Source organism: Symphalangus syndactylus, chromosome 13 (assembly GCF_028878055.3).
Source record: "Symphalangus syndactylus isolate Jambi chromosome 13, NHGRI_mSymSyn1-v2.1_pri, whole genome shotgun sequence".
NCBI classification, from domain to species: Eukaryota; Metazoa; Chordata; class Mammalia; order Primates; family Hylobatidae; genus Symphalangus; species Symphalangus syndactylus.
In genome coordinates, this window is record NC_072435.2 from 53,740,437 (window position 1) to 53,811,831 (window position 71,395).

A 71,395-nucleotide genomic window follows, 5' to 3' on the forward strand; every position below is an offset into this window, starting at 1 on the left:
TATATGGAGGAGGAGGAGGGAGCCCTTTCTGTCTGCACACTGATCTTAATGCCATATTTGGATTGATATAATGATAGCAGAGATCTTGTTTCCCAATGTTGCAGAATCAATGTAATAACAGTAACAGAAATATTATTTAGTTAGTGTAGTTCTGCTGGCATAATGTAGTCACGCTTTCAGCAAAATGATGGAAAATATAAACATTTAATCAGCCCTTATTCACAAAAAAGCCTAAAAATTAATCATGTTTAAATTCTGTGTCTTCGGGAAGCAATTCAGATGCTAAGCAATTCAGATTTTTTTAATTTTTATTTTTCTTGCCTTTTTTTTTTTTTTTTTTGGATGCGCAGTCACAGATAACCTAGTGCTGCTCTCAATTACAGTCTCCTTGGGAGAGGCTGAACTGCCTGGCGCCTGCCAAGAGATGGTGACTCCAAGCTGTGGATTTGGTCTGCGCCCCTCCGAGTGGGTTTCCAGCATGCGTCTGATTCTCTCCTTCATGTTACCAATCAAGGGCAGGAGGTTACACAATACCCTGTCAGAACAGCCAGCCACCTGCTTCCCATCCTGCTGAGCCAGGCGGTGGGGCACGCGGGTGTCACAGAGAATGTCAGCGCTGCCTGAATACCTACTACGTGCCGGGCCCTGCGCCAAGCGAGGACTCAGCCCTCCTCTCAAGGTTTCCCCAAGGTCATGACCAGGATGGCTTCGTCTTGAGTCCTGAGTCCCTCAGAACATATGGGGGTTAGAAGGAGAAAGGAGAGAAAAGGAGGAGCATCAGAGAGGGAGGACGAAAGTGGGGAGAAACGAGAAAGAGGGGAGAAGAGTGGAGTACCAGATCCAAGGTCAAGCTTCAGGGCCAGGTGACCTTGAGAATCATTTCCCCTTTCCCAGCTAGGATTACTGTAACATGTTAACTGGGGATGGTGATTCCTGCCAAATGGCCCATGCTGGGGCTGGGAGAGGCCCCAGGGAGCCAGTGCAGGCAACTGGGCTTCACATGCAGCCCCTGCATGGCAGGCCCCTCCTTCTGCTCTGGGCCCAGCTCATAAGCTTCTCCTTCGAGGGGCTTGTGTGCCTGCCCAGCAAAAACGGGAGCTTCCCTTTCATTCTCTGCTTGTACTGTGTGGCCTTCCCTACGGGGTGTTTTCTTTTGGTCTTCTCCTTAGACCAGTGGTTCCCAGGCAACTGGGGCCAACTTTGCACTTCCATCCTCTGGGACATTTGGCAATGTCTGGAGACATGTTTAGTTGTCATAAGTGGCAGGTACTCCTGGCATGCAGTGGGTAGAGGCCAGGAATGCTGAACATCTGGCTTAAAATGTCAATGGTACCGGAGCTGAGAAATGCTTATGTGGTTATGATGGCACGGCCAGCAGGTGCCAGGACTGTGCCCTGACTTTGCTCATCATTTGTCCCCCAGCACCCAGCACACCTCCACCTGGTACACAGCAGGCAGGGAATAAATAACAGTCGAATGAATGAGGGAATGGGGTTCAGAGGGTGCTGGCAGGGCTCCTATTGGGTGAGAAGTGGGTCTCCTGCCTGCCTTGAGACTCCCTGGAAGGGACCTGGACCTGCTGGTCTCTCTTGAGCCAAGCCCATCTCTCTGTTCCCAGCCACACAATGGGCTCCTGGCATTCAGTGGGGCCCCAGCACCCCAGCAGCCTCTACTTGCTGGAGGATGGCCGCAGTGCTCTAGACCTGGACTTGGCTTGGCCTGGAGGACACCTGCAGGCTGGGCAGGAACACCTACCCATCCAGGTGCCCTGGGATGCTTGTTCTGCAGGTAATGTCTGGATTAGGCTCCGACCTTTGGACAGACCACTTTCAGTTGGTGGTGGACACCTTCCCCTAGTGGACACTGGCCACTTGGCAATGGAAGGAGAAATGTGAATAATTTCCCTGTGGCCCAACCTGGGCAGCCTGTCTCAGGAGGGATGCTAGAGAGGCTCTCTACACCTGTCCAAGACTTTCCCAGCACCTCTGCTCCCTTGTGTAGAGCAATGGAAGCCTGGCTTGGGGGACAGGAGTACCCTTGTTTTCAGACCCTCCAGGTCCCCGAGAAGGGTCCATGTCATCCTTAAGCTGAAACTGGCCCCATTTCTGGCCCATCACTCTGTCCTAGTGAGACCTGAGGCCAATGGACACAGCAGGGCCAGGGTCTCCAGAGGTACAGTATATGTTGGGGGAGAGCCAGAGGGAGGAAGGGTGAGTGGAGATCACTGCTGTGGTTTGAATATGTCCCCTCTAAAATTCACATGTTGGAAACTCAATCTCCAATGCAACAGTGTGGGGAGGTGGGGCCTTTTGGGAGGTGTTTACGTCAGGAGGGCTCTGCCCTTGTGAGTGGATTAATGCCATTATAAAAGGGTTTGGGCCAGGTGCAGTAGCTCATGCCTGTAATCCCAGCACGTTGGGAGGCCGAGGTGGGTGGACCACCTGAGGTCAGGAGTTTGAGACCAGCCTGACCAACATGGCAAAACCCCGTCTCTACTAAAAATACAAAATTAGCTGGCCATGGTGGTGAGCACCTGTAATCCCAGCTACTTGGGAGGCTGAGGCAGGAGAATTCCTTGAATCCAGGAGGTAGAGGTTGCAGTGAGCCGAGATCACGCCACTGCACTCCAGCCTGGGCAACAAGATGGAACTCCATGTCAAAAACCAAAGTGTTTGGTGGAGAGAATCTGGGAATCTGGCCTCTTTTTGCCCTTCTGCCTTCACCACGTGAGGACATAGTGGTCCTCCCCACTGGAGGACACAGTGTTCAATGTCCCATCGTGGCAGCAGAAAGCAGCCCTCAGCAGACACCAAACCTGCTGATGCCTTGGACTTCCCAGCCTCCAGAACAGTGAGAAGTAAATCTCTGTTCTTTATAAATCACCCAGTCTCGGAGACTTGATGACAGCAGCATGAACAGACTAACACAATCATGTTACTGGTGCTTCAGGCTCTTGGGGAGGGGAGTCTGGGTAGGCCTGCCAGAGGAGTGGGGGGACATGGGGAATGGGGGGCAGCAGAGGGAAGGCCCATAGACTCCACTGGGTGTTTCTCTATATGGCCTTGTCCACAAACCTCTCATCACCGAGGGTCCCTGGGCACCCACCGGGAGCTCCCCTCTTCCCTGGGGTCCAGGCAGCAGCTCCCAGCATGGGCAGTGCTTCCTGGACAGATGCCACTTTGTTTTTGTTTTTGTTTTTGTTTTTGTTTCTGAGAGGGGGTCTTGCTCTGTCTTCTAGGGTGAAGTGCAGTGGCACAATATTGGCACACTGCAACCTCTGCCTCCTGGGTTCAAGCGATTCTCCCGCCAGCCAGTTTTGCATGTCCAGGGGCCCCTTGCAGAGAATGGCAGGGGCAGCACAGGGAACCCTAGACTGGGTCCTGAAGATGAGGCCTGGAGTCTGTCATCTCCCTTCATGCACTGAACAGTGCAGCCACCCAGGGCATGGCTCTTGGCCCTGGTTTGGGGAGCGTGACAAGACAAGGGCGATAGGACTTGGCCACCTGGAAGGGCTTTGCTCTTGGATATGCAAGGAATTCCCTGGGGCAGGGCAGAATGCTACCCCTCAGTTCTCCCTCATGGGAGACCCTGGCAATCCCGAGGGAGAAGGCGCTCAGCTCCGCAAATAGCACCTAATTTACTTCCTCTAACTGCCCTGAAGGCCTAGAGCAACAGTTAAGAATCACATTACCGCCTTTTATTGTCTCTAATTTTTACCCAAATGGTTTCTGCTGCACCAGCTAAACAGGCTGTCATTTCCCTTCCCGCCGCTGTCATGCTCTGGGTGTGTGCATTTCTGGAGGGGTCAGCCTCTGAATGCTCTTCTCCCGCAATGCAAGACAGGCCTCCTGTGCTCCCCTCCCCTCCCTGGGTGGGAGTAGGGGCACCAGGGCACCAGGGCTTACTCCTGGGAGGGCCACAGTCCTGCACTCGTGGGAGGGAGCCTTGTGTCTATCCAGCAACTGTGTGTGCATGTGTGGTGGGGGGCCCTGGAAAGTCTGCAGGGTGTGTCTGCCCATGCGCCCCCACCCTCCTCTGACCCTCAGCCCTCTGCCCTCTGCCCTGGATCTGAGTCTAGGGAAGCCAGCCCTATCAAGCTGTGTGACAGTGCCCTTTAACCAGACTCCTTTGGTGGTAAGTGACAGAAACCCAGCTGAAACTGAATGCAGAAAAAAGGTCGGGTGCAGTGGCACATGCCTGTGATCCCAGCACTTTGGGAGGCCGAGGCAGGCAGATCACTTGAGGTCAGGCGATGGAGACCAGCCTGGCCAACATGGTGAAACCCCGTCTCTACTAAAAAAAAATACAAAAGTTAGCCAGGCTTGGTGGCGGGTTCCTGTAATCCCAGCTACATGGGAGGCTGAGGCAGGAGAATCGCTTGAACCCGAGAGGCAGAGGTTGCAGTGAGCCAAGATGGCAACTGGGTAACAAGAGTGAAGCTCCATCTCAGAAAAAAAGGCAGGGGGTTGCAGGTACTGTTTTAGTACTCACGGAGCTGAGCCTGGGAATGGACTTTGCACCATGCACGAGTGGATCAGAGATGTCTTGGGAGTCTCTGTCCCCGACTTTTCAGCTCTGCTGTGCTGGGCACAGGCTTGCCTCCTAGGCAGCAAAGACAGTGCAGCCAGGGATGCCCTTTAGCTGAGCAGGAAACCTGCTTCCCATGGGGCCCAAGAATGATTCTGACATCTCATTGGTCAGGCTTGGGTCACAGGCCCACCACTGAGCCAATTGCTGTGCTGGGGACGATGCCTGGGGTAAATAGTCAGGGCTGGGCCATGTTCCTCTCCTGGTAGCCTATGGAGTGTAGATGGGTTTGGGCTTAACCAACCCACATGGAAAGGAGCAACTTCCTAATGGGACACCTAGGAACTGTGATCACAGTTAGGAACGGATCTCTGCTACTAACCTTGGAGGTCCCTTCCCTCTTTCCTGCCTCAGCCCCCATCTCTAGGTCCAGGGCTGGGTGAGACAATTGGCTCTGCAAGTGAAACCATCCCCACATGGTTGACAAGAATTACAAGCCAGGTTCTGGACAGAAATATAATTAAGCATCAATCAGGCTGCCCTCTGGCACACTTCCTTGTTGCTAAAATTCATGTAACACTAGATACTGACCATTTATTTGCACCCCTGTTGTTCCCATAGATGGGATTTCAGACATTAGAATCATACAGCTTTTGTCTAAGGATTCTGTAAGATGTGTTTCCCACCTCGAACTCCAGCACCAGTTCGAAGACCCCACAGACGATGGGGATCAGCCTGAGAACCCATCTCCTTCCTCTCCCTGCCCCAGGACTTCACCCTGCACGCTTCCACTCGTCAACAATCTCCATACTACACCCATTCCAAAACCCTTACAATCTCCAGCCCCAAACTCCTTGGGGAAATGGATTGGAGGTTTCCTCTCACCTCCTCATTCTGTGACCCTATGATTAGTTCTCTCTGTCTGCTGCAACCTGGTGTCTCGGCGTGCTCACTTGCTGTGAGCAGCGGGCTGTGGCCGTCATGGTTACACAGGAGCACCTGGAAGATGCTGTTGTTACTCTTGTTGTCTTATTTTGTCCCTGGGCAGATGCGGACAGGAGAATGCTGGTGGGAGTGTCAGGCACGTCTTCCGGCTTTCTCCCTGCCTGCAGCATCTATCTCCCTAGGAGCAGTGCCCAAAGCCTGCCACTTCCATCGCCACACTGTCTAGAGAGTTCCCAGCCCATGTCCACGTAGGACTTTCTCAGAACCCCACTGAATGGCGGGAAAGTCATTATTTCCCCAAGACCCTGGAGGTGTCGGGGCCTCAGAGGGCCTGTGTGGGAAAAGAGGGGACTCTTCTGCTGGAAAACCCAGACCAGGCAGCTGCATGGTGCTCCGGCCCCATGGGCATTCAAATACCTTCTTGGACCCTGGTGCTTCTCAGAAAAAATGAAAGAGCTTGAGGACTGGAAAGCTGGAAAGCTGGAAGGACAGACAGCCCAGGCCCATCATATCTAAGTGAGGAAGCAGAGGCCCAGAGAGGTTAAGGACTTCACCAGAGCCGCTCAGCAGTGATGGAGTCTGCATCTGCCCAGTGGCCAGTGCAGAGCTGGAACTGGAGCCCAGGTTTCTCTCTGTGGGGATCTCTGAAAGACTCCCAAGGCGGGCTCGGCTTTCCCACGCCCTTTTCTCCTCCATTGCTCACGTCTCCTGGTGTAAACTTGGTCTGCTTCCTTCCAATGCTCACCCATGTTCTTATTCCTAATGTCTGCACTGTCACTGCCTTGGTGGGGACATGGAGACTCAGTGACACACTCTTAGGCTGAGGCTGGAGAGAGCAGCCCCCCTGAAGGCTCCCGCCCCACACCAGCCTCTGTGTCCTTGCAGCCCAGTGTGGTCAGAAAAACCCAGTCCTGGAATCACTGTCTTCAGAACCCCAGGGACGAGGGAGGCAGCAGTCCCCCGGGACCACTAGCTGCAGGCCTGGAGGCATCCTGCTCATGCGAGTTGGAGAGAGCTCACCCCAGCCCTGCCAAGCCCCTCTTCTTTTGAAAGAAGCCAAAGTGAGCGGTGATAACCATCAGTTAATTATCGAAGGAATTCTATGCTTCATAAATTGTTTTCTTTCTGAGAGGAAAAGGAAAGTCTTCTGAAAATGGGATTTTAGGGTGTGTTTCAGGCGAATAAGATGAGGTGGGCCTTCTTCTCTAATTCTTAGCCAGTGCAGTGTTCACCAGGCTCCCGCTTTCACAGGTCACCACGGCAATGGGAGGACACGGAGCGGAGCATCCCTGGAAAGTGAGTTTCTGAGCCCATGTGCTCATTGCCAGGCCCCTGCAGGGCGAGCCCCATTGGCTGTCTTCCTGCTTCTCCTTCTGGTTCATCATTCTTACTACTCATGAGCACCGACTCTGAGCCCGGCACTGGACTGGTGCTTTCCAGACCGTGCTGCCCTGAGAATTGGGTGTGACGTCATGAACGCCTGTTCACAGGTTAGTTAGGAAGCTGAAACTCCAAGATTCTACAGCATTTGTCCAAGCTTCCCCAGGGAGTCAGTAGCCCGGGTGTCCTGGCTCCCTGGCTCTTGCCCTTAAGTTCTGTGCCTTGCTAGGCAAGAACATCCACCTTTTATAGACCAGGACTCCAGCCTTCCAGTGCTGTCAGCACACCCAGGACAAACATGGGGCCCCTTCCCTCTTTCCCTTGCATGTCTTGGTGGATTATGATTTATTTTTAACCCAGAGCAAATCTAGGGAGCTGGCCACCCTGTCAGATGCCATTGGCCGGATGCTTCTCTTTTTGCAAGAGAGATGGCTGACTGAGGACCTGCAGCCAGACCTGGGACATGTTGTCCAGGACCTGGACTTCATGTTAATGGCTTCTTCTGAAATGACAGAGCAGCATCATTACTCCCAGTCCTGTTCTAAAAATGGACCTGTCTCTAGGTCAACATCCTCAGCACAGTTCCCACCCACTTGCTGATATTGTCAAGTACATTGGCTAGGGTTGTATAAGGCAAGGGAGTCAGAAGGAGTTCTTTCTCCTTCTCTTCCTCCTTCCCTTCCTTTCTTCCTTCGTTTCTTTAATATTATGCTTGTGACAACAAAATTAAAATTTTTTTGTGTCATATTTTTCAATTGCTATCCATTCATCCATCCATCCTTCCCTCTGTCAATTCATCCATCCGTCCATTCATCCACCCATCTATCCATCCATCCACCCATCCATCCGTCAATTCACCCATCCATCCGTCAATTTGTTCATCCACCCATACACCCATCCATTCATCCACCCACCCACCCACTCATCCATTCATCTGTCAATTCATCCCTCATATATTGTCTGTCAGTTCATCCATCCATCCATCCATCCATCCTTCCTTACTTACATTTTTTTTCTTTACTGGATATTTATTTCAATCACGGCTCCATGTGGGCAAAGATTACTCAATCCCTTGAGTCTGTGTTTAGTTGCCCTGACCCCAGCCCTAATTTCCTGTTAACTTTTATATGTCACTTCTTTGGCTGGATGGACAGGCCCACTGGGTCATGAATTGCCCCTCTGCAAGGCATCCTTCTCATATGCAGTGACGACGTAGCTCTTCCTCTCCTGAGTCACAGTAGGTGAATGCCTCCAGGCTATCATTCTCTGGATACATGTGGCCCTTTGATCTTGAGCAAATTTACAGGCCCCTAAAAGAACTGATTTGTCTGAGGAGAACAACCAAGGACAGAAAATTGAGTCTCATCCTTGAGTCAAAATGCAGACTTCCCATTGAAATACAAATCCATCGTTTCAAAAGGTCAGCTGGGATGGTACTTAAAAAAAGAATTGCAGCTGGTTGTGAATAGGGCACTGGAAACAAAAACGTCCCATCCAAGAATACTCTTTGGCCCTGTGCCCACAGCTTCTTCTGATTGTGGCTTGGCCGCATTATCATTCTCTTGCAGTTCCTGTCACTCAGGCTTGCAAGCCTGGAGAGAGAAGGCCAGCCAGATAGACAGACAGGCGATGTGCCAGCAGGTGGCCTCTCTACCTAAGTATACCTTCTCAGGGTGTGGGCATCTCAGCATAGAGCCAGCTGCCCTTCACCGGCCCTTTCACATTCCCATGTCCCCGGGCCCACTCAGCCTGACCTTGGGACATATTCTATTTCTTAGAGGCCAAGCTTTGGCCAGAAATGAGTGTTCCTTACCTCCTCCACACCATGTTTCACTTCCAACGAACCTACAGGCCTGAACAAATGTCCTGTCTACTTCCCCAAGGGCACACTTGACATTATCCATATTCCCATCCCTTCCAACCCTCAACTGAGCCTTCAGCTTTTGGCTCTGTCCCTGAAATAGTTTGGATATTTATCATCTCCAAGTCTCATGTTGAAAAATGATCCCCAATATTGGAGATGGGGCCTAAGGGGAGGTGTTTGGGTCATGGGAGCAGATCCCTCATCGATGGTTTGATGCTATCCTCATGGTAATGAGCGAGCTCTCGCTCTGTTAGTTCACACAAGATTTGGTCGCTAATGAGCCAGGTACCTCCTCCTCTCTCTTGCTTCTTTTCTCGCCATAAGATGTGCCTACCCATCATTTGCCTTCACCCAGGACTGGAAGCTCCCTGAGGCCTCACCAGAGGCCGATGCCAGCTCTATGCTTCTGGTATAGTCTGCAGAACTGTGAGCCAAATAAACTTCTTTTCTTTACAAATTACCCCAGCTTAGGGATTCCTTTATAGCAACACAAAATGGTCTCACACAATCTGCATGGCCTTCTGAGACTCACCCAGTGCCTGGGCCTGCCCAGCTAAGGTTGGAGGTGGGGGAGACAGAGAAGTTACCAAGTGAGCTCGTTTTCTTATTTACTGCTCCACACCCACCTTGTTTCCAAAGCATTTAATGCAGATGACAAAAATACATACAGCACAATAGTATGAAAATAGAAAAGAGATCAAGGCAAAGGGATAAAGGCAAAGGAGTGAACAGTGAACCAAGGCCAGGGATAAAGTCAAACTATAGAAACTTATGCTTTAGAAGCGGGGGTGGGGAGTGAAGGGGGTTCCTTCAATAAATTCCATATACAAATTTCTGAATTTTCTTTACAGTAGGAAGAGCTGACTCACTGCAAACATACACTGTTTTGCTTTAGGGAAGGATTTTGTCAAAGATGTGTTTAAAGGGAGTATCCTCAAGTGCATTTGAAGGAAGATATGGTTTATAACCACTCCATTTACACAGAACTTTGTCAACAGCGGTCAGTGGGTACCCCCGTCTGTGGATCCCTCACGGCTGTCCCTGGGCAGACTGTACCACCTGGACAGCAGCTGTTTCCCTCACCGGCATTGCTAAGCAAGTCAGTGAGTCGACATGATGGACCACTTTCCAGGTGTCCTCGCCCGAGGGAGGTGGCAGGAGGACAGGGACGCAGAAGATTGGAGCACGTGCCCGGAGCTGAGTGAGTGGTGCTGACTTTGAGCTCAGGCATCCTCAGTACTGGAAGAACAAGGTGAACTACTGCACTATTTAAGAGGGGAAATTGTATAGTGCCTGGCCATCACGGCACGCATCAATGGGACGTGACCACTCCCTGGCGGCCTGCAGTTGGGACCCACCTACTTTGGGGCCTGGCTGGCCTCATGGGTTGGTCAGCCTGCGGCCAGGAGGCGCTCACTGCCACTTGTTGAATCACATGGGTTGAATCTGCTCTCGCAGAGCTCTGGGTCCCCACGGGCAGTCCCTGACCCCAGGCAGGGAACAGAGAGTACCCAGCAGGATGCTGCCCCTGCCTTATATGGAAGCCATGCATCTGGCCTGTTCCCCACATTCTGTGTAACAGGAATTCTACTTGGATCCAGGAAGGAAAATAAAAGTGTTTTGTTTTTTTTTGAGACAGAGTTTTGCTCTTGTTGCCCAGGCTGGAGTGCAATGGCATGGATCTTGGCTCACTGCAACCTTCATCTCATGGGCTCAAGCAATTCTACTGCCTCAGCCTCCTGAATAGCTGGGATTACAGGCGCCTGCCACCATCCCTGGCTAATTTTTGTATTTTTAGTAGAGATGAGGTTTCACCATGTTGGCCAGGCTGGTCTCAAACTCCTGACCTCAAGTTATCCACCCCCCTCGGCCTCCCAAAATGCTAGGATTACAGGCATGAGCCACCATGTCTGGCCCAAAAGATGTGCATTTCTGTTTTCTCATGGAAATACTGTTTAATGGATCTTTTCCTATGCCCTCCTGTCTCCTTGCCTCTCTGTTCCCTCCCCATCACCTCTCTCTCTTCCTCTTTCTATCTCAGGGTGATTTCAAAAATCCCAGAATATGACAAGAGGCTTTTAACAAGGGGAGAGAGAATTAAGCCAAATTAATTACAGCAAAATAAGTGGAATTAGGCTTAATTTAAGTAGGTAACAGAAAAGAGCAGAGCTGGTCTTTTCCCCTTCCTAGAAGAGTCCTTTCAGGGTTTTTTTTTTTTTTTCTTTTTTTTTTTCCAAATGGAAGGGTAACATGGCTGCTTGGCTCAGAGCAGTGCCTCCTCCTCTTCTGGTTTGCCCTGTTCTCCTGGACCGGGATTACCAGCTTGCAAGTCGCTGACCATGGTTGAATTTTATCATTATTAAGGTTCAGTGCTAACCTCCTCCCCTTATTTCCTTCCCATTTAAAGTTTCAGGGATAATAAATTCCTTTGATTTAGCAATTATGGGAGCACAGAATTAGTCAAATGCAGGCTTTGAGAACAAAGTAGAATGGGGACCCGGTGGACTTTTGCCGAGAAGCCACAAATACTCACAGGTTTGCTATGGAAAGATCTGGGGGAAATGGTGCTTTGTTAAGTCTGAAATTGGATGGGTTTTAATTTGAGAGCATAGCTCCAACCCTCACCTCTCTCTCTAAGCAGAAAAATAGTTATGTTTGTGGGTAACATATTCCTGAAGTCAATTGTGCTAAACCACTGTGCTGAAATACATTATATTGACTCGTCTGGGGCTGTGCTTTTTCAAGTACAACATTGAGTTGGCTAGTAATAAAAATAAATAAGAATTATATATCATTTCATTCATTGTTTTGGTATTACAGTTGCAAAATGCGTAAGGATATAACACAACATGTTGCAGTACACTTTTAGAAAATACAATGATAAAATTAATTCTTGATACGGAATGATGTGTGTGCATGGGTTAAGGTGGAAGGCAGAGAGAAGCAGTGGGTGCTTCGAAGGTGCAGCCAGGTCAGGTACTGGACTGACATCCGTGTTCTGTGTGGGTGGGTGGAGGCCAGTAGGGGCTTGTAGTGCCCCTCACTGACAAGGAGAAGGGACCCTGCCTGCAGGTGATGTGTGGGGCGACCGCTGCCCTCCCTGGGCAGGCTGGAGCCTGCCTGGACCCCTTCCATCGATGATCCTTGGTCAGCTTGAGGCCTGGTCCCCTGGGCTGGGCCCTGTTAGGAAGAGAGATAGCTAGAGTGTTCCTGCCCACTGGGGGGTGGGGTTGGAGCCAAGTAGAACAAGCGTTTGTTTGCTGTTGGTTTCCTTTGTCTATGAAGCAGCCCTGAGCTGGAATGGTTACAGTGGGGTGTAGACAAATGGGGACCCTAGTTCTGGGATCCTCAGGTTCACTGAAAGACCCTCAGTAAACACATTGGGCCGTTCACCCACCAGTCTCTGGGCTCAGACCTGCTGCAGGTGGGAAGCACCCACTGGCCTGGAGAACTTCAGGGTGGAGGTCCAAGAGGGAGGCCCTAACCCTAACCCTGACCTTTAGGCAATCCAGTCTCCTAGTCTGACAGCGTGGGGCAGGGAGAGCCCCCAGACCAATCCCATCATTGGGCTCTGGCTTCTCCTTGTCACCCTCCCCAGCATCTGCCATCCCCAGACGCATGTGCACACACGTGTGGATGCAGGCACAGATGAAGGCATACACGCACATGAGCACCCAGGAGAATGCATACATATGAACATATACACGTGGACATACACACTCATGCATGTAGAGACATGAAGCTGAATTCTTAGTGTGCACACACGCACACATACACACATGCGGAGACACCTACACACAGAAGACCTGTCCATCCCATTCTTAAGGCTTCTCCGAGGTGGGACAACCTTCCCCTTCCCCACCACGGCAATAAGGGTCCCAGTGCCGTCTCCTCCCCTGCCTTGCACCCTCCTTCCTGAACCCAGCCCCAGCCCCAGCCCCAGCTGCCCCTGGCATCTCTGGTGCCCTCTCTCCCTCACAGGCAGCATGACTTCTTACTTAGCACCCCAGTGGCTCCCCACTGCTCTGGGCATGAAACCTCATCCTCACCTCCCCACCACGGCTCAGTGTGGCCCTGGCCTTCCAACCCTCTTCCCTACACGCCCCCTGCTCCCAGCTCATCACCACACCAGTGTGAGGCTCTGTCCCATCCTCATGAAGGCCCGTGATTCCCGCAGAGCTCAGCTGAGCGCTGCCCCCACCAAGCCCCCTGCTGTACCTCACTGGTCCCCTCCCCTGTAAAGCTCTCCCACAGCGGCAGCTACCAACCCTCCTTTGGAGCAGAGGAATGTTACGGTAGCCTGCGTGACTATTCCATTACATCTGGCTCTCCCTCCAGACTCTCAGCTCCATGAAGGCAGGGGCCTGTCTGTTTGCCGTCTGCTGTGTCTCCAGCCGCACCAGGGTTCAATACCATTGCTGGGCGGAGGCATCAGTAATCTCACTGCAGAGGGATGCAGCCTCTCCGAGTCTCTCCCCCTAACCCAGCCCCCTCCCATGAGGACCTGGGAGAGTCTTGCTTTTCATAGCAGAGGCTGCTGAGCCCCTGGGCAGTCACCTGGGATGAGAACTGTGACCTGGGATGAGAACCCTGGTGTCCTGACTCCTGGCTGGCCTCGGAGACTCCCCCGCTCCACCCCTAGCTGGGCTTGCTGGCAGCCTCCGAGGGTCTCCCTGAATGAATAGAAGGATGTCCTCTGCACCCTCCCACAGCAGACACCAGACCCTGCTGTCAGCGAAGGGAAGGAAAGCAGGCCTAGAAGCCAGCATGTGAGTGTCATCGTTGTAGGGAACGGACGTGCCGCCACACGGAGACCCTGCCACTCACTGCCCTGCCTGCTCAGAGGGAGGAGGGAGCTGACACAGATGTGGAGCAATGGAGTCTGGAACCTGGGGACCTAGGAGCCATGGGGACAGGGACAGTGGGGAACAGAGCCATCAGCTGCCCTTAACAAAGTCTGTGATGGGCAGGGGTAGAGGCTCTTTCTGCCGCTCTCCCACCCCAGGGCCCAGCAGACAGAGAGCCTGACTGGTTTCCTCTCTGTGCATATTCTGGGGCAGAGGTGGGGAAAAGGTGGGAGGGGAACCCTAACCTGGAGGAAGCAGAGTGTCTTGGGCTGGCGGTTGGCCCGGGAGAAGCACGGGAGGCTGAGCAATGAGGAGGCCCTTTCCTTTCACATGGCCCATCAGCTGATTGTCCCCTGGCTCCCTCTGCCATGTCCCAGGGTGGCCACCTCTGCTGCAGGCAGCCATGGAAGCTTCGCAGAGGCTGCCTGCTGGGTGCTGGCCTGGACCCCTTCCATAGAGTTTCCTCGGCTGGCTAGAATCCTGGCCCCCTGCAGGCTGGACCCTGTTGGGAAGAGAGATGGCCAGAGTGTCCCTGGCCACTGGGCACCAGCAGGGGCAAGAGAGCCCAGTTTGAGCCAGGCAGGACAAACATTTGTGTGTTGTTGGCTCAGGCAGACTCCACCCCCAAGCCCCACCCCATGGCAGGGCATGCATCTTCTCTGTGATCTTGGTGACCTCAGGATGGGGACAGTGCCTGGAGGTCTCTCACCCAAACCAAACTGCAGGCACTATCGCTTCTCCACCCTGTCTAGCCTGGCGATGTATGCACAGGCAGAGCCTTAAGCTTCCCAGGCTCATCCTTCAGAAACCTCCCCAGACCTGGTCCCGATCTGCCCACACCTTCCTAGCTCACAGTACAGCCCAGCGTGGAGCATCCTGCTTGACAATGATGTGTTTATTGGGTGATTACTTGACAAGACTGTGGGCTTTTCCAGAACAGAGTCTTCTCTGATTTGGTCAGCTTAGCACTGGGCCTGGCTTGCCACATGTGCTCATTAAAAACCACTGATTCCATTAATAATTATGAGAAGAATGTGGACATGGGCTTAAGTGTAGTGTGTGCATGACTCTGTGAGAGTGTGTGATTGAGTGCACACATACATGAATGTGTGAGCACGTGTGCACATTTGTGTGCAGCTGTGCATATGGGTATAGTGTATGTGTGTGCACATGTGAGTGTGTGGATTCAGCATGTGTGTGTCTGTGTGAGTGTATATAGCATGTGTGTGCACTGTGATTGTGTATGCGTGTGCATGATGTTATGGACTGAATTCTGTGTCCCTGCCCTAGTCCCTAATACCTAGTGCTGGTATTAGGAGGTGGGGCCTTTTGGAGGTGATTAGGCTGAGATGAGCTCATGAGGGTAGAGCCCCAGGATGGGATTAGTGCCCTTATACAAAGAGGAGGAGACACCAGAGCTCTCTGTCTGTCTGTCCCCCACCCCCCATATGAGGACTTACCAGGAAGGCAGCCATCCACAAGCCAGGAAGAGAGCCCTCACCAGACACCGCATCTGCAGCACCATGGGCTTGGCCTTCCAGCCTTCAGAACCTCGAGAAATAAGTATCTGTTGTTCAAGAACCCTCAGTCTGTGGTTCTTCACTCTAGCAGCCCTGGCTATGAAAGTGAGTACAGTGTGTACGTGTGTGTGTGCATGTAGGTGTGAGTGTGAGTGAATGTGTGTATGTGAGTGAATGTGTGTAGGTGTGAGTGTGAGTGAATGTGTGTGTGTGTAGGTGTGTGAGTGAATGAATGTGTGTAGGTATGTGTGAATGTGTGTGTGTAGGTGTGAGTGTGAGTGAATGTATGCATGTGAGTGCAGGTGAGTGAATGTGCACGTGTGTGTAGGTGTGAGTAGCTGTGTGAGTAGTGTGCATGTATGTGTAGGTGTGAATGAGTGAATGCATGTGTGTAGGTGTGTGAGTGAAAGTGTGTGGTGTGTGAGTGAACATGTGTATAGGTTAGTGTGTGAGTGAATGCGTGTGTTTAGGTGTGAGTGAATGAATGTGTGTAGGTGTATGAGTGGATATGTGTCTGAGTAAATGTGTGTGTATGTCTAGGTGTGAGTGTGTGTAGGTGTGAGTATGAATGTGTGTAGATGTGTGAGTGAATGCATGTGTGTAGGTGTGTGAGTGAATATGTATGTGTAGGTGTGAGTGTGAGTGAATGCATATGTGTAAGTGTGAATGTGTGTAGGTGTGAGTGAGTGAATGCATGTGTGTGTAGTGAATGTGTGTGTACATGTGAGTTTGAGTGGATGCGTGTAGGTATGTGAGTGAATGCATGTGTAGGTGTGTGTGAGTGAATGTGTGTGTAGGTCTGAGTGTGTGCATGCGTGTGTGTGTGTAAGTGCGAATGTGTGTAGGTGTCAGTGAGTGAATGTGTATGTGTGTGGTGAATGTGTGTGTACGTGCGAGTGAGCCTGTATGTGTGTAGGTGTGTGAATGCATGTGTGTATGTGTAGGTGTGGGTGAATGTGTGTGTAGGTGTGTGAATGCATGCGTGTATGTGTAGGTGTGAGTGAATGTGTGCATAGGCGTATGTAGGTGTGTGTGTGTAGGTGTGAGTGTAAGTGAATGCGTGTGAGTGTGTGTTCAGAGTGTTCCCAGATACCAGATGTTTAGGAGGGACCTCCCCAGGGCAGTGGCTCTGAGTCCTCTGAATCCAGGTCTCCCTCCAGAGTCCCCTGGGGTCTCTGATCACCACCCTTAGCAGGTTTCCAGGCCAGTGAGGCTCACTGATTTTCCATTCTCAGAACTCTGAAATCCATGACCAGCAGCTTTTTGCCCTGGGCTGCCACTGGTTCCACATCACCATGTTCCCCCAGCCCCCTACTGTCACACCCAGTGGCTGCTCCTGCGGGTGGAGCCTGTGGTGTCCACGAGAGTCTGGGAGCTGTGGGGCCACTGCAGTCTTTTACACGGAGTCCCTGGGGAGACAGCTGTGCTTCTACTCAACAGCCTCTGCTGAAGGCCCTCGAGTGCCAGGCACTGGGCTGGCTTCTGAGAGGGAGCCATCCCAGCCTGCCTTTTGGGTATCCCTGACAGAGATTTGAAGGAGCCTCTGGGAGGCAGGAGGGGATATTCCCAGCCGTGGCTAGAAGCTGGGAGGGCCTGAGTGTGCTGGGGAGCAAAAAAGCAGGTGCCATGTTCACACCCCTGCAGGCTCTAAGTACAGGGCGTGGTGTGCCTCTGCCAGAGTGGACCCAAAGGAACACCTCCGCCGCTTTGCCACAGAGCCTTGGCCCTCAGGTTGCTGGAAGGGGCCAATGCATTGGTGACAGGATGTGGGTGGCAGTGCCTGGGAGAGGTGAAGCTGCCTTGTGGAGGGGCTGGAGCAGGAGAAGGGAGCTGGTGACATTAAGCAGTAGCCACGACAGGTGGGAGTGAGATGGAGGGCTTCTGAGACAGGCTGGTGGCTTCCAGAGACACACTGTGTGCAGGTGGGGGGCATGTGGTAGGTGGGAGCCCTGCATTCCCAGGGGTGTACATGTGGCCACTGGACATGACCTTACCAAAATGGGGAGATGGGGGAAACTGGGCTTCAAGGGGACAGGCTAGGCCAGTCTTTAAGGAGCTCATGGGGATGTGTAGGAGGGATGCTGACAAGATCTGACAGCAGCTGTTCCCAGTCAAGGTAGACACTGCTATGTGCCACACAGGGCATGCAGACAGGGCAGTGCGAGGGTTGAGGGGAGTAGGGAGGGCGAAATGTGCTCCCTTGGTCTGTGGCAGGTGCCATGCAAACTTCCTGCTGTGTGTTCCCTTGGCTTGTGTCACCTATATCCTCGATGTCTGCAGCGAATGGCCAGCAACAGTGTTAATGTGTTTCCTTAACACGATCCCCTGACCAACGCGGCTGTAGGGCAGACACACCTCTCAGGCACAGAGCGAAGCCCCCATTGCAGGGTGGTCTGGGGTGCTCTGTAGGAGCAAGTGACATCCTGGTCGTTTATTGCTTTGGCTGTTACAGGGCTCTTTCTGGAAGGCCACATCTGTTCTTGGATGTTCACCCAGCAGCCCAAACAGACAGGTCAGATCCCAGCCCTGCAATGTGACTTATTCAGGAATCTTTAAAGCGGCTTTGAGAGTCATTTGGTGCCAGATGTACCAAATGTCTTGGATGGGTTAGAGGGCTGGGGCTGTGAGGTGAGAACTTACCTGGCATTGGGACTGCCGGGTACATCCCCAAAGCCATGCCCCTCCAGAAGGCATCTGTTGAGTTTCATATGCCCCAGGAGGACTCTATATTTAAGGCCAGGCAGGAGGACACCCTGAGAAACCACGCTGTCACGACTCAGTCTCGCAGAATGCCATGGCAGTTTAAAAAAAGTACACATACACTTTTTGCCACAACTTAGATGTCCCTCCGCCTACAGAAGCCGTCAAATAAAAAATAATTTTGCTTTAAAAAAACATGCCGAATATTTTTGACACTCAATGTCTGTTCATTTGCATGGGACACGTTCTTCCATAATGAATCATCGTAACGCTTAAATTAAACACAGTAAAAGAATGGTTAATGCCATAACACGCTGACAATTTAACCTGGCCAATATTTTTATTGCCTTGTACAATAAACCTAACAGAGCACAACTTGCTTTTGACTGGTGGAAAATCGGTTATGAACCACCAGGGAGCGGCCAATTTTTCAAATGCAGCCATTCAGTCATATGATAGCCACTATGACTTTTTTTTCCCATACACTATTGCTGTTATAATCTTTTGAGGATATTTTATCACGGCAATAACCTCCTCAAAATCAGTCTTTACGGCAGTTAATGACTGGACAGCTGGAGCTATAACTGGCCTTGGCGTTGCCCCCAGCTATTAGCTAACAAACCAGTTGTTATCCGCAGGTAACAACCAATTTCTTGTGGAATTTTTTTGACAAAGTGCCTCCCTGGATCGAAGGTATTTTTTCCCTCTTTTGTCCCAGCTTCAAGCATCTTGGGGAGCTTGGCAAAGAAATGGAAAGCTGGTGGCTCTGTAACCCCCAAGCATGGAGCAGGATCTCTGAGGGCCGCTGTGTTGCCACAGGAGAGCGGGGACTGGCTTTTGTCACTGCATGGCTTTGTGAAGTGCAAGGTGAGAGTCTGGAGAAAGAGGCTGCTCTGCTGAACTGGCTGGACAGAGAAGGGAGCTGACTGCCTTGGAGACGCAGAGAATGGACCAGGCAGGGCCAGGCCTTGAGCGATCCTGGGAGTTGGGGTGAAAGCCAAACAATGGGGTCAATTCCATTATTGAGACTCATTTGGTGCCAGATGTACCAAACATCTTGGGCAGGCTAGATGGCTGGGGCTGTGAGGTGAGAACTTACCTGGCACTGAGACACCCAGGTACATCCCCAAAGCCACGCCCCTCCAGAAGGCATCTGTTGCGTTTCACATGCCCCAGGAGGACTCTATATTTAAGGCTCAGCAGGAGGACACTTTGAGAAACCACTAGCGAAATCTACTGAGTGGACAAGCACCTTGCGTTTGATAAATCTCTGTGTTTAGATTTCGATATCCTGGTTTCATGTGTGTTTCACTTTTGATCACCCTCATAAAATGTGAGCTTTTTAAATTTGTGATTTAAAGTTAGGAAATGTTCATCTGTTTTAAAGTGAACATCTTTTTTTATAAGGACAAGATTAGGCCGCCGCCGCGCCGCGGCTTGAGGGCGGGAGGCTGGGGGCGGATAGCAGAGCTGGCGCCGCCGCCATGTTGGGTCTGAAGCGGCTGCTGTGGGCGCCGACGGAGCGAGCGGGCGTGCTGAGCGGGCGACAGCGGCGTGGGATCTGCCTCTCTGCGAGCAGCTGGGAGCGGCGGCGGCCGCGCCATGAGCGGGGGCACCCCTTACTTACATCGGCAGCAAGATCAGCCTCATCTCCAAGGCGGAGATCCGCTACGAGGGCATCCTCTACACCATCGACACCGAAAACTCCACCGTAGCCCTTGCCAAAGTTCGATCCTTTGATACAGAAGACAGACCAACAGATCGTCCAATACCACCTTGAGATGAAGTCTTTGAATACATTATATTCCGTGGGAGTGACATTAAAGACCTTACTGTTTGTGAGCCACCAAAACCACGGTGTTCTTTGCCTCAAGACCCAGCTATTGTTCAGTCCTCACTAGGCTCATCGACTTCTTCATTCCAGTCCATGGGTTCTTATGGGCCTTTCGGCAGGATGCCCGCATGCAGTCAGTTCAGTCCAAGTTCCTTAACTGGGCAGCAGTTTGGTGCTGTTGGTGTTGCTGGAAGCTCTTTGACATCCTTTGGAACAGAAACATCAAACAGTGGTACCTTACCCCAAAGTAGTGCGGTTGGTTCTGCCTTTACACAGGATACAGGATCTCTAAAAACACAGTTATCTCAAGGTCGCTCAAGCCCTCAGTTAGACCCTCTGAGAAAAAGCCCAACCATGGAACAAGCAGTGCAGACCGCCTCGGCCCACTTACCTGCTCCAGCAGCTGTTGGGAGGAGTCCTGTATCAACCAGGCCTTTGCCATCTACCAGCCAAAAGGCAGGAGAGAATCAGGAGCACAGGCGAGCTGAAGTACACAAAGTTTCAAGGCTAGAAAATGAGCAACTCAGAAATGATAGCAAGAGACAAGTAGCTCCAGGTGCTCCTTCAGCTCCAAGGAGAGGGCGTGGGGGTCATCGGGGTGGCAGGGGAAGATTTGGTATTTGGCGAGATGGGCCAATGAAATCTGAGAAAGACTTTAAGTCATCACTGGCCATCAGAGAAATGCAAATCAAAACCACAGTGAGATACCATCTCACACCAGTTAGAATGGCCATCATTAAAAAGTCAGGAAACAACAGGTGCTGGAGAGGATGTGGAGAAATAGGAACACTTTTACACTGTTAGTGGGACTGTAAACTAGTTCAACCACTGTGGAAGTCAGTGTGGCGATTCCTCAGGGATCTAGAACTAGAAATACCATTTGACCCAGCCATCCCATTACTGGGTATATACCCAAAGGACTATAAATCATGCTGCTTTAAAGACATGGACACGTATGTTTATTGCGGCACTATTCACAATAGCAAAGAGTTGGAACCAACCCAAATGTCCAACAACGATAGACTGGATTAAGAAAATGTGGCACATATACACCATGGAATACTATGCAGCCATAAAAAATGATGAGTTCATATCCTTTGTAGGGACATGGATGAAACTGGAAAACATCATTCTCAGTAAACTATCGCAAGACAAAAAACCAAACACCGCATGTTCTCACTCATAGGTGGGAATTGAACAATGAGAACTCATGGACAGAGGAAGGGGAACATCACACTCCGGGGACTGTTGTGGGGTTGGGGGAGGGGGGAGGGACAGCATTAGGAGATATACCTAATGCTAAATGACGAGTTAATGGGTGCAGGAAATCAACGTGGCACATGGATACATATGTAACAAATCTGCACATTGTGCACATGTACCCTAAAACCTAAAGTATAATAAAAAATAAAAAAAAAATTAAAAAAAGTGCAAATGCACAATTCAACAACGAAGAGATTGACAGAGAGTTTCATAATAAACTTAAATTAAAAGAAGATAAACTTGAGAAACAGGAGAAGCCTATAAATGGTGAAGATAAAGGAGACTCAGGAGTTGATACCCAAAACAGTGAAGGAAATGCTGATGAAGAAGATCCACCTGGACCTAATTGCTATTATGATAAAACTAAATCCTTCTTTGATAATATTTCTTGTGATGACAATAGAGAACGGAGACCAACCTGGGCTGAAGAAAGAAGATTAAATGCTGAAACATTTGGAACCCCACTTCGTCCAAACCGTGGCCGTGGGGAATACGGAAGCAGAGGAGGTCTTGGTTTCCGTGGTGGCAGAGGGCGTGGTGGTGGCAGAGGTGGTACCTTCACTGCCCCTCGAGGATTTCGCAGTGGATTCAGAGGAGGTCGTGGGGGCCAGGAGTTTGCAGATTTTGAATATAGGAAAGACAACAAAGTTGCTGCATAGTCTACAAACAAGTCTCTGAAAATAGGTGAATTTCTAGCTCGTCATGGTCCTGAACATTGATTTCAGTCTTTGCAAAGAATGAAGAAGTGAATTCGCTGTACATTTGTCACCAGCACTGGGTTTTTGTTTTTTGTTTGTTTTTCCACTTAATTTCAAAGATAAAATGCAGTTACTTTTGGAGGTGGAAGGCTCATCTTAAAACATGAGCATTCAATATATTTGGAATAGCAGAAGGTTAAATAATTTCTTATGCATAGTTAAACTAAAGCAGTACTTCAGTGGGACTTACAAGTATTTTTTCATCACTGAAAGTTTTTTTTTAATCACTAAATTGTATTTGGCAATTGCAAGTTGCCTGCAAATAGGGCCATGATACTGTGTTTTGAGCCACAGAAGGTTGTGTGTGTGTGTGCACGTGTGTGTGTGGTGTGTGTGTGTGTGTGTATCTTTTTCCTCCTTTCTTTTGGGGAATCCTGTAATATGAGGTAGTTTATTTCGTCAATTAATTAGGGTGCTGGATGGTGGAGAATTTTGTCAGTCAACTGTGTACACACAGTAAATACTGTTTCTTAGGCAAAGGTAACTTTTTTATGTAGTTGTAAAATTCCATTATATTCCATTGCCAAAGAAACATTAAGAACTTTGTATAGCTGTATAAAAAGCAACTAATTTTTTAAAGAATAAACATTTTAAAGTCAGCAAAAAAAAAAAAAAAAGAAAAAGGACAAGATTAGTAAATTTGGACCTTGGCACTGACGGCTAAGCTACGTTCAAGCACAGGATCCTTGTTGGGATGAAATTCTCCAGGTCAACCGAAGTAAAATTCAGAGCGGGAATGTTGAGATAGAATGCTGGACCAAAAGAAGCTCATAGGTAAGGGGACAGCCTGCCTTCTGCACCCGCAAGTCCTCAGCTTCTCATGCTGCCTGAAGAGAGGAGCCGCTTCCCTCTTCAGCCATGATTGTGTTTTAATATCCCTGGTACTAAGTGTCAGAAGTGGATTGGGTGCTGCAGCACTAGAGCGACGAGGTAACATGACAGTGATCACCTGTTTGTGGCAGCAGCTTGAAATTCTGCAGATTGATCAGTGTTTACTGTGTGAGACCCAGAGATTCGATTCCTGAAATCACAGGGCTGATTGCAGTAACTTTACATATGCGTCCTTAACAAGCAGGGCAAAACAAAAAAATTAATGTTCTTAAAAGTGAAATAAGATATTTCCAGCCTGGAGAGAAGACCAATTAAAATCACTTCACATTTTTAAATGAGTTTTCATTTGAGAGAGTGGAATTCTTTGAAGAATATGAGTTTTGCTAAATATTTGAAATCATCATATATCGTGCTTATTTGAAGCCCAGGTTGCTTATAAATTCAATGACAAATTGAGAAGTAAGCACAGAATTTATGTTTGAATTATCTGTTGGGTGACTCCGCTGCTGGGGCAGGCCCCGGTTTCTTAAATTCGGAGGGTTACTCTGGGTAAGCTGGAAGGTAAACTAGGCTTTCTGCAAATTCCCAAATTCAAATACTGCCACTGGACTAAAGCAATTCCGTGATTTTAAATCATTTTGAATTTCATAAACCCAACTCTTTAACCTTTTGTAAATGACAAGAAGTGCAACCCATTCTTAACATTTCTGATCATTCCACATGATGCTGGCCCCATAAAGCTCATCTTTTCCAAATTTAAGCACTTAAAAATGTGAAGTGCTCCAATAAATTTAAATTGGCATATGCTACGCATATCAATGGGAAATGATTCAAGCATTAGAGGCTGGAAGTGGTGAGTGAGGGCAAGCACGCCAGAGCATCCATTGTCACAGGATTGATTTTTAATGACTTTCTATTGATTCGGTGCCTTTTAAACCTGACGGCCGAAGGTTGGTCCTGCATATCTATCACACTGTATCTTTGGCCGATGCACTCTCCTGAGGTGAATGTAGGTTGCCTTCCCCCTCTTGCCAAGACAGCGTCCTACGAGGATGCAGGTCCTTCGGTGATAAGTCCTGGCTTGCATAGAGCCTTCCAGGGACAAGAAGTGAACAGCCACCTGGCAGAAGTGCAGCCGAGTCTTCAAGGCTCTAGTGGTTGTAAGCAACAGCATCCATTTCAAGGCAAAAAGGGATGCACCAGCTTTCATAACTGAAAAGGCCTAGAGTGGGTCAGGGATGGCTGGGTGAAGACACTTTCTCCTTCCCCTGTCTTGTCTCTCTCTCATTTCACTTTCTCTCTGGTTCTCCTGCTTCCTTTTTTGCTGCACCTCTCTTCCATTTCTGCTTCACAGTTGGGAAACCTTCAGGCAAGGCTCTGTGCACTTTGTAGCCTCGGGCATTTCCAGGCTCCTGTTCTCATGATTCCAAATTTATCAGAAAGAAATGCTATTTCAACAATGTAAACCAAAAATACAATTCTAAGGCCTCCCAACCATCTGAATGGACCCCTCCTCTCAGCCAAGGGCACTCCAAAGTTAACCTGAAAAACTAGTTCAAACCATGATGGGAAGGGGGAGCCAGACATGCCTCATGATATCCTCCTCCCTTTGGGAATTACTGACAGACAGACTCTTTAAGTCTGATAAGAAACATTTACAATCTATTCTCTCTGGAGCCTGATACTTAGAGACATCATCTGCATGATAAAACCTCAGGCTCCACACCTTATCATAACCCACACATTTCTTTCTATTGATAATAACTCTTTTAACGAATTGCCAATCAGAAAATCTTTGAATCCACCTATGACTTGGAAGCTCTCTGCTTCCAGTTATCTCAACATTCTGGACCCAACCAATGTACATTTTGCATACATTGACTGATACTTTATGTCTCCTTAAAATGCATAAAATCAAGTTGTGGCTTGACCACCTTGGGTGCATGTTCTCAGAATCTCCTGAAGGATGTATCACAGGCCATTGGTCACTCATATTTGGCTCACAATACACCTCTTCAAATATTTTACAAAGTTTGACTCTTTGTCAACAACAATATCAAAAGAGGCTCTGAATCATGCATCACTGGACCAACTTGGGTCATGTGCCCAGTTCAAAGCCAGTCGCCATGGTTGGGGGATCCAATGTTCTGATTGGCCACATTCTCACTCCTAGAGCTGGGAGTGGAATAAAATCACAAACACTGGAACTGAGAGTGAGGGAGAGATAAGTGTGAGTCCTATATGGGGCATGGAGGTCCCTTCTGACTCCAGATGTTTCTGATTCTCTGTTGTGAGTAAAATTGCTTCTGCTTGCTTCCTTGCAATTGTTACAGAAAAGGGTCCTGATCTAGACCCCAGGAGAGGGTTCTTGGATTTCACTCAAGAAAGAATTCAGGACAAGTCTGTAGAGTAAAGTGAAAGCAAGTTTATTAAGAAAGCAAAGGAATAAAGAATGGCTACTCCATAGACAGAGCAGCCCCGAGGGCAGCTGGTTGCCCCTTGTTATGGTTATTTCTTGATGATATGCTGAACAAGGGTGGATTATTCGTGCCTCCCCTTTTTAGACCATAGAGGGTAACTTCCTGAGGTTGCCATGACATTTGTAAACTGTCATGGTGCTGGTGGGACTGTAGCAGTGAGGATGACAAGAGGCCATCTTGGATTTTGGGGGGATTTGGCCGGCTTCTTTACTGCAACCTGTTTTATCAGCAAAGCCTTTATGACCTGTATCTTGTGCTGACATCCTATCTCATCCTGTGACATAGAATGCCATAATCATCTGGGAATGCAGCCCAGTGGGTTTCAGCCTCATTTTATCCAGCCCCTATTCAAGATGGAGTTACTCTGGTTCACATGCCTCTGACACAATTAGGTGTGCTGTGTGATTTGCCATGGCCAGTGACCATGGAAACCGAGTGTGTCACTTCTTGGTGGAAACCTTAAGAATTCCAGGCAGTGGATGTTCTTGTAGCCTGGGACCAGAGTAGAGAGACCCAGGAATGGAGCCCTTGGCCAGCCAACCCATGATTAATGTGAACAATGGAAGCAAACATTAGTTATTAGAAACCACAGATATTTGAGGATTGTTCATTGACACAACATAACCTAGCCTATTCTGTGTGATGTGGACATCAGTATCAGAAATGAGGTCTTACCAAAACCCAAACCTAAAATGTATGACATTGACTTTGTGTTGGGGTGGTGAGCAGTGAAGAAACTTACCAGAGGCTGGAAAGATGGCAAACTATGTGATGATGTAGTAAAATATTTGGCAAAACTATCACCTGCAGTAATTCAGGAGACAGAATGGAAACTTGCAGTTCTTGGGAAGAGTTTCAGGGATGGAATGTTCATGGTGTGTGGTGGTCGTTGTTGGCTGCCTTTGGCAAAGTATCAGAAGAAAAAGATGAATTTAAAAATAATTTTCTGATTTGTAAGCAGGAATAAAAGAGAATACTCAGGGAGTACTAGGGTTGGAAGACGCAACTCCTTCTCAACTCCTAACAGCAAAAGCTAGAATTGAGAAATACTTTCAATGACAAAGGCCTTACAGAAATATGAAATTATGAACCTTGCTTTCATACACATTGTTAAAGTCTCTGAATGGATTAAAGTGTTTCAGGCAAACACTCATTAGAGGATGTGGAGCCCCTTGAATACTTTCAGTTGGACAAAATCCTGAGGGAAAAGGAAATTAAGATGAGATCCTCTTCCCAAAGCTTGATAGGTTCAAGGCATATATTGTAAAGCTTAAGGAGAGATGTGGAGAATTGGAAAAAATATCCCTCCTTCCCACATATTAGGAAAATAAATGGACAATACACAAGTGCACACCCTCTGTTGAACCTATCAGGCAGCCGAGGCCTCAGGACAACACTAACCCCAAATCTGGAGAGTGACAGGGGTCTTTGGGGGAAGCAGGGGCATGGCACTTGCTTAGCTAAGGGCAGAAGCTATCAGACACTGGTGGGAAGGATTCAGCTAGAGTAGTGGATGCATGAGTAAAGGCTGAGAACAGGCTAGTGAAATGATGTGAAGCCCATGGAGCTGCAGAAACGAAGGCAGTTGTGTATCCTCTTGCAAGCTGCTTCTCCTCAAACCCCACCAGGCACTCACAGGGAAGACTGGGAAGGATCTTGAGAAAGTTTCCTTTGTGCAGGCCTTGGGAAGGGAAAAAATAATCACTGCAGGAGAGGCAGAAAACTCTACTCAGACTATTCTCTTCTATCTCTCCTAGGGAGCAAAAGCCTTAATTTGGAGGACAAAGGCCATCAAAGACTGTTGTTGCAATTAGGGCATTAAGAAAGTCCATTGCAGCTGGGATAAAAGAGCAGGAAAAAATACTCTAGCCCTGGGGAAGTGGTAGGAAAAGGTACTGGATTCAGAACCTATAACTACAGCCCATAAAACCAACAAGTACTCTAGTTACAACTAGAGGAATTTGAAGACTCTGGTGCCTAGAGGGTAACTATAGTAACAACAAACCTCAGATGCAGTCTAACTCCTAACAAGATAAATATAAAACTCCACATTAAAGACCCAGCAAAAAAAAAAAAAAGTTATGCCCATTTCTGAGCTTATAAGGCTTTAATGGAAAAGATGCACAGCATACAAAATCAGATGGGTAATTCCAGAAGAAAGATGGAAACTATAAGAAGAATGAAATGGAAAGGGTAGAAATAAAAAACAGAAACAAATATTGATAATTGAATTAGTCAGGGCTCCCCAGAGGGACAAAACCACTAGGAGATTATAGATGTAGATATAGATATATGAGGGGGATTTATTACGATGTGTTGTCATTCTTGCATTGCTATAAAGAAATACCTGAAACTGTGTAATTGTTGAAGAAAAGAGGTTTAATTGGCTCATAGTTCTGCAGGATTTACAGGAAGCATGGTGCTGGCATCAGCTCAGCTTCTGGGGAAGCCTCAGGAAGCTTACAATCATGGCAGAAGGTGAAGGGAGAGCAGGCATGTCACATGGCCAGAGCAGGAGCAAGAGAGGGTAGGGGGTGGAGGCGCCACACACTTTTAAATAACCAGATCTCATGTGAACTCAGAGCAAGAGCTCACTTATCACCAAAAGGATGGCTGAAGCCATTAATGTGAGATCCACCCCAATGACCCCAAATACCTCTCACCATGCCCCACCTCCAACGTTGGGAATTACAATTCAACATGAGATGTGGCTGGGGACAAATATCAAAAGTACGTTATAAGGGAACTGGCTCACACAATTATGGAGGCTGAGAAGTTCCATGACAGGCTGTCTGCAAGCTGTAGAGCCTAGGATGCTGGTAGCATGGCTTCAGAACCAGGACAGCTGATGGTGTAACTCTCAGCCTGAGGTCAAAGGCATGAGAGCAATGAGCCCAGAATTGTCTGAAGACAGGAGAGGAAGAATATATGTCAGCTCCAGCAGACAGATCAACATATTTGCCTCTTCCCTATTTTCATTCTCTCCAGGCCCCCAGCAAATTGGATGATGCCCACCTACATTGAGGGTGGCTCTACCTCACCTAGGTCACTCAGACTCATATGCTAATTTCCTTGGGAAATGCCTTCAAAGACATACCCCAAAATAATGCTTTACTAGGTTTCTAGGTATTTTTTATACTTCAGACTAAGAAACCTAATCAAGTTGACACCTAAAATTAACTATCAAAATGCCTTTGACAGGATTATAAATAAAATTAACAGCTTAGTGAATAGCAGGCTTGACAGCTAAGTGAATTTGAAGATAGGTCAAAAGAAATTGCCTAACTGAAGCACAAAGAAAATAAAATTTACAAAACAAATACACAAAAAGACAATAGTGCATCCAAGAGTTGTGGGGCAATATCAAATAATATATCTTATGCATTATTGGAATTCCAGAAGGAAAAGAGAAAGAATAGGACAGAAAAATGATTGGAAGAAATAATGGCCAATAATTTTCTAAAATTAATGACAGACACAAAACTCCAGATCCAAAATGCTTTGACAATACCAAGGAGGATAAATAGACCTACCCTCAAAAAACAAAGTTAAAAAACAGTGGGCATGTCAAATTCCATCTGTTAAAAACAGAAAACAAAGAAATCCTGAAGGCAACCAGAAAGGGGAAAAAAACCATATTCAATATGAAATAACAAAGGCACTTGTTGTCAGAATCCTTGCAAGGTAGAAGACAATGGAGTGATATCTATAAAGTACTGAAACAAAAAAGAATTGCCTACCTTAAATGCTATACCCAATGAAAATAGGTTTCAAAATATAGGAGGCATAATAGGTTCTCCATGAAAGAAAAATTTGAGAATTTATCCCTTGAAGATGTGCTCTATAAGAAAAGTAAAAGGAAGTTCTTCAGGCAAAATGAAGATAGTCTCAGACAAAAACTTGGAAGAGTAACATAAATAAAATAAAGTAAAATAAATTTTATTTTATTTTTTAATTACTCTAAAAGACAATCGTCTGAAGCAAAAAAAAGTAGTAATTATTTGTATGTTTATACCTATGTAAAATATATGGTAATAACACATAGAATGGGAGGGAATAATTGGAGGTGTACTGTTGGAAGGTCTTTACACTACACGTAAAACATGTATATTACATGTAAAATACTACCCATAAAATATACTACATGTATAATATTACATGTAAAATACTACTAGTAAAACAGTATAATATTACTTGGAGACAGGCTCTGATTAATTAAAAATATATTTTATAAACCTTATGACAACTACTAATGAAATAATAAGAGGCAAAAATAATCAGTCCATGGTGGAGATAAAATGGAATTATAACAATATTTAAGTAATTCAAATGATGGGATACAAAAGAAATAAAAACAGAATAAATTAATTGAAAAAATCTGCTAAGATAGATTTTAATCAAAACACAATTTGAATCAAACCACACTAAATATGTATGTCTAAATACACCAATCAAAAGGCAGAGACTTTCAGGTTGGATAAAAAAGCAGTATGCTATCTACAATATACTACGTACAAGAAGCTCACAATATGCTATCTATAATATACCTGTACAAGAGACTATACAGAGCTATGTTAAAAGTAAAAGGATAAAAAAATATATATCATGTGCACACTGATTTCATTTCTCTTGAGTATATATCTAGGAGTAGAATTTCTGGGTCATATGGTAACTCTATCTTTATCTGTTAGGAGAATTGCCAGACTGTTTTTCCAAAGTGGTTGTACCATTTTATATTCCCACCAGCAGTGTTTGAGGGTTCTGATTTATCCACATCCTCATCAACACTTGTTTGTATTTGACTTTGATTACAAACATTGTATTAGTCCATTCTCACAATAGAGAATAGAAAAACAATAGGAAAAAAATCGATGAAACCAAAAGCTATCAAAAAGATAAACAAAATTGATAAAAATTTAGCTATATTGATAAAAAGAAGATTAAAATTATTAGAATCAGAAATGAAAAAGGGAACATTACTACTGACTTTACAGAAATAAAAAGGTTTATAAAAACTCCTATGAACAATTGTATGCCAATAAATTAGATAACTTACATAAAATGAACAATTTCTAGAAAGACAAAAAGTGATTGTGGTCTAGAAAGACCAAAACGGATTCAAGAATAAATAGACAATCTGAACAAGAAGAGATTGAATGAATAATTAAAATATTATATAAAAAGAAAATCCCAGGCCAGATAGCTTCACTGCTGAATTCTACCAAACTTTTAAATAGAAGAATTAATATTTGTTGTTTACTTTGGAGAGATCATTACAAACTTCAAAAAAATAGAAGAGAAGGGGGCACTGCCAAACTCATTCTGTGAGGCCAGTATTACACTGATACCAAAACCAGACAAAGGCACCACAAGAAAAGCACTGATCCCTTATGAATACAAATGCAAAAGTCCTCAACAAAATATTAGCAAATCAAATCCAGCAATATGTAAAAAGACTTTACCATGAGCAAGTGTGATTCATCCCAGTAATGCAAGGTTGGCTTAATATCCAAAAATCAATTAATGTAATATACTGTATCTATAGAATTAAAAGGGAAAACCACATTATTTTCTTAATAGATACCAAAAAAATTTTTGACCAAATCCAACACCTTACATTAAAAAATACCAAACAAACTATAAATGGAAGGAACTTCCTCAACCTCAAACTGATAGCTGTCATACTCAATGGTGAAACATTGACACTTTTTGTCTAAAACAAGGAGCACAAAACAAGGATATCCACTCACACCACTTCTATTCAACCTGGCACTAGAAGTTCTACACAAGACAATTAGTCAATAAAACAAAATAAAAGGCATCCAGATGGAAAAGAAAAAAGTAAAACTATCTTTAGTCATAGATAACATGATCTTGTGCATAGAAAATTCTAAGGAATCCACTAAAAACTGCTAGAACTAACAAGTCTAGCAAGAGTGTAGGATACAAGATCAATATACAGAAATTAATTGCATTCCTATACTCTGGTGATGAAGAATTAGAAAGAGAAATTAAGTAAACAATTCCATTTACAGTAGCATCGAAAGGAATAAAATTAGAATAGACAATAAAATAAATGAAAAACTTATACTCTGAAAACTACAAAGCATTATTGAAAGGAATTTTAAAAGATCTAAATAAATGGAAAACATCCCATTTTGGTGGATTGCAAGACCAAATATTAGGATGACAATACTCCCCCAAATAGATCTCATTTTTGAATAGAGTGTTTTATAGATGTGTATTAGGTCTAGTTTGTTTATCATGCTGTATATTTTCCTTCTATATTCTATAGGCCAAGTGATAAATTATGTAAATATTGTTTTACGCAGTTGCTTTTTAAACCTCTTAAGAAAGGAGAAGAGTATACATTTATACTGCATTCTGTAATTATATGATCACTTTTACTAGTATTGTTTTTTCTTGTGGATGCTTTTAACCTGAACAACTTCCCAACTTAGGACTTGTAAGGTAGGCCTGTTAGCAGCAAATTCTTTCTGCTTTTGTTTATCTGGGAATACATTTATGTCACCTTTAGTTTTGGAAGATAGCTTTGCTGGATACAGAATTCTTGGTTGACAGGTTTTTTTTTTTCTTTGCGCAGTTTTAGCGCTGCATTCTGGCCTTTTTTGTTTCTGTTAAAAAGTCAGCTCTTCTTGTAAGTGATGAGTCATTTTTCTCTTGCTGCTTTCAAGATTTTCTCCTTCTCTTTCACTTTTAGCAGTTTTTTTTTTACTGTGATGTGTCTGGATTTCTTTGTGTTAATCCTATCTACTTGGAGTTTATTAAATTTTCTAGATGGGTAGATTAATTTTCAATGAATTTGGGACATCATCAGCCATTACTTCCTTGAATATTGTTTTCTGCTTCTTTGTCTCTCCTCTATGTCTAGTACTCTGATTACATGTATGTTGGTGTGCATAATGGTCTCTCACCCAGTTCTCAGAGGCTCTGTTAATTTTTAAATATTTTTTCTCTATGTTCTGCAGATTGCATAATCTCCATTGATCTGTCTTCAAGTTCATTAATTTTTTTTTTGCCAGTTCAAATCTATTGTGGAGCCCCTTTGGTGTATTTTTCATTTCAGTTATTGTACTTTTTAATTTCAGAATTTCCACTTGGTTACTTTAAAATAATTTTTGTTTCTTTATGAATAGCTCCTATTTAATATGACCTTAAAATATATTTCTCTTTAATTCTTTAGTCATGGTTTCTTTCAGTTCTTTGAACATATTTATAATGGCTATTTTGAAGTCTTTTTTTAAATTATACTTTAAGTTCTAGGGTACATGTGCACAATGTGCAGGTTAGTTACATATGTATACATGTGCCATGTTGGTGTGCTGCACCCATTAACTTGTCATTTACATTAGGTATATCTCCTAATGCTATCAGTCCCCCCTCCTCCCACCCCATGACAGGCCCCGGTGTGTCATGTTCCCCACCCTGTGTCCAAGTGTTCTCATTGTTCAATTCCCACCTATGAGTGAGAACCTGTGGTGTTTGGTTTTCCGTCCTTGCGATAGTTTGCTCAGAATGATGGTTTCCAGCTTCATCCACGTCCCTACAAAGGACATGAACTCATCATTTTTATGGCTGCATAGTATTCCATGGTGTATGTGTGCCACATTTTCTTAATCCAGTCTATCATTGATGGACATTTGGGTTGGTTCCAAGACTTTGCTATTGTGAATAGTGCTGCAGTAAACACATATGTGCATGTGTCTTTATAGCAGCATGATTTATAGTCCTTTGGGTATATGCCCAGTAATAGGATGGCTGGGTCAAATGGTATTTCTAGTTCTAGATCCCTGAGGAATCGCCACACTGTCTTCCACAATGGTGGAACTAGTTTACAGTCCCACCAACAGTGTAAAACTGTTCCTATTTCTCCACATCCTCTCCAGCACCTGTTGTTTCCTGACTTTTTAATGATCACCATTCTAACTGGTGTGAGATGGTATCTCATTGTGGTTTTGATTTGGATTTCTCTGATGGCCAGTGATGATGAGCATTTTTTCACGTGTTTGTTGGCTGCATAAATGTTTTCTTTTGAGAAGTGTCTGTTCATATCCTTTGCCCACTTTTTGATGGAATTGTTTGATTTTTTCTTGTAAATTTGTTTAAGTTCTTTGTAGATTCTGGATATTAGCCCTTTGTCAGATGGGTAGATTGTAAAAATTTTCTCCCATTGTTTAGGTTGCCTGTTCACTCTGATGGTAGTTTCTTTTGCTGTGAAGAAGCTTTTTAGTTTAATTAGATCCCATTTGTCAATTTTGACTTTTGTTGCTATTGCTTTTGGTGTTTTAGTCATGAAGTCCTTGCCCATGCCTATGGCCTGAATGGTATTGCCTAGGTTCTCTTCTAGGGTTTTTATGGTTTTAGGTCTAACATTTAAGTCTTTAATCCATCTTGAATTAATTTTTGTATAAGGTGTAAGGAAGGGATCCAGTTTCAGCTTTCTACTTATGGCTAGCCAGTTTTCCCAGCACCATTTATTAAATAGGGAATCCTTTCTCCATTTCTTGTTTTTATCAGGTTTGTCAAAGATCAGATGGTTGTAGACGTGTGGTATAATTTCTGAGGGCTCTATTCTGTTCCATTGGTCTATATCTCTGTTTTGGTACCAGTACCATGCTGTTTTGATTACTGTAGCCTTGTAGTATAGTTTGAAGTCAGGTAGAGTGATGCCTCCAGCTTTGTTCTTTTCGCTTAGGATTGTCTTGGCAATGTGGGCTCTTTTTTGGTTCCATATGAACTTTAAAGTAGTTTTTTCCAATTCTCTGAAGAAAGTCATTGGTAGCTTCATGGGGATGGCATTGCATCAATAAATTACCTTGGGCAGTATGGCGATTTTCACAATATTGATTCTTCCTATCCATTAGCATGGAATGTTCTTCCATTTGTTTGTGTCCTCTTTTATTTCGTTGAGCAGTGGTTTGTAGTTCTCCTTGAAGAGGTCCTTCATGTCCCTTGTAAGTTGGATTCCTAGGTATTTTATTCTCTTTGAAGCAATTGTGAATGGGAGTTCACTCATGATTTGGCTCTCTGTTTGTCTGTTATTCGTGTATAGGAATGCTTGTGATTTTTGCACATTGGTTTTGTCTCCTGAGACTTTGCTGAAATTGCTTAAGGAGCTTAAGGAGATTTGGGGCTGAGGTGATGGGGTTTTCTAGATATACAATCATGTCATCTGCAAACAGGGACAATTTGACTTCCTCTTTTCCTAATTGAATATCCTTTATTTCTTTCTCCTGCCTGATTGCCCTGGCCAGAACTTCCAACACTATGTTGAATAGGAGTGGTGAGAGAGGGCATCCCTGTCTTGGGCCAGTTTTCAAAGGGAATGCTTCCAGTTTTTGCCCATTCAGTATGATATTGGCTGTGGGTTTGTCATGGATAGCTCTTATTATTTTGAGATACGTCCCATCTGAAGGAAATAGAGACACAAAAAACCCTTCAAAAAATCAGTGAATCCAGGAGCTGGTGTTTTGAAAAGATCAGCAAAATTGATAGACCACTAGCAAGACTAATAAAGAAGAAAAGAGAGAAGAATCAAATAGATGCAATAAAAAATGATAAAGGGGATATCACCACCGAGCCCACAGAAATACAAACTACTATCAGAGAATGCTATAAACACCTCTATGCAAATAAACTAGAAAATCTAGAAGAAATGGATAAATTCCTCGACACATACACCCTCCCAAGACTACACCAGGAAGAAGTTGAATCTCTGAATAGACCAATAACAGGCTCTGAAATTGAGGCAATAATTAATAGCTTACCAACCAAAAAAAGTCCAGGACCAGATGGATTTGCAGCCAAATTCTACCACAGGTAGAAGGAGGAGCTGGTACCATTCCTTCTGAAACTATTCCAATGAATAGAAAAAGAGGGAATCCTCCCTAACTTGTTTTATGAGGCCAGCATCATCCTGATACCAAAGCCTGGCAGAGACACAACAAAAAAAGAGAATTTTAGACCAATATCCCTGATGAACATTGATGCAAAAATCCTCAATAAAATACTGGCAAACTGAATCCAGCAGCACATCAAAAAGCTTATCCACCATGATCAAGTTGGCTTCATCCCTGGGATGCAAGGCTGGTTCAACATACACAAATCAATAAACATAATCCAGCATATAAACAGAAACAACGACAAAAACCACATGATTATCTCAATAGATGCAGAAAAGGCCTTTGACAAAATTCAACAATCCTTCATGCTAAAGACATCTGGTCATTCTCACAAGCAGTTTCTGTTACTTGTTTTTTGCTCTGGTGTATGTGTTATACTTTTATGTTTGCTTTGCATGTTTTAATTTTTTTGTAAACTGGACATTTTAAATAATATATTATAGTAACTCTGCATATTGTTCTTTCCCCCTTTGGGGCTTTTAAATTTTTTTTTTTTTTTTTTTTTTTTTGATGACTGGCTGGATTGTTTTAATGAAGTCTATTGTCTCCCACCTCCCACAGTACGAAGCTTCTGATGTCATTCCTTGGGGGCTAGGGGGCAGCCTTGTGTATGACTACAGTCACCCGGGGATGATAGTGGCTTTGGAAGGACTCACTTTGACTGTCTCTTTCCCCAGTCACCCCAGCAATCACCACTAATTTCCAGCTGATTGCTTCTTCATTGTTTTTTTAAAATTTCCTTGAATATAAGTTGGAGTAAACGGATCCAATAAAGTTGGAGTCCCTTTGAAGTGATAGTTATTGAGGTCAATGTGTGAGATTTGTTCTGACCCTAGGAGGTCCTCTCACTTGTCTTTCTGCCTGAATCTTTCCAGCAAACTAACTGGCCTGCAGTTTAGCATATATCTCCAGTGATTCTGCCAATCTCCTTTCAATTGCCTTTTACCACAACCTCCATTGTTTTTGAGGGGTGTCCTTAGGCTTGAAGTCCATACCATGTTACAAATGATGTCAGTTTCTTTGAAAAAAGATTCAGAGCTCTGTTTTATATCTTGCTTCTTCCCCTAGGCAAAAATCTGTCATCCATAGCTCTGAAGCTGAGAGTTGAAACAATGGTACACTTCTCTCTGCAGGAGAGAAGATTGGTTTGCCTCTCCTGGCTTGGATTTGTGAACTACAAATGAGCCAGGGTGAGGGTAATCTAAACCACAGTATTCCCAGCACATCACACTTGTGGTAGAGCTTCCAACCCATGAGTGGGGAGTGGGAAGAGGCAGGGACAACATCCAACTTCTCAGCTGCACTCACCTGGAAGGGAGCCTTAGAACAGCTAGCTGAAGGCAAAATGAGAGATGCTGATGTCCTGTCCGTCTCAAGAAGATAGTTTTCTGACTGGGGGCTGGGGGAAGATGCAGACATCTACAGTGGAATTTCCATTTTGCTGAGCTGAGAGGAAGAAGGGTGAGAGCTGTTGGTTCAAATTCCAGAGACTCTTGCTGTTGTTACTGAATTTTAGTAGATTTTTCTTGAGTAACTGATTTTTCATTTGTTGTGTGCTCTTAATATCATTTCCAGAAGTGTTAAATGATTGGATAGTTTTTATAATTTTCATCAGTTTCAAAGGCAAATGAGAATACAATTCCTTATGCTATCATGACAAAAGTGTAACTCAAAGAAGGATACTTTCTTAAAAGAGCAGCTACAAAATTTCTACAGTTGACATCATACTTAATGGTGAAAAATTGAATGCTTTCTCTCTAACATGAGGCATAAAGAAGATGTAATCTCTCACAGTTCTTATTCAATCTCATAATGGAAGCCAGTGCAATAAGGCAAGAAAAGTGAATAAAAGGCATATAGACTGAAAAGGAAGAAACAGAACACTTGTATTTGTATACAGTACAATTATGTATGTAGAAAATCCCAGATAATTTACAAAAAAAGCTTCTAGCACAAATAAGTGAATTTAGCAAGGCTGTAGAATACAAGCTCAATATATAAAAATCAAGTATATTTCTTTATACCAGCAATGTAGAATTGAAATTCAAAATTTATAAAACAGATTAATCACAGTACAAAACATAAAATACTTAGGTGTAAATCTAACAAAATATGTATAGGATCTATATGCTGAAAAATATAAAACACTGGGGAAGAAATAAAAGAAGACCTAAATAAGTGGAGAGATATCCATTATCATAAATTAGAAGATTCAATTTTGTTAAGATGTTAATCCTCCATAAATTGATCTAGAGTTTAACTCCAACCCTATTTAAAATCCCAGCTTTTAAAAATAGATATTAACAAGCTGTTCCTAAAATTTATATGGAAAGGCAAGGAAACTAGAAGAGCCAAAACAACTGTGAAAAGAACAAATTTGGAGGACTCACACTACCTGATTTCAAGACTTACTATAGAGCTACAGTAATCAAGACAATTATGGATAAAATAATAGTCACATGGAACAATAGAATTGAATAGAGTCCAGAAATAGACCTACAAAAATGTCTTCAACAAAGATACAAAAGAAATTCAATGGAGAAGGAATAATCTTTTCAAGAAATTGTGTTTGATTGGATTTTCCTGTGCAAAGAAGTGAACCTTGATCCAGACATTACATTTGATAGAAAAAAAAAACAAACAAACCTGAAAATGAATTATAGATATAAATGTAAAATGTGAAACTATAAAATTTCTATAAGAAAACACGGGACAATATCTTCAAGACTGTGAAGATAAAAAAAAATCAGACTTTATTAACATTAAAAACTGTTGCTCTGGAATAGTCACGTTAAAAGAATAAAAACAGGACAAACATTGGGATAAAATATCTGCAAATCACATTTATGACAAAGAATTTATGTCCTATATACATAAGTAACTTTTAAAGTTCAACAAGACACTAAATAACCCAGTTTTTAAAATGAGAAAAAGATCTAAATAGATACCTCACCAAAGAAGATATACAGATAGCAAATAGGCAGATGAAAAGATTCCCAATGTCCATTAGTCATTGGGAAACTCCAAATTAAAATTATAACAAGATATCACTATAATCCTATTAGAATGGCTAAAATTAAAAAAATCTGACAATACTAAGTGTTGACAAGGATGTAGAGTGACTTTAACTCTAATGTACTGCTCTTGGGACTGGTAAATATTACAATCATTGTGGAAGACAGTTTGGAAATTTCTTATCCTTTACTATAACCAGCAATCCCACTCTTACTAAATAAAATCTTATGTTCACATAAAAACCTATACACAAATTTTAATAGCAACTTTATTCATAACTGCCCCAAACTGAAAACAACACAGATGTCCTTCAACCAAGGAAGAAATAAACAAACTGGGGTGCTTCCTTGCAATGGCATACCACTCAGTAATGTAAAGGAGCAAACTACCTGTATTAGTCAGGGCTCTCTAGAGGGACAGAACTAATAGGATAGATAGGCAAAGGGAAGTTTATTAAGGAGTATTGACTCACACAATCACAAAGTGAGGTCCCACAATAGGCCGACTGCAAGCTGAGGAGCTAGGATGCCAGTCCGAGTACCAAAGCTGAAGAAATTGCAGTCTGATGTTTGAAGGCAGGAAGCATGCAGTATGGGAGAAAGATGTAGGCTAGGAGACTCCGCCAGTCTAGTCCTTTCATGTTCTTCTGCCTGCTTTTATTCTGGCTGTGCTGGCAGCTGATTCTGTTGTGCCCACCCAGATTGAGGGTGGGTCTGCCTTTCCCAGTTCACTGACTCAAATGTTAATCTCCTTTGGCAACACTCTCACAGACACACCCAGCGCCAATACTTTGCAGCCTTCAAATCCAATCAAGTTAACACCCAATATTAACCATCACACTACTGATACAGAAACATAGATGACTATTACATACATTGTTCTAAGTGAAAGAAGCCAGAATCAAAAGATTTCATGTTTGATGACACCATTTATATGACATTTTTAAAAGGGCAGAACAACAGGGGTGGAGTCAGGAGTAGGAGTTGGAGGAAGAGATGGATTACAAAGGGTCCGTGTGAGGAAATTTTGGGGTAATGGAATGTATCACGACTGTGGTGGTGAATACCCGATGGGTTATTTTGTCAAAACTCATAGAGCTCATCACTGAGTTTAAGTTAAAAAGCAAAAACAGGATGTGGGGGAGACAAAAAATGAAATGCAAACTGCAACAAATGAACCTAACTGTACTACAGATGAATGACATAAGCACACTAAAAAAGTGAGAAAGAAAAAAAAGTGAACCTAAGTTATCTTGTAAAATATTCAATGTTTCACTAGATAATGTAAAGATAAAGAGAAAAAGAATTGCACATGAATGCAGTACTCTGGTTAGTAAATTTGTTTCTCATGGGAGTATGAGTTTGCAATTCTGAAACTACTTTATGTGTACAGAAAAGTTGAACAGATAAGTAAGTGTATTTTACATAATGCAGGCCAGATTTCTCACTGTTGGAAAAAGAATCTACAATTAAGGAAAGAAGGCTAGACTGAACCTTGCAATGATGAATTGGAATGAGAGGTATCAGTATGAATTTGCTTAAAAACAACAAACACATGGATGGATGGATGGACGGATGGGTAGATAGATAGACAGACAGATACAGACATAAATACAAGTATGTGTATATGCATGGAGAAGAATACATTATATATTTCTAAGTTCTGTTTGCTGAGGTGGCCTAGAAACAATGACACCCTAGTGACAATGGGTACACCTAATGCTCTAAATTTGGTTTCTAAGTATCATTCTTCAATAAAAGGAACCAGAGCATCTTTTAGAAGTGTTTGATTCTAGTATGGGGTAGGGATAATACAAGATGAACCTGGAGTGTCTTGTAGTGCGAGAAAGTCAGAAATTGCTTAAAAAAGAAGAGAGGATTTTGAAAAGGCCCAAGAGCCAACCTCAAAGAGGCCCCAATGGCCAATGCTCAAACAACTTGAGCAACAAAATAAACAGTGACAGTATTCACATATAACCCAATAAAATACATATCTATGTGTCCATACTGGTATAAGTCAACAATTGAATACACAAATAAATAGAGAGAAGGTATAACTGTTCCTTACAGAAGAATCCTGGTTACTGTAAGTAGAAGAAAAGAAGGAAATAGAAATCATATTAAACACAGTAATAATTGTTGCAGATAAGATGCACTGATGCATGTTAAAATTAGAGGTTAGAAGTTTGAGTAGATACAGAATATTTGCACAGTCTCAAAGTATCTCCCCCAAGATATGTATTAATAACATAAGGAAAAATCATGACTTTCAAGTAGAGAAACTTGGCAGACATCATTCAAAGTAAAAAAGATGGCCAGGTGCAGTGGCTCACGCCTGTAACCCTAGCACTTTGGGACGCCGAGGCAGATGGATCACCTGAGGTCAGGAGTTTGAGTCCAGTCTGTCTAAAATCGTGAAACCCCATCTCTACTAAAAATACAAAAATTAGTTGGGTGTGGTGGCAGGCACCTGTAGTCCCAGCTACTTGAGAGGCTGAGGCACGAGAATTGCTTGAGCCTGCGAGGCGGAGGTTGCAGTGATCTGAGATCATGTCACTGCACTCCAGTTTGGGCTACAGAGTGAGACTCCATCTCAAAAAAAAAATTTTTTTTTTTTAGTTAGCTGAGCATGGTGGCATGCACCTGTAGTCCCAGCTACTTGGGAGGCTGCGGTGGGAGGATCCCTTGAGCCCAGGAGGTCAAAGTTACAGTGAGCTATGATTGTGCCACTGGACTCCAGCCAGGACAACAGAGAGATTTTGTCTCAAAATAAATAAATAAAAAAGCACAACCTAAAGATAACAAGAAGGAATATCAAGCAAACCCAATTGAGGCACAGTTTAAAATATACTTGATCAGTACTTTCTAAAATGACAGGGTCATGAAGGACATTGGAAAGACTGAGGAACTGTCACCCATTGAGGGAGACAAAGGAGGCGTGATGACCTAATGATCTTGATTGGCCCAGCTCAGATAATTGTAATTGGTCATACAAGATACTAAGCTCAGGGGAATTTTTGCAACTCTTCTGTAAGGCTATGATTACTTCAAAATAAAAAATTAAAAATACAACAAAAAATAATGAGAGAGGGAGAGATAGAGGTGTGAGTACAAAGAGAACCAAAAAGAAAAGTGGTTTTGGGGGCTCTATCTCAAAAAGAACTGCGGGCCTGGTTGTTGGCAAGTGGAGTTGATGAGAGGCAAGTAGATAAGAAGCTGATCTGTGTAATCCCAGCACTTTGGGAGGCCGAGGCAGGGGGATCACGAGGTCCGGAGATTGAGACCAACTTGGCTAACACGGTGAAACCTGTCTCTACTAAAAATACAGAAAATTAGCCAGGCGTGGTGGCAGGTGCCTGTAGTCCCAGCTACTCTGGAGGCTGAGGCAGGAGAATGGTGTGAACCCGGGAGGCTGAGCTTGCAGTGAGCCGAGATTGCACCACTGCACTCCAGCCTGGGCGACAGAGCAAGACTCCATCTTGAAAAAAAAAAAAAAGAAACTGATCTGTTCTGAGTGAATTATAGTGCCAAAAGTATTGTCAGCATGGGCTGTTAAGAGAGACTGACTGAGTCTTAAAATCACCCTTGGGATCCCAATGCTGTATGGGTAGGAAGCAGCCAGACAACACTGGCCAGTCCTCCGGGAGGTCATAGTCCCAGAACATGCCTCAGATAAGCCAGAGAAGAATCTTCCAGATGACAGAGCCAGGGTCAGGGAGCTACTGCCTTGGAGCAGAATCAGAGCCCAATCAGAGGAAAAGGTTGTAGGGTACTGAGCCGCTAAAATGCCTTGCTGGCAGGATTTTGGGATAGCTGTGCACAGTTGTTGCAGGTAAGATGCACTTCTGGGCTGGGCTCAGTGGCTCATGCCTGTAATCCTAGCACTTTGGGAGGCTGAGGCGGGCGGATCATGAGGTCAAGAGATCGAGACCAGCCTGGCCAACATGGTGAAACCCCGTCTCTACTAAAAATACAAAAATTAGCTGGGCGTGGTGGTGTGTGCCTGTAATCCCAGCTACTCAGGAGGCTGGGGCAGGAGAATGGCTTGAACTGGGAGGCGGAGATTGCAGTGAGCTGAGATCACTCCACTGCACTCCAGCCTGGGCAACAGAGCAAAACTCTGTCTCAAAAAAAAAAAAAAAAAAAAAAAAGGAAAAAGATGCACTTCTGTGACTTCTCTTTCCCCCGCCTCTGAATGGGAATGCTTACTGAGGGTGTCTGGTCTCTGTTCCACCATTCTAGAGCAGGTGCACATCGGGGTGGGCAGTCAAATCCCTTGGCTTATAGCTTCAAGTCTCTGGAGCAAGAGGAACTCCATTAAACTGGGCCTGAAGTGTCTGACACGTGTGAGAAGCAAAACATTTAATGATGGCAAGTGCAGTCTTTGCTAGTGCTTAGCACTGCGCGTTTCTACATCTGCTCATCCTCCTTCCAGACACACGGTACGATTGCAGTTCCTACACCCTGGAAGTGAAGCACGGCCACCTGACTTGCTTTGGCCAAAGAAGGTGAACATTATGGTTTCTGAGTGGAAATATTTAGTTACTGGCACAGGACTTCCCAGTGCTCTCTGTGCCGCTGTCACCATGATGGTCCAGAAGGTGACAGCTCCTTATCCCGGAATCCAGAGTAAGGACAACAAACAGCAGAGCCCTCACTGATCTGAGATCAACATGTCATCTAAATGTTTGGTTTTGGTTGTTTAGGTTGGGGGCTGGTTGTCACCATGGCCCATCCTGATGGAACTCAGTAGTCAAGGGGAGACTGTACGCCAGGTGGGGAAACCAGAGATGCCCACCACTCCCAAGAAAGTCAGATTTCCTTAAGCCCAGTCTGGGATGTGTCACCTGGCTGCTCTGGCAAGGTAATGTGGTTTGATAGCTGTTGAGCTATTGTTGTAATGTTGTAACTTATTTCAATGGCCGTTTTTCTTGTTCTTTTTCTTTTAAGAGGGAGACTAGCTTTGTCACCCAGGCTGGAGTGCAGTGACACAATCTCAGCAACAGCTGTTTTTCTGTTCTTGAGTTGGGAGAGACTCGGCTCTGTGAGGCTCAGGAGAAAAGGTCTGGTTCTAAGAAAGGTTGGCCAGGCCTTTTCTTCCACAGCCATTTTGCTTTTAAATTCAGCCTTCCAGGCATGTGAGAACAACCATAAGAACTTCCTAGTCTGTCAGGAAGGGAAAGGACCGCTGCAGTGGCTGGAAGGTGATGCGCACAGCCATGCGGGTCATCGGCCTTCGCATGTTGTTTCTGCTGAGTAGCCCTGAATGCAGAGCCCAGAAACCTGGTTTGAGTTCTCGCTGTCCACAAACTCACCGAGTGATCTGGGACTGACTCCATGTACGTATCCTGTACTTTGGGAAAGAATGAGTGAGAGTTTTGAAGTGAAACTGATTTGGGTTCAAATTCCTCAATCTGCTGTGACCTTGGATGAAGAACCTTAAGTCCTGTCTGCTTCCATTTTCTCATCTGTAATGTGGACTTCCTAGAATAACAGGAACTGGCCAGTAGAACTGGGAGAGGTGAGTGACTAAATGGATGAAAGGCCTGAATCCGGCTCCTGGCAAGGAGAATGCATTGATGATCAGTAGCATCTTCATCATCTTCATCATCATCATCACTACCCTGACTAGACAGGAGTATTTCACAGTTTTTTTTTGAGATGGAGTCTCGCTCTGTCATCCAGACTGGAATGCAGTGGCACGATCTCGGCTCACTGAAACCTCTGCCTCCCGGGTTCAAGCGATTCTCCTGCCTCAGCTCTCGAGTAGCTGGGGTTACAGATGTCTGCCACCATGCCCAGCTAATTTTTGTATTTATAATAGAGATGGGATTTCACCATGTTGGCCAGGCTGGTCTCAAACTCCTGACCTCAGGTGATCTGCCCACCTCGGCCTCCCAAAGTCCTGGGATTACAGGCATGTGCCACCGTGCCCAGCCTGTTTCACAGTCTGGTGTGAACATAAGATGCAGATGTCTCTGAGTAACTTGTTCCCAGTCACCACCCCACCTACCCCGTCCCTGTGCCTCAGATTTCCTCGCTCAGGACCAGCACCAAAGAGGAAATTGACAAACATGTGGTGGATTGAATTAGTTAAATCGGTGATCTCCAAGGTGTGTCCCAAACAAAACCAACAACTTCCCAAGCTGGTCTCATTCAACAATGTTGCTGATGATAGTGGGTTGCAACCCTGTGGTAGTGTTCATAAAATTCCAACACAAGTAGTTCCAAAAATGAAAAATTACCCCACCAAGTGCCAACACCACCACCAAAACCAATGGCAAATACCCTTTTTTTTTTTTTGAGATGGTGTTTTGCTCTTGTTGCCCAGGCTGGAGTGCAATGGCACTGTGTCAGCGCACTGCAACCTCCACCTCCCGGGTTCAAGCAACTCTCCAGCCTCAGCCTCCCAAGTAGCTAGGAATACAGGCACCCGCCACCACGCCCAGATAATTTCTGTATTTTTAGTAGAGACGGGGTTTCACCATGTTGGCCAGGCTGGTCTCCAACTCCTGACCTCAGGTGATCCGGCTGCCTAGGCCTCCCAAAGTGCTGAGATTACAGATGTGAGCCCTCATGCCCCACCAGCAAATACCCTTTACCCTCATCTGATCTACATATGAGTGAACAATCAATTGATCTGCTGTATTCCCCACAGCAGATCATTATTCTCATCAGAGTATAGACATAATCCAGGAGTGCTGTGTTTCAGTGTGGCCCTGAAGGAGTTAAGTGAAATAAAGAATATTATCAATATTGTATCAGTCACAGATGAGAAACTGCATACCAGGATCAGTGTAATTCATTCATTGGTTTATGGACACCGGGTCCTCCGGGGACTGTCACAAATCCACTTGATGTTCCTGAGTGAGAGATTTAGCATTTGGATCTTTGATTTAACTGAAAGATGTGTAAAAACTCATGCAGTCAGACAACTCCCTACAGGCGATTCATCTGTGTTGGCTTTTACGTAACAGTTATTCCAATCAAGTGTCAGCAGTAACTTAAGCTCTGTAACTTGCCTTTGAATTCACATTTGTGAGACCCTGGGACACAAAGAAACAGTGGCCAGGACAAGAAGTCCCTTCTGGGAGAAGGAAGCCTTCTTGCTCTTTTTGTTTCTTTGGAAGTGGCAGACACACCTGGGGAGGCAGTGTTCTGAGGGAGGAGGCAGCCTCTGGCTTCTGAGGCTTGGGTCTTGCATGAGGTCTTGTGTTTCTTGTGCCGAGTGCCAGGTTTGGGTGGTGGGGGGGAGAGCATGATTCCCAGGAGACAGGGGCACTGAGGGTCCTCAGAGCAGCTGTTGGGGTCTTACAGGAACCTCAGGTCCACAGCTGCTCCCTGGCTAGCTTAGCAGGGACGGAGGATCTGAAGACCTGCATCTGATCGATTAACCCAGGTGGGAGGCATAACTCTGCAGTTAATGACCATATGGATAGTTCTTAGCGGTTTCTTCTGCCAGAATTTCTCTTGTGTCCCTCACCACAGAGGCCTCTGTCCTGTACAAAGTCTCTTGGATTTCTCATCACTTGTGTCAAAAGTGAAGGGAGGAGAGAAGGCCAAGGATTGCTTGTCTCAGTGCCTCCAGCGAGAATAAAAGTGCAAGTGGAGGCTGGCTGCGGTGGTTCACACCTGTAATCCCAGCACTTTAGGAGGCTGAGGCAGGAGGATCACTTGAGGTCAGGAGTTCGAGACCAGCCTGGCCAACAAGGCCAAACCACATCTCTACTAAAAATACAAAAATCAGTCGGGTGTGGTGGTGCACACCTATAACCCCAGCTACTCGGGAGGCTGAGGCAGGAGAGTCGCTGGAACGTGGGAGGTGGAGGTTGCAGTGAGCCGAGATCATGCCATTGCACTCCAGCCTGGGCAACAAGGTGAGACTCTATCTCAAAAAAAAAAAAAAAAAAAAAAGGCTGAGCACACGGTGGCTCATGTCTGTAATCCCAGCACTTTGGGAGGCCAAGGTGGGCAGATCATGAGGCCAGGAGATCAAGACCATCCTTGCCAACATGGTGAAACACCATCTCTACTAAAAATACAAAAATTAGCTGGGCATGGTGGTGCATGCCTGTTATCCCAGCTACTCGGGAGGCTGAGGCAGGAGAATTGCTTAAACCAGCGAGTTGGAGGTTGCAGTGAGCAGAGATTGCCCCACTGCACTCCAGCTTGGCAACAGAGCAAGACTCCATCTCAAGAAAAAAAAAAGTGCAAGTGGACTGTTCTGTGGATAATTTAAGATAGATAAATAAAGCAATGCAATGGCCTATCCACATGAAGCGGTCTCCAATATCACTGTTATTGACAGATGATGTTTAAGATGTGCTTGGTGAGTGTTGGCCCGGGTTGGAGAAAGCCCTTCCGAGAATAAAGCATTTATTCCTCAAGCAAACTTGAAAAGAAAGCTCATGAACCATCCCCATTTTATAGAGAAGGAAACTAAGGTGTAGAGTGGTTCATAAATTGAGTAAGGTCATACAGCTGGTAAAATGGCAGAGCTGGACTTCAGGACTGGCTCTGTTGACCTCCGATGTGATGCTCACAACCACTGTGTTAGCTCAGTTTTGTAGCATGGTGGAGAGCTATGCTGTCTCAACCGTCACTTGTTGAGGGTGTTTGCAGGCTGGTAAAGGGGCAGTCAGGCATTTCCCTGGGTGGAGAGTGGGGACGGCTTTTCAGCTTCCTGAGGAAGCAATTCACAGGCAGTGCAGCTGTGATTATATTATAGGTACCAGAGGAGGAACCTGTGGAGACATCTCCAAGCAAGGAAACTGGCACAAGGACCCCATCACGCTGGGCTCTGAGCTGGAGGGTCCAGAGTAAGGTGTTGCCAAATCCCACATTCAAGTTCCCTCTCACAGTCAATGCTTGCCTTCTAGCCAGAGAAGAACTGGCTGTGAGAAGCAGACCCACTGAGGCAGTACAAGAAATTAGCCAGGCAGATGACAGCTCTGAAGGAAATTACACAGAAGGCAGCGCAAAAAGAGCTGGAAAACACAAGGCACTGAGATGCCTGCAGGATGAAGTGAAGGTCTTTTTGTTGTTGTTTGTTTGGTTTTTCAATTTTTTTTTTTTTTTTTGGAGACAGAGTTTTGCTCTTATCAACAGGCTGGAGTGCAATGGCACAATCTTGGCTCACTGCAACATCTGCCTCCCGGATTCAAGCGAATCTCCTGCCTCAGCCTCCCGAGTAGCTGGGATTACAGGTGCCCAACACCACACCTGACTAATTTTTGTATTTTTAGTAGAAACGGGGTTTCACCATGTTGACCAGTCTGGTCTCGAACCCCTGACCTCAGGTGATCTGCCTTGGCCTCCCAAAGTGTTGGGATTACAGGCGTGAGCCAGCACGCCTGGCCCAAAGGTCCCTTCTTAATAGAGGTTCTAGAAGGATGGAATGGAGAGGAGACAAAAGTGGCAATTTCTGGAGAGATTATGGATAAGAATTTTCCAGACTTGATGAAAGACACGAATCTTCAGAATCAAGAATCACAAAGAGTTCCAAGCAGGAGATGAAAAATAATAAATCCACAACAGGATACACCACAGTAAAACAACAACGACAATGACAAAAAAAAAAGAGAAAAAAATTAGCCTGGGACAAAAGGGTATTTATTAAAGAGACACGAGGGAGTCTTTGGGGCTCTGGGGCATCGCCAGGCAGGCACTGCTGGGACCTCAGTAGACTCTGTGACCATGGCACAGTGCTTCCTCTGCAGTGGCGTGTTTTCTGTTTCCTACTCTACCCTGGGACTTGAGGGTGTGCAAGACTGAGCAGCCAACACCTACAGGGGAAGGCTGGAATGAAACCCAGCAGGAACAGATCCCCTCCATCCTTGGTGGTGGTTCTGCCAGCCTCGCCCACACCTTTGATCCAGAGGCGGTGGAGCGGAAAGGGACAGGGTCTCAGCCACAGCAGACTTGCATGCATTTACCACTTACCCTTTGAGGAAGAGAGCCGGGAGTGGTCCAGGAAAGAAGTCTCCTTTTTCTTGTCAAATATCCATTAGGTGAGATGGTTGTGTAAAGCCCCCAGCACATAGTACATGCTCAGTAAAGCCGAGAGAGGGCGTTTGCTTGAGAGCGGGTACTGTGCACCAGCAGTCTCTATGTGCGACAGTCAGTTCTCACCAGGAGCCGCTTGAGAGGGAGGTACTATCATCCCTATCTAACAGAGATTCTCTCCTTGCTAGTGAAGCCCACAGAGGTGCCAGAACATGAACTCAGGCAGTCCAGTTTCAGGGTGGTCATGAAATTTAACTTTTTTTAAATAAATGGGGTCTCGTCTGTCACCCAGCTGGAGTGCAGTAGCATGGTCATAGCTCACTGCAGCCTTAAACTCTTGAGATCAAGCAATCCTCCTGCCTTACCCTCCCAACTAGATATGATTACAGGTGCATACCACCACACTTGGTTACTTTATTTGTAGAGATGGGGTCTTGTACACTGGCCAGGCTGGTCTCAAACTCCAGGCTTCAAGTGATCCTCCACACCTTGGCCTTCCAAAGTGCTGAGGTTACAGGCATGAGCCACTGCATCCACAAGAAATTTTAAATATTTTCTAAAGGAACTACAGAGCTGTCAAACTGTGGAATAGGGTAAGCGCATAAAATGACATTTTGGAAAAATGAATGGGGACGTTTTAATTTTACATCCCCAGAATTCAACCCAGCCATGTGTAGGGAACACCTACCGTGTGTATAATCTGCTTTCAACCCGAGGGAGTGACTTCGGGCACAGCTTGTCCACAAAGTCAGCAAGCGGCAGGGGTGAGGGGGTAGTGAAAGTGAGCACTCTCGTGCGATGGGGAAGCCCAGAGTCCTGGGTCCTGGGTGCATTTATCTCCTCTGCTGGCCCCGGGGAGCTGGGGACAGCTCTTATGCAGTGGCTTCTTCAGGCTCCAGTTTTTTAAGAGCCCTGGCTTGAAGCAGTTCCATTTGGGAGAGTTTCTCCCTAGCATTTGGTATGGAATTATTACCAAATGCTAGAGAGGAACCCTGCCAAATGCTGTATATCAGCTAAAACCCGCACTCCTAAACATCGAAATATTTATAATAAAAACAGACCTCGGAGAGGGGCGCAGGCTGGGGCGCTCAGCTGCTGAGGGGCTCATGGCTCAGGTGTTCTGAGTGGGTCTTGCCTGCTGGTACAGGTATTGCTGTTAGGGCAGCAGGCGCCAGGCGGTGCGGGGTGTGACTGGACGAGGTCTAGCTCGTGAAGAGAGGAGAAGCTGTGGGTCTTGCCATCGCCTCAAGCCCCGGAAGACACAGCTGAGCTTCTTCCTCCCTAGAAGCCCTCCTCCCCTCCTCGTACAGTGCTCGGCATTCAGCAGGCACTCAATAAATGCTGCCTGCCCGCAAGTGTGGATACTTCCAGTAACAGCAAAACCTTGCTCATCAGAAACCCACAGGGAATGGGATCCAGACAGCTGAGTTTTCAAGAGAGAGCCGTAAATTATTTTCATGTAACATTTTCAGATGGAAATATCTCTAAGATGCAGTGCACATTTCCCTTCCTTCTTGCTTGGAGAATGTGGAACGCCATTAACCTTTCTGTAATGGCTCAGGGTTGCCGCTGTGAACCTCCGCTGCTGAGCGAGAGGTAATGCAGCCCTCGGGGCTCACGAGGTGTGCTGGGGTGTTTGCCCTCTGCTAATGGCCTCTGTTCTCAGAGCTTCCTTCAGTCTCACGGCCGATTTCCTAGAGATTTTTGAGTTCTTCCCTCACCATCAGGCCTCTAGTTGTCACTCTCATCAGCGTGGTCATCTCTCCCTTCCTAAACTGCCATTTCTAATTGGCTGTGGACTAGAAACCAGAACTCTAGGCTTATGAGAGTGACTGTGAAGTCAACATTCATCTGCTTTGATGAAGCATCTGATAGGCCTGAGTTAAGGGCAGAAACTTCAGGCTTTGCGGCCCCTGTGCGGACCACGGAGAGTCATTCTTGTGTTTCTCCTTGATTTACAGCCACAGCTCGGAAAAGGGAGGCTACAGCTTGAGAGGTAGCCACTGTTCATCTGAGTTGTACAGAAAACCCTGAACACACCTATCAGCCATCTCTAAATCCCCTACGGACACCAGAGCTTGCAAACCTTTTCAAGAGAACCACACTGCTTATGATCTTCAACTTTTAACAACAAACAAAGCACGTTGACTATTGCTTTCCTGTTTGGAAGATCAGGAAAGTGAGGCTGAGGGAAGAGATCACAGGAGACTGATTCTATAGCTTGGAGCCACCCTTAGGTGGGGATTTGGTTAGAGCCTGAACAAGTCCAGATCCCAGGAGGAACAAGATGCACCGGTAAGGGGTGCCTGAGGGTGTCTGAAACAGAGGGCATTTACAGCGGTATGGGCAGGGCTGAGAGAACCACAATGGATGGAGAGGCTCAGGGGCCAGCAACTCGGGCGGTCATTCTATCCCTCTTTGTGTCCCCAGTTGTGAGCACAGGGACTCCATATATGGCAAGGGGAGGGGACAGAGTCCTAGGACATGGAGTTCCATGAGGGGGCAGCCCACAGGAGTGAGGGGGTAGCCAGAGGAGCCCAGACATTCCCATACCCCAGCCTGCTGGGGGTTAGATGGGGGACCCCACACTCTTTCCTCCGGCCCTCCAGCCTCTTGCTGGTACCTCCCATTGCTGCACTAATCTTCATGATCATGCCAGAGGACAAGGGAGCTTGGGGATGCAGTCTGCAGACATCCAAGTGGCTCGGCCTCCTGGGGCCCAGCGTGGGGCACAGGAGGAGGGAAAGTAGATCAGGATGTACGTGGAAGAATCAGCACAGAGCCTGACATCGGTGAGGTTGTCCCACAGCAGCACGGCTCGGCAGATGTTTCCCTACGGCTTGCCAGCTCTGCCCACGAGCACTTGTCCTGCCAGGTGGGATGGCTCGGCTGTTGGTGAACCTGCAGGCTTGGCAGGACCTCTGAGGCACATGCCTTATCTCCACCGCAGAGAGGCAAATTGTGCGTACGTCCTGCTGTAAGCCTTCTAGACAAAGCTGGCTGCTCCTCACCCCTTCTTCCTTTCCAACTTAGCCCTGCTTAGCTGGAAAGGTTGGGCAGGGTGGAGCAGTGGGAAGTGCACAGACGAGCCTGGAAAACAGGCTCCTGGGCCTAGCCAGGCCCGCCTCTTCCTTGCATATCTTCCCTGAGCTCTCAGTTTCTGCATCAGTAAAGTGGAATAATCCATCCCCAGGCTTAGTTGTTGTGAGGGGGAAGGAGAAGGAAGGTGAGGGAGCCCTTGATCAATTCTAAGGGACTGTGCAAGGGAGAGATGCTGAGGTTGAGGTTCTCATTGCCTGAGGAAGGATTTTTTTTTTTAGATGGAGTCTTGCTCTGTCGCCCAGGCTGGAGTGCAGTGGCGCAATCTTGGCTCACTGTAAACTCCGCCTCCCAACTCAAGTGATTCTCCTGCCTCAGCCTCCTGAGTAGCTGGAATTACAGGTGTGTGCCACCATGCCCAGCTAATTTTTGTATTTTTAGTAGAGATGAACTTTCACCATGTTGGCCAGGCTGGTCTCAAACTCCTGACCTCAAATGATCCCCCAGCCTCAACCCCCCAAAGTGCTGGGGTTACAGGCGTGAGCCACCACGCCTGGCCTCCTTCTTTCCTTCTGCAGAGGGAATGTATTAGTCCATTCTCACACTGCTATAAATAACTACCTGAGACTGGGTGATTTATGAAGAAAAGGGGTTTAATTGACTCACAGTTCCACAGGCTTAACAGGAAGCATTACTGGGAGGCCTCAGGAAACTTACAATCATGGTGGAAGGCGAAGGGGAAGCAGGCACCTTCTTCTCATGCTGGCAGGATAGAGAGAAAGTGAAGGGGGAAATGCCACACATTTTTATACCATCAGATCTCGTGAGAACTCACTCACTACCATGAGAACAGCAAGGGAGAAATCCACCCCCATGAGCCAATCATCTCCCACCAGACCCCTCCTCTAATTCGACATGAGATTTGGGTGGGGACACAAATCCAAACTATATGAGGGAGGAAGTCCTATGGGCCTGTAGGGCCTTATCAGGTGCTCAAGCGCTGGGCTATGGTTGGGATTGGAGGGTGGGCAGAACCCAGAGAGTGGCCTGAGCCAGCCCACCCACCTCCAGGGCTCAGCAGGTTGGTAGGGGGGGGTCCCTCCCAACTCTCTCCAAAGCACACCTGGGGCAGGTGTTTCCCTCTCTCCTATGAACCGCTCTCTGTTCTACCTTCCCCAAACTGGAAATATAGGTGTTTTGTTGATTTAAAATATTTGTTCCAAGGCATGGTGGCTCATACCTGTAATCTCAGTTACTTGGAAGGCTGAGGTGGGAGGATCACTTGAGCCCAGGGATTTGAGGCTTCAGTCAGCTATGATGGTGCCACCACACTCCAATCTGAGTAACAGAGCAAGACTCTGTCCCTGAAAACAACAACGACAAAGTTTGTTAATATGCCCATTGTATGAAATTTAGAAGACTCTGAAATCTATCAAGAACAAAAGTTAAATCATGATTAATCCCACCATCCAGAAACACCATTAATATGGGGGTGAATTTCTTCCCATACCTTTGTTTTTGTTTTTTTTTGCATGTAAAATTTATATGCATAAATAAGTATGCATGATGCAGTCAGAGAAAAGAGGCCGCAAGGGAACTCACCCACGTGTTAATAGTGATTGTCCTTTGGTTAATTCACAGGGCATATCGTGGGTCACATGCACGTCTTCAGAAAGAGCATATTTATAGATGCATGCATAAAACAGGCATTGTGTTGTCAATAAAGTTTTGTACCCTGCTTTTTTTTTGCTTTCCCGATCTGCTAGGTCTAATTAACCAAATAATTTTGATGAATGTAGGGTTTCCTAAATTCTAAAAACCATCGTCTTTCACTGGACACTGGTGTTTTGTGGAATGTGGAGATATGCATTCGCTCACTCACTCACTCAAGAGCCACACACTGAGTTCCTGTGAGGTGGCAGCTCTGTGCTCACTGCTGAAGACACGGAGAGGAAAAGTCCCATCCCTGCTGGTGGAGAGCTCATGTTTTAACGCTAATGGCCAGGCTGCGGCCGTGCATAGCAGACTGCAGCACGAGGACTCATGGAGTGTTTCTTGTCCCCACGGGGTGCAGCCCAGAGCTGGATGTGCACCACACTGGCATGCAGCCTTCACTCTCCCTGCCCAATGCAAATCTCACCCTTCTCTCTTTCACAACATCCATGTCTTAGGTGATACTTCTTACCCAAACCCTCCACGTGCAGGCAGCCTGCCCTCGCCCTTTCTCCCCCAGGAAAGCCCTCTCTTGGCTGGTGACTACATTCACAAGGTCAAGGACTCGAGTTGTTCATTTCATCTTTAAACTCCTGGATTGTGACTTATTTCCAGTCTCCCAGGTGTGAGATGGATTCTTAAAGGTAATATTTTAAATGTTTTCCTCTGGGACTCAGCTTCCAGAATGTCAGTTCTGATGTGTTGCTTTTTGTAATGTAACAGGACACATTCTTCGACGGGGTGGGAGAGCCAGCGACAGAATCCGTCTGGCAAACGTTGTGTCCTATCCTGGGTTTATCCAGGTGTGCAGCTCTGTAGCCACTGTGTGCTGCTGAGGCGACACTTCCTTCTGGGGCACAGTGGGAAATGTGTTCCTCCTGTCCTCTATGGTAGATGCGTCTCACTAAGCCTGGGACTTCCAAGTGGCAGAGATACATCTTCTACTGTTAGAAAACCCTCACTTGCTTGCTTATGTACTCAGCCTAAAGCCCAGGTAGGTTAGAACAGAAACATCTCAGGGTGTCGTGCAAGCCCTCAGCTCAGAACATTGTATCTGGCCCGGGCATGGTGGCTCATGCCTGTAATCCCAGCACTTTGGGAGGCCAAGGCAGGAGGATCACTTGAGGTAGGGAGTTCGAGACCAGCCTGGCAAACATGGTGAAACCCTGTCTGTACTAAAAATACAAAATTTAGCTGGGCGTGGTGGCAGGTGCCTGTAATCCCAGCTACTTGGGAGGCTGAGGCAGGAGAATCGCTTGAACCCGGGAGGCGGAGGTTGCAGTGAGCCGAGATCGCGCCAGTGCACTCCAGCTTGGGTGATAGAGTGAGACTCAGTCTCAAAAAACAAACAAACAAAAAAACCCAAAATCAAAACAACAACAAGAAAACATTGCATCTAGCTTCCTGGGGTGACTGGGTGGGTTTCATGTTAGATAATTCACAGTCCGGGCATCACGGCCATGGCAGCAGGTGGTTGCTCATAAAGGCAGTGTTGTGGGGATACATTCAGGTGGGATATAGCCATTACCTAATTTTGGGGGTTAACTTCTTTTGTTTTTTGAGACAGAGTCTTGCTCTGTTGCCCAGGCTGGAGTGCAGTGGCACGATCTCGGCTCACTGCAATCTCTGCCTCCTGGTTCAAGCTATTCTTGTGCCTCAGCCTCCCAAGTAGCTAGGATTACAGTCATGTGCCACCATGCCTTGCTAATTTTTGTATTTTTAGTAGAGATGGATTTTCACCATGTTGGCCAGACTGGTCTCGAACTCCTGACCTCAAGTGATCTGCCTGCCTCAGCCTTCTAATGTTGGGTTAACTTCTAACTACTCTAGTGATTCAGCTGATTGGTGCTGCTAGAAAGCTGGACTTTTTCTTACATTAGCAACTGTGTTTCCACCAGTCAGGATCAGTAAGGCCAACTTCCCTGCTGTACTTGTGAAAAGATGAATAAGTAATTCATAAAATATCTGTCCATAGCCCAACAGGCATTCCACAGAGATGACAGAAGGCAGGCAAAGGGGCAGGAGGGAGCCCAGATGCAATGCAGTCCCCAAATCAAGTTCCCTTTTGTAAAGTGCGTGACCTGCAAGTGTCTGTTGTGAAAGGGAAAGCGCATCGCCCATGGTGTGGGTTCCTGACTCAGGCTGATGGGGAAAGCCAAAGTCATTGGTGACAAAAGCTAGGTGACAGGGGTAAGCCACTGGTTTGGGAGTTTGCACTGAGGCAGTTTCTGAACCTGCAAAACCAGATCTGACATTCTAAATGATTTAGTAACGGGAAGTGCTCTGGATGCTGTGATGGGCTTCTGTATTTACGTTGAATGAATGTCATAGGCAGAAAGAACTGCTCACTAGGGGGCCGGGACAGAGGCTGATGGAGATTCCCGTTAGCCAGGTGTGGAGCGGAGCCTCCAGGGCTTGCCAGGTATGCTGGAAACAGAACACCACACAAACATCTCTACAGCCCTGAAGTGCAAAGCTAAATAACATGGGACATTATAAAAACTACTGTCATTCTTATTTAGTTAAAAAATCCATATAAAATGTGTACACATCATGAATAAGAATAGTAAAGGCCTATTATGTACCAGGTGCCATGCTAAGGGCTAATCCACTGAGTTCTCTAAACATGCCTATTTTTCCGATGTGGAGGTTAAGGCACAGAGAGGTTATGTAACTTGCCTAAGGTCACACAGCTCTAAAGTTTTGGAGCTGGGATTTGAACTCAGGTGGTCTGGCCTCAGAACCTGTGCTCTGCTACTTTATGGTATTCTTCTCCCCTTCTCTTTTAGAGCAATAGGAAAATCACTACCATTAGCAAAAGTAACTCAAGGAGTTAGCAAGGGGCGAGGGGTCTGGGGAGATCTAGGAGCAGAACTTCTGAGTAGGCAGCAGGCAGGGGAGTTGGAGCCCTAGAATGACTATATGAGGAATATTGGCTGGACACATACCTCCCTTGGATACACAGCCCATCTGGAGCTAAAGCAAAGAGATACATTGTTTTATTTGAAGCCACCAAGGTTCACTGGGCACTGAGAGACATCCCTGGGGTTCCCTAGAGCTGAAGCGTGAGCCGGGGAGAACAAGAACCTGCCGAAAATGGCACCACCATCAGAATTAGAAGTCCAACTTATTTGGAGCAATAGTGACTGCCTAAGGTTTATCATCCTCTTAGGAGTCTGTCAGGTAAGCCGTAAAGCCTCTAGTGCATAAATGGGCAAAACGCAGGAAGAGACACAAGTTGGGAAGAACAAGTTGGGGCAGCCTTTTTGGAAAGAAAGTTGGCAGCATCTAGGAGGAGCCCCAAAACCTTCATACGCACCGATCCAACTTCACCTGTCAGTGGATTCTAAGAAAACGAGCAGAGATGCAAACAAAGCTTTAACCATGAAAATGCTCTCTCCAATACTTTTAAGAGAACAACAACAACAACAAAATAGAAACAATTTAGATGCTCCAAAATAAGAGGTTGTTTAAATAAATTATGTTGCATCCATTTGATGGAACATTATGTAGCTATAAAATCATGTTTTCAAAGAATATTTAATGACATGGGGAAATACCTTGTGCTACAAGGTTAGAGAACAAAAGCAGGACACAAAATTGTTTATAAAAATGGTTCAAAGTTTGCAAAAAAATTGATATGCACAGAAAAATGCTTGGAAGGAAAGACACAAAAGGCTATCAGGGTGAGATTAAGAAAGATATAATCATCTTTATACATTTCTGTGTTTTCTTAATTATTCTTCAATGTGCATCAAGGACTACTTTATACTGCAGAAAATTACCATTAATTTTAAAGTGTTGCAACTGATTTCTAGTGGTGGCAATACATTTTAAGCAATGCTGTTCATATGTGTATTCATTCATTCATTCACTCATTCATTCGTTCATTCATTCATTCAGTGGTCAATACAGGTAAAGTGCTTAAAACAGTGCCTAGCAGGCTGCAGTGAACCGAGATTGCACACTGCGCTCCAGCCTGGGAGACAGAGTGAGACTCTGTCTCAAAAAATAAAAAAAGAGAACAAACAAACAAAGAAATCCCACAAAAAACAAAGAAAAATCAGTGCCTGGCACATAGTATGAATTATTTAAGTGTTAGATATGATTCATTAATTTCTTTTTTTCTTTTTTCTTTTTTTAGAGGCAGATATCTTACTGCGTAACCAGGCTGTAGAGCAGTGGTGAGATCACAGCTCACTGCAGCCTTGAACTCGTGGGCTCAAGCAGTCCTCCTACCTCAGCCTCCCGAGTAGCTGGGACTATAGGTGAGTGCCACCAGACCCAGATAATTATTATTATTTTTATTTTTTAGAGAGACAGGGTCAAGCTATGATGCCCAGACTGGTCTCAAATTCCTGGCCTCAAGCGATCCTCCTGCCTCAGTATTAGTTTCTTGATTAGTTCCATCAACATTTCCTAATGATCTGCATGGTGCCAGGGATTGGGCTAGGCCTAGGGTCTGGTGATGAACCCTGTTTGGGGTCTTCCCTCTGAGAAGTTTCTAGTCTTGGTTAGAAAGGAAGCTCCCACAAGCAAAGTCTTAGATGGCGTCCCTGAAAGAGCAACTGTAGCCAAGGTAGTTCCACAGATCTGGACCCTCAGAGCTAGGGCAGGACTGGAAAAGCTGGCATGGGTACAACCATATCGCAAACACTCACCCAGATGAACAAATTTGTCTTTGGTCACCAATTCAGTTTCATACTTACCCTCCTATACCTCTAGGGGCCAGACCTCAAGTCTCCGTCTGCTAGCTGATCATCCCAAGTACAGGTTGCAAGGACCCCCTGGGGGATTTTGTAGGGCCCATGGGATCTAAAGCACTCAGGAACCTTGGGTGCAAGTGCAGATTCAGCCTGCCAGAGATTCTCCAGGGACACAAGCTCAGCCCTTGGAGCCGCCCCTCCCATTTCCCCTACACCGCACCATCCAATTGCATTTTACCCCTCTCTTGGAGCCTGGCACCATCAACATGGATTTGACCTTCAGCACATATCTCTTTGCTCCAAGGCTTCCCTTTCTCTTTCCACCAGACTCGACTAAGCCCTTTGGTGGAATCAGGATTTAAAACAAAGCCTCTGTAGTGATGGTCCTTCCCTGGCTCCTGGCCCACCACCCATCCTGAGCTCCAGTCTGTGCCCTGTACAGGCCCATGGCCAGCTCTCCATGGAAGTGGGCTGTGATACAGGGCTCTCAGGCACTGGCCAGGGTCGGGGACTTGCTTTTTGCCTGACTTTTTCATTCTCATTTGTTTTCAAGTTGCTACCTGGTAGAGAAATGCTTCCTGCAAGGCGATAAAGCTCCGTATTTACCCGTGTAAGCTTCGGGGATTGTTACTGGTGATTCTGTTCAATCCATACAGACCAGGTCACATCTATGAGCCAAAGGGTAGCTGTAACCTTTTCTAAAAAACTATATTTTATAAATATTTGCTCCCTTTTATTTGTAGTGGCAAGCAAAATTTGCACTTCTTCCCCAGGTAAAACCAGGGCTGAAAATTGGGACTTTGGAAAAGCAAGGGGCCAGGTCACAGCCATGTGCTGCATGATGGGCACATTCACAGCATCAGAAAGGGAGTGCCAGAGAAATCAACATCTTAAGAAAATAAGTTCTGGAATCCCCACCTCTCATAACCTGATATTTTGTTTCAGTTACAATTCAGTACAACTGAATTGTAGTCTCAACAGCCCCCCAAATTTAGAACTTACTATGGGCTATTTCATTGATTCCTCCTCTTCAGGAAAACAAAACGCAGGCCGTATTCTGGTCAGAAAGTCCACTAGCTTCACAACATTTCCCCCAAACCTAATTCAAAACTGATGATAGCTGTTGAAGACAACTGCGGGGCCCGGGGCCCGGAGTTGATGGTCCAGGATCTATTCAGGACATTTCCGTTCCACAGCCTTGCAAAGGAGTGGGTGTGTAAGGTTGTAATTACAGTCAATAGACCTCAGCACATTTTATTTTGTTTTTTTGAGACAGAGTCTCTCTCTGTCGCCCAGGCTGGAGTGCAGTGGTGCAATCTCCACTCACTGCAACCTCCACCTCCTGGGTTCAAGCTATTCTCCTGCCTCGGCCTCCTGAGTAGTTGGAATTACAGGCACACACCACCATGCCTGGCTAATTTTTGTATTTTTAGTAGAGTTGGGGTTTCACCATGTTGGTCAGGCTGGTCTCAAACTCCTGATCTCGTGATCCTCCCACCTCGGCCTCCCAACGTGCTGGGATTACAGGTGTGAGCCACCGCGCCTAGCTGCTCAGCACATTTTTTTTTTTTTTTGCCTTTGACTAACTCATATAAAGACACCAAGAAGACATCCACATTGGTCCTGCTTTACAATAAAGCCTGATGTAGGAAAATTAGAATTATAAATAAATTACTGTTAATTTGTTATTTTAGGACACGCCTATTCTTTTTACAAAAGACATTGTCTGTTGAGATGCCTTAAATAACCAGCTCTTCCAGTGCAATCAGGTTCAGTTTACAAAAATTTAGTTTATAAGCATCTCTTTTGGCACAGAGCTATTATGCAAAGCAAGGTGCACCTGTAGCTTTAAGAGAATTCTGGTAAGTTCTTTGCTCATTCACTGGAAAGAGCACCGGGAACCATGCTTTGCTTTTCTGCCCCTTGTTTCAGCCTTGTTTTTGAGCGCTCTGGTCCCTGGCCCAGATGTTCTTTGTTCTTGTCAGGTGCTAACTATTATCAGATCTCATTGTGTGGCAAATAGCAGAAAACCCAAAATAAACTGAATTAAGTTAAAGGAAGTTTATCCACTTACAAAACAGAAAGGTGCTGGGTGGAGCTGGCTTCAAATGTGGCTGGATTCAGGGCTCATACAAGGCAAGCAGCACCATTTCTCCATCTCCATCCTGCCATGGACTGTGTTGGCACATTCTCTGGCTCCTCTTGGTGGCGCCTGCAAACTCTGAACTCTGTTCTTTTGGTGCTGGGATGGAAACTACAGTTCTCCAGCAGTTTAACCTCTCCACTAGCACCAGCAGAAAAACAAACAAACAAAACAAAACAAAACAAAAAAAACATGTCCAAGATTCACTCTGATTGGACCAACTTAGGCCATATGCCTATTCCTGAACCACAGAGTCCAGAGAGATGTGATGCACTGATTGGCTAGGATCCAGGGCAGGACCCCCACCCAGATGCCCGCAAGGCGGGAAGGGAAGGTGAGGCTGTTGCTGGAGGAAGGGATGTGTTCCGCCAGGACAACACGAGTCACCATGCTGACTTCTTCCCTCTGTTGGAAAAACCGGAAGAGGTGTACAACCTTTTCTTGAGCTTGTGGGGCAGCAGCACCCTGGGTCTGGGACCAACAGGTCATGGCAGAATAGCCAAACAGATCAGATGCTTCCCCAATTTCTTCTTATTCAGGAATCACCTCCACCTCTAAGGGCACCCTTCTGAACTGTGCTCTCAGGGAGTCTTTGAAGGGTCATTCATCCTGCATTGTTCATGACAGAAAATGCTGCACCTTGGCCTTGGTGGAGAGACAAATGACCCCTGCAGCATAGAAAACCCTTTTTGCTAGTGCAGGACAACTCCTTGCTGAAGCCAGGCAGCCTTCCTCCCAGTAAAGGATGGTTGCCTACTCCCCTGAGATGGGAAAGCAGGGTTCTCATGGGAGGCCAGCTGGGACCCTGAGGCCATGCAGACCAACTCCCCACCTAACACATGGGCCCTTTGCAGACCTAGCATCTTTCTTCTGCTTGAAGAAGGGAGTCATGACCTGGGGATTAGGGGTATCATTTTGCTAAAACCACTGACTGTGAGTGATCAAAGGGGTATTACAGATGGTTGGAGGTCATCTTTATATAGACAGAAAAACTGAGATTCCAGAGAGAACTTGGCCTCTTGATTCACAAGTGTCCTGGTCCACCCTTCCACCCTGGAGCCAATGTAGCCCTCTCGGGTACCCTGGATTCACAAGTGTCGTATTCCACCCTTCCATCCCAGAGCCCATGAAGCCCTCTCGGGTACCCTCCCTGCTGCTTTTAAATCTGTCTATACAGCAAGTCCTCACTTAATATTGTTGATGGATTCTTGGAAACTGACTTTAAGCAAGTGATGTGTAATGAAACTAGTTTTACCATAGATTGATTGATACAAACAAGAGTTAAGTTCCTACAGCATGTCTCTGGTCACAAAGCTTCACCACACTTCTACATGTCTAAACATTGAAGTAAATATCAGTTATACATACATTTAAGAGCGATTAATAAAACAAGTAAGATATTACTTACCCCAATTTTTGATCAATCAATGAGGGTGGTCATAGTAGTAATGGGTTAAGTCAAAGAATACATGTTTGCAAAGAGAAAATTGTAAGGAGTACCTCTCACCACCACCAAGTTGAAAAGCAAAAAATCACAGATATGGTGGACTCAAAATATGTGCAGTCAAAAGTGCACAAATATGAGCAATTTTGTACTGTACTGTTTCTTGGCATACATTAGTATGATTATCATATATTTTATGTATTTTATTTGACAATAATTTATATTCATTCATTGTTTCACGTTCCAGCCTGATGATTCCAGTTCACCATCTCAAGGGGCTGGAGCCTGTCTCAGCAACTCAGGATGCAGGGCAGGAACCAGCCCTGGACAGGATGCCATCTCATTGTAGGGAACACTCATACATATACCCACACTCGCTCGGGTTGGCACCATGCAGACATGGCTATTCACCTACCGTGCACGTCTTTGGGGTGTGGGAGGAAACGTGAGTACCCAGAGACAACCCACGCAGACCTGGGAAGAACGTGCACAGTCCGCACAGATAGTGGCCCTGGCTGGAATCCATGTTTTTTTCTCATTACATTATAAGGAAACAATGTTGAAGGAAACAATATTATAAGAAGACCTGGTGTACTATGAAGGAGGCAGTATTATAAGGAGCAGAAGAGAGTGAAGGGAAAAGAATAGCAATATACAAACAAACAAACAAACAAAATGAGTAGTGTTGTGACCAGGAGTGCAACTCCAAAGTAATGGTTTGGTAACATTTTATGAATCACTGCCATATTTGAGGCGCAAATGACAGAGGTTGGAACAAACCTATTGGTGTGATCAGTATCACTTTCAAAGTAGGCACTTTGAGTGACTGAACGCTTCTTATAAGGAGCTGATGGGCTCCAACCTGGTGCAGTGCCTCCCAGCCTTGCTTTTGAGCTGGTCCAGGAGTCACCAAAGAACTTATTTCACCACCTTGATTTTTACCCACAGCCACCACCCACCTAACTCATCATCCCAAGTTCCCAGTAACTTTCATCAGTTTCAAGAAATTAAATGGCGGGAGCAGCCTTGAGGATTCCGCAGGAGTGGAAGGCCCCGGTCAACGTCCCCTGGGTGGGGAGGGGCTGCCCATAGAGACAGCTTCGAGTGCTGAAGAGTGCAGGACTCTTGGACAGGGGAGTGGGTGGGCCCGTGGGGACCTCTGCCGAAAATCCAAGGAGTTCCAGCCCTGGCCAGGCGAGGCAGGGGTAGCGAGAAATACTCCAGAGTTTGAAAAGGAAGAGCAGAGAGAGGCCAGAGCCAAGGGAGGAAGATGGGGACGCCGAGAAATCCTGGACACGGGGAAAAGCGTAGGAGAGCCACAAATTATGAAAGCGGCCACAAAACAACCCTGGTGGTGTGGGGCTGGTGGGTGGGGAGCCAGTGGGGAACTTTTATGCTTTAGTGAGACGCAGGTAGGCGTCAAATTTCGGCATCTGGAGGATAACGGGCCTCTGTCCATTTTCTGGAACCCTCCACTTCCCACTCCCAACAAGGGCCGCGCCGGGAGGTCTCCCCGGGTGGGGGGGGGGGCGCCCCACTCAGCTTGCTCAGGTCCTGGAGGCATGCAGAGGGCGTTGGCGCCGACAGGGGGAGCCGGAGAGCCCCCTGCCCGGCCGTCTGCGGGGCTCAGGCGGGGCTTGGCCTCCCATGAGCGCGCTGTCTCTGCCCTGTGGGTCCCAGCCCGCCGGGCCACGCAAAGCCGTGGCAGCCCCCGCGCGGCAGTGCGCCCCAGCCGAAGCACCCCGGGCCACTGGGAGCGCGGCCCTCCCGAGACGCACCGGCTCCGAGGCCGCAGAAGCCTTGGGCCTCCAGGCCTGGAAGGAGCTCCCCGGGCCTGGAGGCCATGGGCCCGGCCCAGACCGGCCAGACACCGCCAGGGACCCCAGAACGACGCCAGGACGCGCGCCCGGCTCCGTGCCTCCCACGGCCCAGGCGAGGACGGCGGCTCGAGGGTTAAAAGGCGACCCCCATTCGGTAGGGGAGAAAGTGCCTTTTCTCCAAGTCCATATGGCCACTTCCTTTCGACCTGCTCGGCCCTGCTCGCCTCTTTGTCCGCGCTGTCACTTATAAAGAATCACTTGACTTACAATAACACGTTCAAAAGACGACAGAGTATAATCAGTTGATCCACGAAAAATTGGAATAAAGAACACCCCACCGCTCAGGCTATCGGATTCCCATAGAGATAGTGATATCATTCATGTGATTGCGATGCTAATTTCTATACAAGAAAAAAAACCCTTGTATTTTGGTATTTGTTCAAAGAGAATTTCAGACACATCAGATTGGAAAATGTGGGCTGAATTCCTAAACTTTTTTGGGTAGGCAGAGGATTTTTTAAAAACGCCACTGCAGAGATTTGAGCGGACTTTAAGAATCTCCAGGAACTAGCTTGTTGGAGGAAAGTGATTCTTTCCTCACTCTTCCAGTGCACTCCTGGAGAGAGAGAGAGAGAGAGAGAGAGAGAGAGAAAGCAGCAGCATGGAGCGCTGGGTTCTCAGGGCAGGGTCCGAGGATGCTGGCAGCGGCAAGGCCCGGTGCCCGCCGACGGCGCGCCTGGGGAGCAGACCACCGGCGGTGAGGGCCCAGGCCCAGCGCCCGAGGCAGCTGCGTCGCGTCGCGTCCGTCCCCAACGCCGGCAAGCTAACCCAGCGCTCCTCCCCGCGCAAAGTTTTCTGTGTCTCTCCCCTCACTCTTGGACTGGTTGCTTGCCACCGAATGACTCCTTCAGCTGGAGAAGGGTGGTGATGGGGCGGCTGTGGCATGCCTTTTCTGTATCTTTGCTTTTGATGTCTTGTGGTGCCCTGGTTTAAAACCCGCCAGTCATCTTGGGGGAGCTCAGTTCGGGCAGGCTGGAACAAGTCTTACCTGAATCAATGTTTTAAGTGCCCCTGTGGCTTGGCGTTTTGAATAATCAATCTGTCTCCATCACTTCTTAATCACGCGCAACACAGGCCTCTCTCTCTCTATCTCTCCCCCCTCTTTCGCTCTCCCTCCCTGTATCTTTTTTTTTTTTTGTCAACTCTTTTGGATCCTGTCTCTTTGCTATTAACATGCCCAGTGTCACATGCGAGGCTTTTCTTTAAAACAAGCCCCTCATTGGTGTGTCTGGATACTTCTTTTATTATTATTATTACTGAATCTTTTTTTCCCCATAATGACACCAGGATCATTATATAATCCCATAACAAAGAGGCTTTTTGAGGCACCAGCTTTTGTCAACTCTAGGACAGAGAATCCATAATTGCATTATCCAGCTTTTTCCTCCTTCTTCCCCCCTCCTAGTTTCCCAGAAAACCAACCTCATGCCCCACTCACACCCCCACCTTGTTACTTCTGCTTATATTATTTACCAAAATGTTTGCCCGGAGGACCCGCCTTGCAAAGTTGCCTTAAAAAAGTTATTTTGTTTGATAATTAAGTCCTGGAGCCCATCGCATGATGATTATTCTAGACCCATAAGGCAGAGAACCTGCGTGACGTTTTTCTCGAAGTTTAATTACCGTATGCTAATTTCCTTGCCTACTACGTGATTAATTAAAATCATATTTTCATAATCATTTGGCACTAGTATTGTTTTAGAATTATCATGATCTCCTAAATAGTGTCTGTAAATAAAGTCGCCTCTAATGGCAGGCGCGGGAGGCGAGGCTGAGGACCTCTCCGCGTTTGTATCGCGGCGATTGGCAACATAACTGCCTTATTTACATTAAATACGCCACAAGGTTACAGCGCGGATCAACGTCATTTGATCGCTGATGACTCCCTTAAACGCCCGGGCTGTGACTGATTCTTCGCGTCCCGCTGTCCACCGAGATTCACCCGGGAGTTTTTTTTTTTTTTTTTTTTTTTTTCCTCCCAGAAAAGAAACAGACTTTAAATAGTTTCAGGAGCAGGTAAGAATTACGCTTTTTGCTCGCCCCTTCTCCGTCTCTCTCTCCTCTCTCTCCGTGGCAGTCTCTCTCTCCCTCTCGGCTGGATAAAAAATTCTTTAGTCAAAGGCAGGAATGCAAAGTAGTGACAAGGAAGGGGCTGATATATGTCTCAGTAACGAGTCTGACAATCAGAATGTAGCTCTTGGAGAATAGATAGATTTTAATAAGTGTGTTTACATGAGCTCAAGGTCAGAACCAAGCTGCGCTGTGTTAAATGGTTTCTTAGTTGCTAGACAGAGAGAAAAAATGGACGATCACACACCATTCTTTGTAGATTATTATATCAAGGGTTCAGTCTCTGGCTCATCAAAGCTAAATGCCGCAAGACCTATCTAGTTGCTGTGAATTATGCCAGGGCGACAATGGAGAGCGTTTTTAATGGTACAATGCATTTCACCTACCAGATAGGGGGAGGCCGAGCCGGGGATGGGGATGTCTGCTGGGGCTGGGTGATGAGTATCAATGAACGGGGCGATTCTGAAAAGAAGCTGATGAAAATCGAGCCCGCCCTGCCCCAGCTGGGCTGGGAACAGTTCGCAGGGCTCTGCCGAGTGGGCGAGTGAGGCGCGCGAGCAGGGCGCCCGTCCCCCCTCAGCCCCGGAAAATGATCAAGTCAATCGTGTGGGCATGTTTCATTATTCATTGAACACAATCTTTTACAACGCTCCGTTTACGTGCCCGAGTTTGCTCCCGACGCCCGCGTTTCAATGTTTAAGGTAAGGAAAACAAAGGTGGGTGGGGGGATCGCGGGGCGCGGCGCGGTGCGGGGGGCGCGGCGCGGGGGGGCGGCGGCGGGTGGGGGGGCAGCTTCGGCGTCCGGGAGGTGGCAAAGTGAGTTTGGACTCTTGGCGCGACCCCCCGTCCCCTCCCCCTCCCCATCTCGGCGAGGCCTGCCGCCCGGTTCCTTCTCGCCCCATCGCGATTAAAAAATACGGTCTAATTAAATATCCGTGGCTGTGACGTTGGCGAGAGAAGCTGTCAGCGGGTGGGGGGTGGGGGGAAAGAAGAGGAAAACCAAGCCGGCGGCGGCGGCCGGGCATCGTATGGCGCCAGAGAACTTCGGCGGCGAGCGGGACCTGCGCCTGGGCCGCCGCCTCCCCGCCCGCGGTCCCGGGACCGTTACTTTGAAAAGGAGTCCCGGGGCCTGGCGCCCGGCGCGCGATCGGGACCTCGCGTCCGGCTCCGGGGACCCGGCCGGCGCCCCCCACCCGCGAGCGGCCCGCGAGCCACTCTCAGGCCCCGAGAAACTTTCAAGAGGGTCTGGGGGGTGGGGGGAGTAGAAAGGGGAGGGGGAGACTGGGGCCGCGGAAACTTCTGCTCAAGTGACTTTCCCCATTTTCTCCTCTGCCTGGGACGGGGGTTCGCCTTGCGCTCTTTCTCCGGTCCGCGCTCACTGCGGGGTTCCGGCCCCTCCGCCCGTGGAGAGAGGGTAATTTGTAACCTTTTTTTTTTCAATTAAAGTTAGCTGATGCTTACAATGTGTCAAACTTGCGGGTGCCAAGATCCGCTGAGACCTGCCATTTTGTGATTGCATCGGCCTCCTGTGCCCCGGGAGCCTGGCCAGGCTGAGGCCGAGGAGTTGGTTTCAGGGCTGAGGTGCCAGGGTCCGAACCCGCGACCCCAGGAAAGGCCGTGGCTCCTGCAAGCGCAGGCGGCGCCCGCAGCACCTGCCCTAGTCGGGCCCCGGCCTGGGGGCCCAGCCGGGGGCCAAAGAGGAAATAAATAATTAAATAAGTAACAGGTTATGGAGGGAATAGAGCCGGCCAGTCCCAGGCTGGAGAAATGAGGCCAATCAGAGCGAGGAAGTGCGGGCGTGGGGGCTCTGGAAGGCAGAGGAGAGGCAGGGCTTGCGCGGCGTCTGGGAAGAGTGCAATCTGAGGGGACGCCTCCCGTCCCCCCAGCGCAGATGCATGACTGGGGTAGGAATGATCTTTGCTGATAAGCCTTTCTGTTTGCTTCAAGACATTATTTTTCGAAGATGAACTGAGGAAAACAGTTGTAGGCGGGACCCGGGGTGTATTTTAGGCAAAAAAAAAAAAAAAAAAAAAGTTGGGGTGGGGGGAGAGCTTTCCTTTGATGAGTAGGAAAGTGTCCAGATCTCGATGCGCCCATCTGTTGCAGTTTTGCAAATAATTTAAAATATAGATATCTCCATATAGACGGATGTATGCGAAGTGAAGGAAGGTCGAAACGCGGGGAAGTTAGGGAAAAAGAAAGAAAACGGGCCGGGCAGAGAGAGACCTGTGTTGCTCACTCTTCACTCTGCGGAGGAAACTCCGGCAGGGCTTTCTTTGGGGACAGGTGGAAAGTTAAGTCCCCCCCTTTTCACTTCTGTATTGTGAGTGGTTCCTACCGTGTGCCTGCTGGAGAACATGTCCACCGTTCCCGAGTTAGGTGGAGGATTGGAATGTTGGGGGGCGGGGAGCTTTGGGGTTGAGGGCGCAGCGGCCAGGGGCTGGGGGCCGAGAAAGAGCAGGGCGGGGTCTCAGCCCCGCGCGCGGGTGGCAGCGGCGGCCGGGTTTTGTTTGCCGGATATTGTTATGTCTAACGGGTGCCTCGCCGGAGACGTGATTTGTCAGCCGCCTTCGTTTTCACTTTAGCAGAAAATACGGCAGCTGCGAGGTGTCCCGGCCTGCGGGGCTCGGGCACCCGGTGCGTCCTGGGGGCCGGGTCGTGTGCGCGGGTGGGAGCCGGCGGCCGACGGGGCCCGGGCGAGGGGCGAGCGGGAGGGGCGGAGTGAGCGAGCGCGCGGTGCGGGCCTCCGGTTCCTCCTGCGCCTTCTCCCGGCAGCCGCTGCCGCCGCCGCGGCCGTGCAATTTAGCAGAAATCCGACAGGGGCCGCGTTTGCTGAGCGCATCCGGCGGTCGGGCAGCCCGAGCGGGCCGCCGGGCCTGGTCGGCCGGTGTAGAGGCGGGGAGGGGGCCGGCGGAGGCGACCGGCGGGGAGGGGCGCGGGAAGCACGCCTGGCCGGAGCACGCGCCGTCCCCCAACCCTGGTGTCCCCGGCGAGTTGGGCAGCCCCGCGCGCCCTGACCTTGGCGCCCCAGTCTCCAGCCAGGGCTTAGGTGAACTTGGGGTGGGGTGTGCGTGCGTGCGTGTGTGTGTGTGTGCGTGCGTGTGTGTGTGTGTGGAAGGGGTGGTGAGACTGGGAACGCGCTGTTTTCTTTCCCAGTTTGATATTAGCAACTAGATTTTTACTTTAAGACCGGCTTTGCTCACTGCTGGGGTTGGGAGGGGGGGCGATCTTTTCCCATCACTCACATCTTTGTTCATTGTTCACTGAGTGGAAGGCAGGCGACTTAAAGAGACGAAAGAGGAAAAAGGGGGGAGAGACGGAGAGAGGAAAAAGGGGGGAGAGACGGAGAGAGGAAAAAGAGGGGGGCGGCCAGAAGAGGGAAGGAGAGGCGTGGGGACAGGCCCCCCGCCCCCGCCAGGGTCAGGTTTGATGGTGAAATAGTAAACCCACGCACGGAGGGTCGCCGGGAAAGTGGACATTACCGCTTTAATTAACTTCGAGATGCTCCGGCGGCGGGACCTGGCGTAGCCGTGACGCGCCCCCATAAATCTGCCCGGCCCGGGGCTGCTCCGAGAACTCGTACAGTAGCGGCGTCAGATCCAACCCACGCCTCCCAGTCCGGAGTCCATTTGCATAATTGGATTTTTTTTTTTTTTTTTTTTTGCCTCCTTCTTTCTCCCTGAAACTTGTTTGAAAACCCAAGTGAAAACCGCGACGATCTGCACACTCAAAAGCAAGTGCCAAGTAAGTGCCCTGCGGTGGCCTCGGCGCGCCCCGGGGTGAGCGCGCAAAGCCGGGAGCGAGGTGCCGCGAGCTGCGCGCCGCCCCGGGCCGGCCTCGCGTGCGGGCGGCTGGGCGGCGGGAGGACGGCCTCCGCGGGCTCCGGGACTGCCCGGCTGGCTGCTCGCACAACTTTTTTTTTTCCCCCCGTCTCCTGACTTTTCGGGCCAGGTGAAATGTTTGGGCCACGCGTGTACCTGTGGCAAGACTCGGGAGGCGATCTTGGGGGGCGCGCGGTCGCAGTTGGGCATCTCGCCTGGGTCGGGGGCGGGCAGTCGGTCCCAGTGGCCGCCGCTGAGGGCAGAGCTGCGAGCGAGCTGGGCCGGCTGCTGGTCGCGCCACGCCGTAAATGCAAGCCTGTAGCCAAATGCTTCCCCCATTATTCTAAGGTTTGTGTCTGCGTGTGCGTGTGCGTGTGTGTATGTGTGTGTTTGCGCTGTGCTTTTAAACAGAAAGAAAAGCAACCAAAACAAGAGCAGGAAGGGCTTTTTCCTTAGCTCGTCCCCCTTCCCCCAGCATCATTTATTTCTTTTGCTTGAAGGAGAGAGTGCAGACCTTCTTTGCTAAAGACAGGGTCACCGAGAGATTGACAATTCTGTTGGAAATGCCATCAATCCTATAGCGAAAATGTAGCTGCATTTATAAAATACCAACACTTGCCTGATAAGGAAAGTGGTTTCACAGTATCTCAAATTTTATTGAAAATATGTAATATTATTATAATGATTATTTACAGCGTTCAGAACCCAGGGGAAAAGTCGATTTGCTTGGGGGAAGACTAGAACCCTGGTTCCTGTTTGCCGGGCCAGCCTGGGAACTTGCCTGGGGCTGCGCCCACCACCCTGAAAGCTGCTGGGGTGGGGGGGCTCAGCTTTCAGTCCAGGGAGTCGCAGGGGGTCGCCCCTGCAGCCCTCTGGCCTCTGCTCGGGGAGAGCCCAGGGCTTCTGGCTGAAGGCTGCTTTAGTTATGATGTCATTCTGATAGCGGAGTGCAAATGTCTCCTGATTCCACCATTAACCGCCTGGCTGATTTGCTTGGTAATGATAGCACTGACGTCCTGCTCCCTGACAAATGCAGAACCGCCGAGCCCTAGGAATTAACTTTTCCCCCCACTGAGGAGAAACCCGGCTGCCAGAAGTCTCAGCACTGGGCCTCTGCCCGTGGACTTTCTCTGCCTCAGTCCAAGACACTGATATAGATGACAGGCCCCTGGGCTGAGGGACCCATTTTCCCAAAGTTTAGAAAACTTTTAAGACTTTCATTTCCAGAAGACCCTTAATCTGGTCAAACTTAAATGCGATTGTGACCAGGCAGAGATATTTGCATGTGACCAATGGCCGGGACTCTGACACCATTGCATGGAAGATTTGCCTCCTGCTTTCAGCCCCTTAACTGTGTCTTCATGTTAATATCACTGCAAGTCAACCGGATTTAGTGTTGATTTTTAAATAGTGTACAATGATTTAAGATTTCTTTTGATTTACTGTTCAAATGAAATTTACATAAATGTGATGAAAATGAACTTAACATCTGGGCATATGAAAAAAGGTTAGTACCTCATATGTCATCTGCAGGGAAAGTCTCTAAAATTCTTTCACCCTAAACTGGGTTTGGGGAAACAGTTCCTGGAGACATTAATGGTAATTATGGAGAACCTGGAGAAAATGCTTTCAATAAATTTGCATTCTCTTGGACTAGTGCTCTGAAAGCCCATCTTGTTCTGTGCCTGGAGTGGTTAACTTCTGAGCAGGCTGGAGATCTTCGCAACTCAGCAACTTAACTGCTGGCCGGGCTGTCTTCACGGAAGACTTGGGGCAGGCAGGGAGCAACAGTCACGCTGTTCTGGTCCAAGTCAGAGGCCAATAACCCCCATTATGGGAGAGGACAGAGAGGCAGCTAGAAGGTGCAGCCTGACTACCCACAGTTGCCCATGGGGTACTGAAGGCAGTGCTGAGATGTGGAATCGTTGCCCACTGAACCCCAAAAAGCTGAATGATTAGGTTTGTTTGCTTTGCCTTAGGTAACCATCAGCTCCACGAGGCCATTCAAGTGAACTCTGAACTCCATCTTACTTTTGAGCAAGAAAAGCTTATCTCTGGCATCAGGAAATCAGAATTAAACAGCCTTCCCCAAATGTGGTTGCCTTTTGCTCAAAAGTTGGCTGTGAATGGCACAGGTGTTTTTAAAGTGCCTTGAATGGAGGGGGAAGAAAGACAGCAATGATACTCATGAGAATATAGATGAACTTTTTTTTTTTTATAAGAAGAGTGTCATAAAAGAAGAAAGCAAATAGATTTATTTTTCCAGTCTGAATGAGGACAATTATAGCTTTTTAACATCTTTGGATTTAGTGTTTTTAATAAGCCTTTTAAGTAAGCTGAAATATCAGCTTGCATTTTGTTCTCAACATTATTTAAAGTGAGACTTGATGCAAATTTAAAAACAAGTGAGTTTTCTGCAGGTCAACATTTGTCCATATGAAGGACAGAAGCCTCTTCCATGGCCTGTCTGCCAGGACCTAGGGCAGGCCAGTGCTCAGCTCTGCCTCAGCCTATCTCCAAGTGAGGTCTTAGATTTCGGCTGGAAGGACAGGGGTGGTCAGGCGGCATCTCTCAGGCTGTGAAGGCTGGATTTTGGAATCTAAAAGCAGGGCACAAACTCACTCACATTGCTACTAGTGGGGCCTTGTGAGTGGAGGGGCTTCCTCTGAACTCACACCTGCTGTGCAC

At 46.9% G+C, this 71,395-nt stretch overlaps 2 protein-coding genes across 13 annotated transcripts in view; both read left to right on the plus strand.

Moving 5' to 3' along the window:
• The first annotated feature begins 19,270 nt into the window (after positions 1-19,270).
• LOC129459650 (protein LSM14 homolog A-like) lies at positions 19,271-22,055 on the plus strand. The gene is made up of 2 exons (XM_055236674.2): positions 19,271-20,276; positions 21,014-22,055. The coding sequence occupies exons 1-2, from the start codon at positions 19,711-19,713 to the stop codon at positions 21,537-21,539; spliced, it is 1,092 nt and encodes a 363-aa protein (XP_055092649.1). The 5' UTR covers positions 19,271-19,710; the 3' UTR covers positions 21,540-22,055.
• Positions 22,056-64,660: 42,605 nt separating this feature from the next.
• Positions 64,661-71,395, plus strand: part of ZNF536 (zinc finger protein 536) — a 487,963-nt gene continuing 481,228 nt past the window's right edge. For 5 of the 12 annotated variants that reach the window (XM_055235794.2, XM_055235797.2, XM_063615042.1 and 2 more), the window contains exon 1: positions 68,251-68,630. The gene's annotated coding sequence lies outside the window, so the exon portion shown is untranslated. Of the gene's footprint in view, positions 64,833-64,919; positions 65,588-66,499; positions 66,791-68,250; positions 68,631-71,395 lie in introns of those variants that run through there. The other 7 variants (XM_055235799.2, XM_055235801.2, XM_055235795.2 and 4 more) reach the window with 5 other exon arrangements.

Excerpts from the sequence above, each read along its gene's own strand:
- LOC129459650 (XM_055236674.2), top strand. The coding sequence starts at position 19,711 with ATGGGTTCTTATGGGCCTTTCGGCAGGATGCCCGCATGCAGTCAGTTC. Across the intron at positions 20,277-21,013 it reads AAATCTGAGAAAGACTTTAA|TATAATAAAAAATAAAAAAA; the intron begins GTCATCACTGGC and ends TAAAACCTAAAG.